This window comes from Clupea harengus, chromosome 3 (genome assembly GCF_900700415.2).
Source record: "Clupea harengus chromosome 3, Ch_v2.0.2, whole genome shotgun sequence".
In the NCBI taxonomy this organism is placed as follows: Eukaryota; Metazoa; Chordata; class Actinopteri; order Clupeiformes; family Clupeidae; genus Clupea; species Clupea harengus.
In genome coordinates, this window is record NC_045154.1 from 32,063 (window position 1) to 102,500 (window position 70,438).

At 40.6% G+C, this 70,438-nt stretch overlaps 3 protein-coding genes across 4 annotated transcripts; 1 reads left to right on the plus strand and 2 right to left on the minus strand.

The window, feature by feature from the left end:
* The first annotated feature begins 12,067 nt into the window (after nucleotides 1-12,067).
* Nucleotides 12,068-25,363, plus strand: LOC105888503 (carboxypeptidase A1). The gene is made up of 11 exons (XM_012814240.3): nucleotides 12,068-12,163; nucleotides 15,960-16,041; nucleotides 17,507-17,641; nucleotides 19,397-19,498; nucleotides 21,629-21,730; nucleotides 21,975-22,076; nucleotides 23,382-23,492; nucleotides 23,858-23,948; nucleotides 24,300-24,499; nucleotides 24,793-24,877; nucleotides 25,119-25,363. The coding sequence occupies exons 1-11, from the start codon at nucleotides 12,099-12,101 to the stop codon at nucleotides 25,304-25,306; spliced, it is 1,263 nt and encodes a 420-aa protein (XP_012669694.2). The 5' UTR covers nucleotides 12,068-12,098; the 3' UTR covers nucleotides 25,307-25,363.
* cep41 (centrosomal protein 41) lies at nucleotides 25,362-41,747 on the minus strand. 2 transcript variants are annotated; one of them, XM_042707454.1, is made up of 12 exons: nucleotides 41,632-41,747; nucleotides 39,261-39,315; nucleotides 39,101-39,164; nucleotides 34,947-34,994; nucleotides 34,098-34,159; nucleotides 33,862-33,922; nucleotides 32,281-32,422; nucleotides 31,677-31,771; nucleotides 30,790-30,857; nucleotides 27,495-27,609; nucleotides 27,180-27,377; nucleotides 25,362-26,342 (listed from the first exon to the last, which is right to left on the minus strand). In XM_042707454.1, the coding sequence occupies exons 2-12, from the start codon at nucleotides 39,291-39,293 to the stop codon at nucleotides 26,224-26,226; spliced, it is 1,005 nt and encodes a 334-aa protein (XP_042563388.1). In that variant the 5' UTR covers nucleotides 39,294-39,315; nucleotides 41,632-41,747; the 3' UTR covers nucleotides 25,362-26,223. The 2 variants fall into 2 exon arrangements, with proteins under 2 accessions (XP_042563388.1, XP_042563387.1); XM_042707453.1 differs by having other exon boundaries at nucleotides 31,677-31,846; nucleotides 41,632-41,746.
* Nucleotides 41,748-43,505: 1,758 nt separating this feature from the next.
* On the minus strand, nucleotides 43,506-60,558 carry tes (testis derived transcript (3 LIM domains)). Its single transcript, XM_012814243.2, has 7 exons — nucleotides 60,358-60,558; nucleotides 54,638-54,723; nucleotides 54,007-54,247; nucleotides 51,573-51,980; nucleotides 50,717-50,932; nucleotides 45,727-45,885; nucleotides 43,506-43,896 (listed from the first exon to the last, which is right to left on the minus strand). Exons 1-7 carry the CDS (start codon nucleotides 60,382-60,384, stop codon nucleotides 43,678-43,680), a joined length of 1,356 nt encoding a protein of 451 aa, XP_012669697.2. The 5' UTR covers nucleotides 60,385-60,558; the 3' UTR covers nucleotides 43,506-43,677.
* Between the last annotated feature and the right edge of the window lie 9,880 nt (nucleotides 60,559-70,438).

Sequence of the window (70,438 nt, forward strand, 5' to 3'; positions counted from 1 at the left end):
TTAAAGACAGAAGCACTATCAAGTTAGTGTACTTGATGTGAAAGACAGAAGCACTATCAAGTTAGTGTACTTGCCAAGTTGTCTGAATTCTTCAACTTCAGAGTCAGGAGGATCCTCAGTGGAAGGACCCATGTTCTCCTTGCATTGCACCCACCTCATTCTCTCCTGGAGGAGCATCAGACAACACTTTAATCCTACCAAGAACTGAATCCTTAATCTGAAGCATTAAGAGCACATCCATGGTCACGAGAATTTCCTATTCCTCGTTTACCGTATGATGTTGAAGTACAACTACAGCATGGAAATCTGGCCTTCTTTGAAACAGGCACGGTTTTAAAGGTGTCAGAGCAAAGATGTTGAAAACTTTCTCATACAGAAGAAAAATGATCATACAGGAAGATTCAGTGGTTCAGTGATTCAGTGGTTCAGATTCAGTGGTTGCTAAAACACTGAAAAACTTTTATAGATGCACCATTGAGAGCATCCTCTCAGGCTGCATCACTGCCTGGTATGGTAGCTGCTCCGCTGCCGATCGCAAGGCCCTGCAGAGGGTGGTGAAGACAGCGGAGCGTATCATCGGCGGCCATCTCCCTTCCGTGCAGGGCATCTACAACAGTAGATGCCTGAGAAAAGCACGGAACATTGTCAAGGACCACAGCCACCCAGGCTATGGTCTATTCACACTGCTGCCGTCTGGTAGACGCTACCGGAGCACCCGAGCACGGACTACCAGACTCACAAACTGTTTTTACCCCCAGGCTGTTAGGCTGCTGAATCAGCAACACTGAACAGTCGCCATCACCTTGTACTTCACACCCATACAAATACACTTGCTACATATATATATATAAACACATATTTTTTAATCTTATTTAATTTAATATTCCCCACCCTGGAAACTGCCCTTCTTGTATTTCAAACTGTTGTTACTTGTTATATGTTATATGTTATTTTGGTATATGTTATTTGTGTTACCTGTTGTATGCCGTCTACTGCGTAGATGTTGGCTGCCAAGTCGTAAGAATTTCGCTGCGCTGAAGAAATTTGGTGTATGCGATAATAAACACTTTGACTTTGACTTTCTGGAGACAACTGCTACGGCCTTAAACTCCGCGAGCAAGGTTTACAACCATATACATTTACATGCTGTTGTAGTTATGCCTGAGCTGTCTTATTTGCATATATGCTCTGATTGGCTGCCTTACAGGTTAGAGCACACACACACCCCTCCCCCCTCTATTTCCTTCGGCTGAAGTGAGGAGTTTCAATCAGTGTTAACGAATTTCGTAGACACAGCGCATCTGACTTTTTGATCGGAAAAGGTATGTTGAAATGATTTCAAAGTCAAAGTCAAAGTAGCTTTATTGTCAATTACTTTGCATGTTAAGACATACAAAGGAATCGAAAAACGTTTCCCACTCTCCCACGGTGAAACATATAAAGTGCACACGCACAACAACAGATAGGACAAGACATGTCCTACATATAGATATAGTTATAAACATACAGATACATGTACAGCAGCATAAGTTTACTTTAAAGTGAGGTTATGGTAGTGCAAAAAAAGACATCCTGTGAGATGTATTTGTTACAGTGGCAGTGCAAGTATAACAGTAAGTGGTTATGGTAAACATAAGTGATAAGTGCAAGAGACAGTTTTGTTGCAGAGTCCTGAGTGATTTTTTTTAGGGGGGGGGGGGGATTTCAGCCTCCTGTCAGCTTGGTGTATGAAGCTATTTCTGAGTCTGGTGGTGCGGCAACGGAGGCTCCTATACCTTCTTCCAGAGGGTAGGAGGCTGAACAGACTGTGTGCGGGGTGGCTGGTGTCACTCGCAATCGAGGTAGCTTTCCGGGTGAGGTGGGTGGTGTATATGTCTTGCAGGGAAGGGAGTGGGAGTGGGGCACCAATGATCTTACCAGCTGTGTTCACTATGCGTTGCAGTGCTTTCCTGCTGTGTTCAGTACAGCTACTGCCCCACACAGTGATGCAGCTGGACAGGATGCTTTCAATGGTGCCCCGGTAGAATGCGTTCAGGATGGGTATGGGAGCTTTCACTCGCTTGAGCTTGCGGAGGAAGTAGAGGCGCCGCTGGGCTTTCTTCGCCAGTGATGCAGAGTTGGTGGCCCAGGAGAGGTCCTCACTGATGTGCACCCCCAGGAATTTGGTGCTGCTCACTCACTCCACAGCAGCACCATCGATGGTCAGTGGTGGGTGTTCAGTGTGGCTTTTCCTGAAGTCAACCACAATCTCCTTTGTTTTGCTGACATTCAGCAGGAGGTTGTTGTCTCTGCACCACGTGGTCAAAAGGTTGACCTCCTTCCTGTAGTGGGTCTCGTCGTTCTTGGTGATGAGACCCACCAGAGTTGTGTCGTCCACAAACTTCACCATGTGATTGGTACTGTGGGTTGTTGTGCAGTCAGCAGGGGGAAGAGCAGGGGACTGAGCACACAGCCTTGAGGGGCCCCTGTGCTGAGTGTGATGCTGCTCGAGATGTTGTTGCCGACTCGTACTGCTTGGGGTCGCTCACTGAGAAAGTCCAACACCCAATTGCAAAGGGAGGTGTTGAGCCCCAGCTGGTCCAGTTTACAGATGAGTTGTTGTGGGATTATTGTATTAAAAGCTGAACTAAAGTCTATGAAAAGTGTGGAAAACTCCATTCTGGACTGTGAGCTCACGTCACTGTTAGGGCTGAGGTGTTGCGCACGCGCACGAACTTTCCATTTCATTTTTATACCAGCTGCTAATACGAGTGGACGTGCTTTCAATATATCATGCTAGCATAAAGTTAATGTTGTGGCCGTGTGCGTTACTGCCAATGTAAGTATATGGTTTCATGTTATTGCTAGCAGTACCCTCCTCATGTTGATGTTTACTAGCACTAGCTGTTATAACTAGTCATTTTTCGCATACGTTGCATCGATTTGTTCTAGCCTGTCTCCGACGCTGATCCGGAGATCCAATTGTTTTGATATCGCTGGTAGCTTAGAGTTCAGACTGCCAGGCCATTTGTGGTCTTAGAGTGCCATCTTGTGGTATAGTAGTGTAACAGCATTGCGATTACAGTGTTACTGATACACTGAGTGCAGGTATTAATATATTATTATTTCAGTTGGTTTGCATAGCAATTCTGTTTATTGCATAATAGTGAATAATATATTATAAATGATTCATAATTTATATGTAATTATGTATATTGTTCAGATATGTATATATTTATGTATATTGGTACATATTGCTAATTATGTATATTTATGTTACATTCTGTATTTTGTTTATTCTACAGAAACCACACAAACATGTACAAATACTTCTTTTAATGTATGATTATTCTCCTGCAAGCACCAAATGCACTCGGTTAACCCGCTGGAGGTTAAACACCAATAAACCTGTTTCTACTACACCTGAAGGTTGTGGCTACTCTCTTACCGGAGTACGTAGTCAGCTAGGGGCAAACCAGCGTGTAACGCATACGGACTTCACAAAAAGCATTCTCACATGTGAGTCTGCTTTTTCCAGGTGGGTGAGGGCTGGGTGGAGAGCAGAGCAGATTGCGTCCTCTGTGGAACGTTTGGCCCGGTATGCAAACTGAAAGGGGTCCAGGGTGGGGGGAGGATGGACTTGATGTGAGACATGACTAGCCGTTCAAAGCACTTCATTATGATGGGGGTCAGTGCCACAGGGCGATGGTCATTGAAGCAGGATGGAGCCGGCTTCTTTGGCACAGGTATGATGATGGAGGTCTTGAAATGTGATGGAACAGCAGCTTGACTCAGAGAAGTGTTGAAGATATCCGTGAAGATATCCTTAAGCTCCTCTGCGCAGTCCCTCAGTACACGGCCTTGTTCGTTACATTATGTAAACATTATGTGCTATTATGTGTAGGTCGCCATGTAGACTGCTATCATTCATGGAAGTTAGCAAACTCAGCTAAATCAAGTTTTAATTGAGTAAATTAGGTTTAATTCATAGTTTCGTATTGCAGTGCACCTTATGCCCGCCCGCAGTGAAAGTAGGCTACTGTCGTTATCCAAGGACTCCCCATCAAATTTAACGAAACATTTACAGATAAGTCCAACACTGCTAATGTCTCTAAGATATCTAGTTAGCTACGGTTAAAGTTGGTTAGCTAACCTGTTATGACTGTTGTCTTCATTTGCACATTTGGCAGTGAGGTAATCCAAAAGTAAGGGAAAGTTATCAAGTTTAAATATTAAAATTACTTTAATATTGTGATGCTTGGATTAGGTTACTGAATACAATGTTTGACAGGTAAATAGTAATTGTAACGGAATACATTTTTAAAGTAACCCTCCCAACCCTGGTTAACCAGCTCAGGTAAGTCAAGACTTAATTTAAACGTTCGATCGCGGTAAATTGCGTTCAGAATATAATCAAAGTGCTTATTTAGCTAGCCTGCTGTCATTCATGTAATTTGGCAACTCGGCTAAATCAAGTTTGAATTTTTAGATCGCGGTTAAATCACGTAAAAAATATGATAAAAATACTTGTGTATCTAGCCTGCTGCCATTAACAAACTCAGGTAAGTGTGTTTAATTTAAACTGTCGATCATGGGAAAGAAAAAACGTGGCTGCTGTCATTTTTGTAGACAACTAGGGTGACTTTTTATTCATTAACTTCGCAACAGCAAGACGTAGTTAGATGGCTGGGCACACTTCCATTCATTGCCATGACAAAAGACACGATCTGTGTGACATCTGTGTGTAAACTATCAGACTAATGTGTACTGCACTTGGCAATCATAACAACTCTACAGGGAATGCATACAGTTAATATGTATTATAGCGGTGTATTACCAGTGTCATCTCTAAGTTAAGTATTAACTCATCAGTTCCATCATTTTCACACATTTTTAAATGCATTCTGTATGGTATTTATATTCTATACTTTATAAAAATAAATTCTATACTTTTACTTGACTACTTTTTTTTTTTTTGAAAATAACTTCTGCACCTGTATTTAGGTTTGAGCCCTCTGAGCTCACCCTGCAGCCTTCAGTTGAGGCTTTCTTCCGCCAGCAGGGGCCATCGCCTGCGTGGAAGCTGAAGACGCCTGACAGGGTGCGCGAGGAGGCGAGGGCTCGGGTGAGCCAGATGAGAGGCGAACCCACAAATCCCCAGGAGGTGCTGGCCGAGAGCGAGCTCCAGTTCGGCCAGTACAGGGGTCTGACGTTCCGGTGGCTGCTGGGGAACGACGTGGGTTACGCATGTGGGGTCATCGCGTCCCACAAGAGAGAGAGTGGGGACACCACCCAGACGCCCCTCATGGAGCATAAGGGTCCCCTGTGAGGGTCATCGTGCGGCGTGGCTTCATGAGCTGTCTGTGCTTTCCTGCAGAACGTAGTCGGGCCAGACGGTCACGGCGGCTACCATCTCGTCGTGGCCCTGGCCCACGCCCTCGTGGACCTGCGTCACCGCGCCTTGTAACCCAACGGCAGGCCAGAGAAATTATCGCTCTCTGGCAGAAACTGTCGGACCGGGACAAGGCAGCGGTGATCTTCGCCCCCCGCTACCGTCTTAAGACGAGCCATCGGCCCACTCACATACACGGCACACATTTCAAAGCTTTGTTTGGTTCTTCTTCTGTAACCCGCCCTAATAGAGTAGTTTCTATCCAAATTTGTGTTTGAGTCCATGCTAATTTGTGACAGGTCATCAAGGCTTGGTACTGACCAGGATAGTGTGAGAAGAAGCTCTTTGACCCGACGCAAGAAGAAAACAGTATTTCCATAAGTGATTTAACATAGAAAAAGTCAAAAAGGTCCGCTAGCAACAGAGTACTAATTCAGAAGCCTCGTGTTGGACATTGCTGGTTCGGATGTGTCCAGAAAGGGAAGCTCTTGAGCTGGACACTCGTGATGTAGTCCCTAAAATGGCCACCCCTACTACGCTCATTTGTAGAAAGAGAACACAAGCCCTTGAGGGCCCTTCACGACGAGGATGGGATTCGAACCCACGCGTGCAGAGCACAATGGATTAGCAGTCCTTCGCCTAAACCACTCGGCCAAGAATGGGGGGAAAAGGGACTGCTAGAGGGGGGGGAAGAAAAGGAAAAAAGGGGGAAAGGGGGAAAAGAGAGAAGGAAAGGAGGAAAAAATGCAAATCCACTTACTACAACTTACAATGAAATCATTTTGAAATAAATACTGATTCGACCAACAAGTCACACACTCTTGCCAGGACTTGCACCTGGAATCTTCCACCCAACGGATGGATGGATGTGTTACTATTACACCACAAGAGTTGTGTTTTTTTTGTTGTTTTTTTTTTTTTTTTAAATGAGAACACAAACACACAAAATATAAAACACAATGTAGCTATATACAAAAGTCTCAGACTTTAACACCACACTGGTCACAACGCTCTTGGACATGGTAGCCTGACAAGTGCTGAGTGTAATCCTTACTGCTCACCTCCTTGCTACATAGAGAGCATGTCATTGATTCCAACTCACTGTCTACACAGAGTCGGTGCTTTCTGTGGTGTCCTGGTCTGTGTAGCTGGTGCTTTCTGTGGTGACCTGGTCTGTGTAGCTGATGCTTTGTGTGCCTCTGAATTGGTCTGTGCAGCTGATGCTGTAGCTGAACTGGCCTGTGCAGCTGATGCTGTAGCTGAACTGGCCTGTGCAGCTGATGCTGTAGCTGAACTGGCCTGTGCAGCTGATGCTGTAGCTGAACTGGCCTGTGCAGCTGATGCTGTAGCTGAACTGGCCTGTGCAGCTGATGCTGTAGCTGAACTGGCCTGTGCAGCTGATGCTGTAGCTGAACTGGCCTGTGCAGCTGATGCTGTAGCTGAACTGGCCTGTGCAGCTGATGCTGTAGCTGAACTGGCCTGTGCAGCTGATGCTGTAGCTGAACTGGTCTGTGCAGCTGATACTGTAGCTGAACTGGCCTGTGCAGCTGATGCTGTAGCTGAACTGGCCTGTGCAGCTGATGCTGTAGCTGAACTGGCCTGTGCAGCTGATGCTGTAGCTGAACTGGACTGGACTGTGCAGCTGATGCTGTAACTGAACTGGCCTGTGCAGCTGATGCTGTAGCTGAACTGGTCTGTGCAGCTGATGCTGTAGCTGAACTGGTCTGTGCAGCTGATGCTGGCAGCTGGCTTCTAGCACTGGAAGTGCTTGGCTGACTCTCATCTGATTCTGACCCTGCCTTCTCAGCTGACTGTGAAACACATTTTACATTAACATATTCCCTAAGCCTGACAATACATCCAATTAACTTTGTAATCCCCCTGTTAAACATTGAGGAACACTTCAAGTACAACTGATGATAAAACAACGCATTTTCCAGGATAGCGTATTCAAATTGGTCATTAGAAAGCTAAAGCAGATTGACTTTTAGTAACCACCACCTACACATGTTTAATCAAACTATTCAAATTCATCACTTACCTTGTGATATCCACATTTACATTCAATCCTTTTCCCGAAAAAGTAAAAATGTCGGACGGACTGATTGTACAGTAGCGTCAAAGGACAGGCGTCAATGCACTGTATGGCAGCCTTTCACCTTCTGGACTTCGGCCTCTTGCCTGTTGAGAACTTGAACTTCCCCTGGGCATACTTGTGCAGGACATCTGCCCAGTATGAGTCTGGTTGACCTGTCTTTGTCATTTCTGCAGATATCAGGGTTGAATGTCACATGACATATAAAACAAAACTTTGAAAGGAGAGCTTTATTATTAGGCGACAGATGGGATTACTTCATCAACGACTGCACTTCATTTTTAAAAGCCTACTTCAGTTTTGTATCTATCAAATGAACAGTATCCTGTCTAAGGACAAGCCACTGATAATAAACAGCCACGTAAAGCAGTGACCAGTGTGCTGATGTCACATTTGACTCAAGTATGTGCCTATGACCTAAAAATTCACCTCAGACAGATCAAAGCCAGAGCAACAACACCGTTTTTCACATCAGGTCACCGAAATAAAACCGTTTGAGTTGACCTAGAGATAAGTTATTTATCTTAGAGAAATCTCAGATGTCAGAAACGTTGTGATATTAACGTTGGAGCTTCTTTACCGGGCTGTAACGTTAACATTACCTCAGCAGTTCACGTAACTGTATCCCTAGCTCAAACTATACAATTTTAACAGCGTTTTCCCAGGCTAATGTAACAGACAAAAACAACATACTACATCTAAACATTCATCCATCGCTTACGATGACACATCGTTATCATTTTGAATAACTTTAGCCTGGGAAAATGGTAAAGTTTGACGAAAAAGTTACGTGAACGTTAATGTTAACTCGGCAGTTCCCGTAACTTTACCATTTTCCCAGGCTAATCTGAAAGACAAAAAACAACATACCAACTTTCTATGATACATCGTATTCTTTTAAAATAACTTGAATAACTTTGAATAGCTGTTACAGATATAATTACTATTAGTTACATGCTAACACAACCGATATGTTCGTCTGAACTAGCATTAGGATATGAACGGACTAAACATGAATTACGACCTAAACAAATAAGTTAACACTTGTTTAATGAATTCATTTGTTGATTGATTACTTACTTTAAATATATTGAACGACGGTAGCTGCAATCTGTGAAATTAGATGATCGATACCTCAGAATGATAAACCTCTAGGTGCGTCGTCTTGAAACTCTCGTGAACTATCCAGCTGCGAGATTGTCATAGCAACGGCCACTCACCAATAAGAAAACCTTGCGTCGGTCACCTGTGAAACTTCGTTTCTTAACATCTGATTGGCTCTTTTGCCCCCTTTTGCCCCATCGTTCGGATGTATGTTAGGACTTGTTCGGATGTATGTTAGGACTTGTTCGGATGTATGTTAGGACTTGTTCGGATTTGTTAGGATTTGGGTAGGATTTGTTAGGACTTGTTAGGACTTGGGTAGGATTTGTTAGGACTTGTTAGGATATTGTTAACAATAGTTCGGATCGCGTTAGGAACTGTTTTACCGTCCATTCGGCGCAAGGTACGGCCAAGAACCTCGTCACCTAGAGGATGCGCTATAGAGCCAGATGGTAATACAGACACTCATCCAGAAAGGGAAGCTCTTGAGCTGGACACAAAAAACCTAACAGCCGTAGGTAAGAGTAGTTTCTATCCAAATTTGTGTTTGAGTCCATGCTAATTTGTGACAGGCCATCAAGGCCAATAAAATAGGTCCTGGTTTGTAAATACCTAAAAAAAATCCAGTCTTTTTAAACCATACATCTCGGAAATTTTCTGAAAACTATCCAGTTCTCCCTTTGATGAAATTGAACAGTAAGAAGTGATGCCAATTCTATGCCAAAGTCCGGTGTAACAGGCCATAGTATACCCCCAGGCCGGACTATACCTAGGGTTAAAGGGGCCTAGGCTAGATTATACCCTGGGTATATTATGGCCTAGGCCTAGGCCTAGGCCAATTCATACCCCCTCAGGCCAGATTATACCCCCATGATATCAGTAGTGTTGAGTGATATACACAAGAATTACTTTTACATTTTATTGGAGGTTCAGCTTTGTCAGGTAAGTGAGAAAGCTAACTGACTTAAATCTTAAAACTCTAAAACATAGACTTTTATTACTTCAAGCAGAAAAACTGAAAAAATATTAGACTTCCTCAAAGATCAAAGATTACTACGTCCTGAAACTTCCACTTCTAAGACTAGCAAGCCCTCGCTACAATATAAATGTTCAAATTTAAACACTTATAACAACATCAAAACATCCACAAAGATCAAAGATTACTACAACACTTCACATAACGACATAACATAATCATTGACAGTTACTAGCTAATTTACCGTAGCATAAATTACAGGGTTGTGCGCTTTCAGGTGCCTCTTGAGGTTTGTTGTGTTCTTCCAACCTATTTTGAAGCCACACCGTTTCTCTGCCGTCATTGCAGTGCGTTGTGGGTTTTTTTCTGTCAAGTTATAATAAAAGAGTGTCCAGATATCTATTCTTTTTCTTCCAGTACCAGAGTCCAGAGTGCTTGAACTTCAGCCATCATCTAATGTTTGTTAGGACGTCTCTTGCATGTCTGGGCATCTCAGGGAGTGGAGGAGGGATACAGAACTGGGCAACATTCAACCAATGATATTAAGATATTATGTACTGCACTAGGTACATGCATGTTTCGAAAAAATAATGAATTACATTTTGTATTTTCCGTTCGACCAACACTCGACCCATACCCATTAATGCGCTAGCATGTTCTGACACCACCCCTACCTCTTTTGATTTTCGGAAAATGTTCCCCTTATGTTAAATATATTTTTTAATGTCAAAATATTGGTTGGAGAAATAGAAGGGGCGCAAAAAACTCTGCCCAGCAATATATATATATATATAAATATATATATAATAAATATATATAATTTTTTTTTTTTTTTTGAGTTTTTGGCGCCTCCCTCTAGGTGGCGCTCTAGGCAACTGCCTTAGTCGCCTATAGGAAGGACCGGCCCTGCCTGGAGGGGTATAGTCTGGCCTAGGCTATTTTACACCCCGGGTATAGTTTGGCCTAGGACAGTTTATCCCCTGGGGTATACTCTGGCCTGGAGGGGTATAGTAAAACATTTTTTTTGCAGTATTGGGAAAAATGGATTTTGTTTGTGACCTCGCAGGATAATCACTGATCTGTTACTGTGTGAATTGACATGTATTCCCATCAGTGTACCATCAGGATAAATGTATAGGTGACCAACAGTTGGTTCCATTATGCTTCATTGTATCTTTGTTTCTTTAAAAATAAAGTATGTAAAAAAAAAACACCCAATTTGTGTTTTCTTCCACCTTCACAAGTGATATGCATGAACTAGGCCAAAAAAAGCCATGACAAATGAGTTTGTATTTTCTGCCAGCAGTTACATTTTCCTCTGCAGGTCTGGGGATTTTTCCTGGACGTCTTAGTGCTTGCTCTAGGGGTTTCAGACTCTGGGTGTAAAGTGTGTATAGACAATTACAATTGTCATTGGCGCTATATAAATACAATTCAATTGAATTGAATAACTTAACCCTCTATTTCATTCATTTGTATCTAAACTGTATATCCTCTTTTCATTCTTTCACTCTCTATCTATCATTCTTCTTTTTATGTCCTTATCACCTTTCTAGTCTCACACTCTAGACTGTCTCTCTCTTTAGATAGATAGATAGATAGATGGATACTTTATTAATCCCGAAGGAAATTTAGGTCATCCAGTAGCTTATACACTTAACTTAACTCACAAACATACATACACAAATCACAGTAGAAAAACAATACACATAGGGAAACAACATGTTCACAGGGAGTGGGGTGTATACAGCTTTATCTCTCTCCTGTTCTCTCACTCTCCTATCTTTCAATCTATCAGTCTTTACACACCTCTCTCACCTTCCTTTTTGCCTTGTTCTATCTTCTAATCTTTTATTTTATATTTCTTTGGAATTGTTTTTTTTTTTGCTCTGCATGCACTTGTATTTTCTTCTTGTTATCCCTAATATTATTAAGTGCATTATGTATTATATTTGTTATTGTTAATGTTGCAAATTGCGTACAGCTATTCCACACTGAGCACACCCCATTTTTGTCCAATCTCGCAACCTAAGCAGCGTTGGGCATGTTTTTTAGTATTTGGATGGGCGAATGCCTGGGAATACCAGATGCTGTAAGTCACTTTGGATAAAAGCTGTATTTAATCTGTTAAATACTTAACCTTAACCCTTTTCATAAAGGGTTAAGGTTAAGTATTTAACAGATTAAATACAGCTTTTATCCAAAGTGAAAATAAGAAAATAAGAAATAACACTTACAGGCCTATACAATGGTTATTATAAAGCCACACTAACCTTTAGAATTAGGTTTTGCGCTTTTTGGCATTGCACTGAATGTGTTTCAGTAAACATTTGATGTTATCGGGAGGAATGGAAAAGGTTTCAGATGCAGATGGTGCATTCTCATCAGTTCCCTGACTCTAGAAATAGTACAAACATGTGGGAAGAGCAGCAGCAGGACCTATTTGTCAAACTGTACAAATGGAGCAAGGTCATTGGTCATGAGAGCACGTGACCATACCTTTTTAGCAATAAAAAGAAGGCTCTGACTCTGAACAAACCACTCTACTCAGAATGAGGGGACTTCTGATTTTTGCCGCATTGATTGTGGTTGCGCTCTGTCGAGAGAGTTTTGAGGGGTGAGTTTGTGTAACGAACATTTTAGGCTGTGACAATTAAGTGATATTTCTTATTTTCCAAAAATGATATGTAATAAGGTTAAGTATTTTGCAGACACTTCATCCAAAGTCTCCCATCCAAACACTTAACAGGCCCGACAGTACTTAGGTTGCGAGATCGGGCGTGCTGAGTGTGGAACGGCTGTAAGCAGATGCATCTAAAGTATATAATATAATGCAATTAATGCATAAAGCGTAGAATGATATCAATGTTTTAGAGTTTTAAATGACATCATTTGTCCAAAGAGACTTACAAAAGATTTGAACTACTGTAAAGTAGTATTTATTGTTACACCAGGTTTTTTATTGCTCTTAGCTTGACTGTTCTCTCCCTTGTATGTCGCTTTGGACAAAAGAGTCTGCTAAATGACTAAATGTAAATGTAAATGTTGAAAATAACATAATAATAGTACTAAAACTATAATTATCTTCAAAATTGTATGGCTGTAACAAATATATTAGCATGACAAATGCAGTTTAAAAAGGTGAGTTTTCAAACGCTTCTTGAATATGCAAAGGCTGTCACTGGAGCGGCCAGCCTAGTGCATAAGGTCATTCCACACTGAAGAACCATGAATAAAAAAAAACAGTCTTGACTGTGATCTTATGCCGCAGCGGCAAAGATTACACAGTGTTTGAGAGGGGGAATGAATTTGAATAATGAAATTGACATGGTAGGTGCTGATCCAGTGGCTCTCCAATAGCCAAGAGAGCTGAGAGGAATTGCATGTATCCATTTAGTCATTTAGCAGACGCTTTTTATCCAAAGCGACTTACATATGTGCAACTTACAATGTATACACATTTTACATTTACACTGATGGCACACTGCACATTAGGGATTCAGTGTCTTGCTCAAGGACACTTCGACAGGGAATCGAACTAGCAATCTCCTGATTACTAACCGCCTTCTCTACCTCCTGCGCCACTGCCGTATCCTTTTTGGCTGACCAAATGTGCCACTGTGTTCTGGATCATCTGCAATGGCCCCAACATGCAGGCGGGCTCACTAGAACAGCATTGCAATAGTCTAGTCTAGAAAAACACAGAGCTTGCAAAACAAGTTGTTAGCCCATTGTATGAGATAGGGTCTGATCTTCCAAATATTATATAGGTAAGACACAACCTGGAGACTGAAGCCACATGCTCAGAGTCATCAAGTTGGTCATCGATCACAATGTGCAAGTTTCAGAGCAGCTTTAGTTGGGGGTCAATGAGGATGAGTCCAGTAGGATGTTCAGATTTTGTGGTATAGCCGGATTGGCGGAAAATGCCAGGAACTTAGTTTTTGATTGAGCCGATCCAAACTGAGACATAATAATAATAATAATAATAATAATAATAATAATAATAATCATAATCATAATCATAATCATAATAATGAATTCATCAAACACATTAATCAGTAGAACCAAGTGGTCAAGAGGGGTTATAGATCTGAATGATGTAATGAGTTAAAACAGGTAGTGGCTTTTCTGTAGACTAACCACAATTGAAATATAATATTTATATTTACACATGCGGATGAGACTAAACTGTACCCTCGAATGATTCCACAATATCGGCTGGAATTTCTGCCTGCCTCAGTGATATTTCAGTTTGGATGATGGATCAACACCTTTAGCTCAATATTTCCAAAAACGGGGTCCTGGTATTCCCAGCCAATCCAGCTGTCCGACAAAATATTAACATTCAACTTCATTGACCCCAACTAAAACTGCACAAGACTTTGGTGTTGGATGGAGCTTGATCAGACCCTATCACACGATATGGAGCTTGATCAGACCCTATCACACAATATGGAGCTTGATCAGACCCTATCTCACACGATATGGAGCTTGATCAGACCCTATCACACGATATGAAGCTTGATCAGACCCTATCTCACACAATATGGAGCTTGATCAGACCCTATCACACAGTATGGAGCTTGATCAGACCCTGGTTATTTATAAACTAGACTATTGCAATTCAATTTTGAACGGGTCTACTTGCCGGTCGGTGTGGTGAGACTATTGCAGGTGATTCAGAAAGTGGAGATGCATTTGGTCACATGTCACTCCTCTGCAGGTCACGTCCTCTGTCACTCCTCTGCAGGTCACGTCCTCTGTAACTCCTCTGCAGGTCACGTCCTCTGTCACTCCTCTGCAGGTCCTCTGCAGGTCACATGTAACTCCTCTGCAGGTCACGCTTCACTGGCTCCCTGTAGCTGCTAGACTGAAATTGAAGTCCCTAACTGTCGCCTATAGGACAGCCACTGGATCGGCACCAGCGTATTTAAATGCCATAATTCATAGTTCACCCTCTCGACCACTTCACTCCTCTGATTTGTATTCTAAATTTATATTTCAGTTTGTAAGTCGCTTTGGACAAAAGTATCTGCTAAATACCTTAACCATAACAATGATAGTATAGTATATAGAAGACTCTATACTATATATAAATTTAATTTATTTTCTTCCCTATTGTGCGTTCTTTAGAACATGAATTTAGTTTTGATATTTGCACGCCTATCCAATGTGGGAGTGAACATTACCATTTTGTTTGCGGTGGATAAGCATTTTTGCATGTTCCAGTTTAAAAAAGAAAATCCCTATGAGAGAATGAATGGGGTTTTGGAAAACCGATAAAATAACGCCCTTGGCAGTTAAATAACCCCGCACTCGATTATGTTCATTAAAATGCACATGCATGTCATCTCTGTATAGACCGTGAACCCATTATATCTCTAAAATATGTTTGTTGGCATCCCCCTTCTACCTGTGAAAAATAAGAGACTACAAAGCAAGTGACTTTGCTTCATGCATAACCAGTTTCATAAGATGAGCAAAGGCGAACCCTAGCTAGCTTTATCGATCAGGGTTAGGCAAGTGTTCTCACAACAACTACGAAATCAGCTTCTGTAAACACATTGATTGCCTAAGGATTTGCTAGCCACAATCTGGTGACTAAAATAAATCAGAAGTTTAGGCACTAGAACATATATATAATATCATTTCATAAGAAACATGGGGTGTGGGTGAAGAGATGTCTGTAGTTTGTTTGTTGTGAAGTTCAAATAACTGTCACTTTGTGACAGAGCTTCAAATTAGTAGACTGACAGAAGTACAGAGAATAACAACATGCTACTTATGTCTGAAATAGAGTTTAGTACCATAGATTCAATGTGTGGTGGAAAGAAGTAATTCTACAAACAAGTCTGTTTTAAAATGGGAAAATTAGATCCACAAATGAACATAAAACAAGTATGGCAACTGTGGTATGAATGAGATAATGGACTTCACGGCATTCAGGTAGCAGAAAATGATATTTTTTTTTCTGCTACCCAAATATCGTGTCGTCCATATGAAATACTACACTGTACAGTATATTACTACTACTATGGTATAGTACAGCATACTACTACTGCTATGGTATAGTACAGCATACTACTACTGCTATGGTATAGTACAGCATACTACTACTACTATGATATAGTACAGCATACTACTACTACTATGGTATAGTACAGCATACTACTTTATATAACTTCGTACCAAAAGGGTGGTATTTAGATCTTGCATATCTTGGATACACAGATTTCCCTTACACTGCACTTTTCAGGATGGACATACAGTATTATACTATAGAATCCATTAGCGATGGTTTGATATTACTATTTCTTAGCATTACTATAGTAACACTATTGTGCGTGCTCTGTGTCCTGATAAGTCAAATGTTGCTTGCTACACTGACATACAAATTCATATCTTCCTAGGCACCAAGTCCTTCGCATCACTGCAAAAGATGAAACTCAAATAAGTCTTTTAAAGGAACTCTCTGAAGTCGAGGAGCTTCAGGTAAAACAGGAAGTGACATAAAGAGGCATTATTTGACCTGGATGTTATATAAAACTGACAGTTAATGACATTATTTACCAGGAGTTTGGTTAAATGCCAAAACAAAGTTATTTTGGCAACATCTGATTCACAATACACAACTTTTTAAAAAAGTGATTGTGATATATTTAATGAATTACACATTTTTTGAATTTGAGAAAAAGTGATTTTTGGCTTTTGGTGAACTCTAGGTAAATGATGGACACTGCCAATTTAAAGAAAATGTTAATTTAACCATAATTGAGCTGGACCTTCAACCTGTCTATCACGTTTTACTTATGGTCTAGAAATACACAACACAAATATTGTGAGACTCGCATAGGAGGTGTTGAACTATTTGGAAAATGCATGTTTTTGGAGATTAGGAGGGTAATGGAGCAGGTAGAGTTGGCACCCACATAGAGTGATGGGGACAGGTGAGGCAGGTGAGGCACCCACACAGGGTGATGGGGACAGGTGAGGCAGGTGAGGCACCCACACAGGGTGATGGGGACAGGTGAGGCAGGTGAGGCACCCACATAGGGTGATGGGGACAGGTGAGGCAGGTGAGACAGGTGAGGCACCAACACAGGGTGATGGGGACAGGTGAGGCACCCACACAGGGTGATGGGGACAGGTGAGGCAGGTGAGACAGGTGAGGCACCCACATAGGGTGATGGGGTGATGGGGACAGGTGAGGCACACACACAGGGTGATGGGGACAGGTGAGGCTTTTCCTGACATCCACAAGCATCTCCACTGTGTTTAGTGAGTGCTTAGTTCCAAGGGAACCAGGGGCTTCATGTACAAAGCCTTGCGTAGAATTCATACGGAACACAGAAAATGCACAACGCGGGGAAACTGCATACAAACAAAACTTTCACATGTAAACCGTGTACTTACGAGCTTCTTCACATCTCTCCTTTTACATACCAATCAATGAGAAATCGAGCACACATGCAAGAGCATCGCACTCCACCCTCTCTCCTCCCTCAGTAACATCCACCTTAATATACTAATGAATAGAAAGTAAATAGGACTAGACTACACTCTATTCAGATTAAAACGAAATGGCAAAAGCAGGCAGCAAACCCACCTGTGAAATGAAATGTCAGTGAAAATGAGGTATGGGCGTTGTTATCTGAGGTAGAGACAAGAACATACATTTGATTTGGCACATTGGCGTCTGGCATTCATACCAAAAGACCCATATTGGAGTGTCAGAGTGGTAGTGGCTATACATTAGAAAGAGAAGCTGTTGTAAGCCTACACATAATGCACCTTCAAACAAATAAAAACATAACATTTAACTAAATTAAATTGTGTGACTTCTCGGGTGTTTGTATTCTAAAAAATATTCAGTGAAAGGACAGTATATAATGTAAAATAAAGGATATATCAAGTATGTGAAGTAAACTATGGCGTGACTGTGTCTCTCTTCCCTCAGCTGGACTTCTGGACAGAGCCAGCTCATCCAACTCTTCCAGTGGATGTTCGTGTTCCTTCCCAGAGCCTTCAGATGGTCGAGAATTACCTGGATTCCAACAACATTCATTATTCAGTAATGATTAAGAATCTTCAGGTCGGTCAGCACAGATATTTGGTTATCACACTGAGCATTATTCTTGAAATTTGTCTAAAAAGTAAAAGAAATGTAGTATATCTGCCAAATGCACTCAGCACAGAAGAAACTGGTGTGGTTGCAGTTATGCAGAGTGTCCCTGAGAATGACCTAAGACTGACGTTTCAAAACATTTCAATTTATCCAGTGTTCTCATTATTCTTCTTCCAGGATTAATTCAGCTCCAAACGCTTAACACAAAAACTTTGTTGAAACTTTTGTAATTAGCTCTGTTATTTCCATTTTTGTGAACTTTTTCAAATTATGAGAGAAAAACTAGTAATTTACAGTGTCTTACATTGTAAGTAGACTTACACTGAGTCATTGTGACATAATGAATTACACCTGTGCTTGACTGTCACCTGTCAGTAATGAAGGCTCCCTTTCTCTCTGTCCCTCTTAATATAATGTTAGGAGTATTGATAAGTAAGAGGCACCTTCCATACTCTACTCGTTTTCCTTTCTTTTCACCGTGTTTACATGTGTATTCACTCTTTTGCACTCTTTCTTTTCACCGTGTGTATTCACTCTTTTGCACTCTACGTACTGCTGTCCATGTATGTGTTTATTTCCCATTTTCCTTTTGTATTACTTTGTCTAACAATTCCCTTTTTGCCACTCTTTCTCTATTCTGGTATTAGAGCCCATCTTGCTTCTTCTTTATCAGTCAATTATTGCCATGAATACATATTGCAATTATTGATGGACATACATATTTTGTCATATGGGAAGGATAAGGATCACCTGTCAAATGTTTTCAAATCAATTGGTACTATAATTTGTGTATGTCACATATGACATTGCTGCTAATAATTTAGTTTTACATTATTGAATAGTTTCTCATCATATTTATTTAGTTCATTTTGTGATGTTACCTGAAAGGACACATAGGTTACCTTACTAAAATGGTTAATTAACATGAACTAAAGTCTAATCAAGGTATAAATAACCCTCTGAGCATTGGAGCACAACTAGATATGTGGCGATGAGGGCAACTAATCCAATACATTGTTTTCCAGCAGAGCTGCACAGTACATAAGTTTAGTTTAGTTAGGGGCGACAGTGGTACAGTAGGTAGAGAAGTCGTTTAGTGATCAGAAGGTTGCTGTCGAAGTGTCCTTGAGCAAGACACTGAACCCCTAATTGCTCCTGATGTGCAGTGTGCCATCAGTGTAAATGTAAAATGTGTATACATTGTAAGTCGCACTGCTAAATGACTAAATTTAAACATAACATTTTGCTCTGAGTTAATGGGACAAAATTATTTACTTATTTACTAAAGCTTTTTTGACACTGCGAACACACACACACACACACACACACACACACTCTTCCTTTCACACACACACACACACACACACACACACTCTTCCTTTCACACACACACACACACACACACACACACACACACTGCACACACACACACACACTCTTCCTTTCACACACACACACACACACACACACACACACACACTGCACACACACACACACACACACACACACACACACACACACTCACACACACACACACACACACACACTGCACACACACACACACACACACACACACACACACACACACACACACACTGCACACACACACACACACACACACACACACACACACACACACACACACACACACACACACACACACACACACACACACACACACACACACACACACACACACACACACACACACTTTGTCTGTAGGCTTTCCTGGATGAGGAGCAGCAGGAGATGTTTCGTGCTCGTGCAGGCCAGCCCAAGAACACAGATGCCTATGATTACGCCAATTACCATACCTTGACTGAGGTGAGCCTGACCTGTGGTGACCCTAGATTCATTCTTACGTCTTGGTTGACTGTTTCGTAGTTGTACACCACTTCATGAATATGAAATGTATCCGTATATCATTTCAGACAGAGGTGTAAAAAGTACTGAAATGTTGTACTCAAGTAAAAGTACAATTACTTTGATGAAATTTTACTTAAGTACAAGTAAAATTACCCATCTAAAAATCTACTCAAGTAAAAGTAAAAAGTAGTTAATTTAAAATGTACTTTAAGTAAAAGTTACTTAGTTACTTTCAACAACTTGATGGGGGCCGCTCCTATATAGTGCAAAAAAGGACAAGGGGTCATAAATCCAATACAAAAACTAGTTATTTTTTATTAAAGGAGAATCTTTAGAAATATAAGTGCAATGACATTAAACATGTCAAACATTAAACATGTCAACACAACATTTAAGAACTTTTGGGAGGACATGTCAAAACATGACAGCTAAAATAAAAAGTTAAAATACCGCTGCCCCACTTAAACTTTGGTTACTTTACTTGTGTCCACCTTTAGAGCATTAGTCTACAAACTTCTTGTTGAGTTTGAGCAGCAGCTGATTTTCAAGATGAGTAGAGTTCATCCGGGCTAGCTTTGCATTGAACAGCAATCCAGCACAGCTGAAGAGTCGCTCGCACGCGGCCGAGGCAGGTAGGCCAGTATTGAGTTTCAGGGACAGTTTTTTGATATTCTGAAAGGCGTTCAGCAGATCCATATTGACTGAGACACAGGCTAGGTACCCTTCTAACTCCCCTGTACCTTCTGGACTTCATTGAGGAAAATAAATCATCTTCATCTGATGAATGTTGTCCAACTTGCTCCAGCCTCCAACATCCGGTCAAGGTGTTGTCTGACATAGACTAGACCTGTAGAATGACAAACAACATTTCTGACAATTAAGTATTGAGCTGCCATCAAGATTCAAGAGTGCATCATAACACAGAAATAGCTATAAATAGCTACTTGAGATGACAGACCTACAGTATACAGAATTATAGCATTATTTTCTATTTCTACATGCATCACAATTCATAATCCTCAATTCTTGCTAACCGGGACCCCTTAGCATGAACATGAAAGACGTGCACGTTGGAAAGCCACCACTTATCGTTATCAATATCTGACTAAACATCGTGATAAATTGCAGATAACGACATACACATTGACTTGTCCAACTGTCTGAAAACGATGGTGTGCGCATATACATTGTTCTGTTTCAAGGCATGGGAGGCAGCCAAATGATTAGCCTAATATCAGTTTATGTGGTGTATTTCATTGCTGATGACTGATCTGCAGTTTTTAACACAATATGAGAGACTGAACATAATAATTCTATGACCTGAAACGAATGGAAGACAGGAATGGTATTATTAGTCTATTGGATGACCGCTGTCGACGTTAGCATACTCAGGTCGGTTGCAAGTGCTAGCCAAAATTAGGCTACTACCTACTAGTGCCATGAAACGCATATTTTGCTTAATGGAGCAAAGCTAACTAAATGACAAAAACGCTGTCTGAACTACTAATGGAAAGGGACAAATACTGTACTTACCAACACATGCTTGCGCAGATTTGAAGATGAATTTGTATAAGCAGAAAGTTCTGACTGACGGATTAGGCACAGTTTACACAGCATATAGCTGTTGCCTCTTTTACGTTGGAAGGCAAACTGCTTGCTGAGATGTGGCCACGGGTTTTCTTCATCTTCTTTAATTTCAACTGGCGGAAAGTTCGGTGCTTCAGCTTGTTGGTGGTCCGCAGCTTGTTGGTAGTCCGCACTATCATCTTCCTCCATATCTATCTCTCGTGACTCGGCACCGTACTGGTGCCTTGCATCGACTCCATCATCCACTCTATGCAGCATCCACCACTGCAGTGAGCATTGTGGTGCGCGATTCCTGCCTTGAACTATGTTTTTTTTTTTTTACTCAGTAACGGATGTAATTTCCAATGTAGCGAAGTACAATACTTCAGTCAAAATCTACTTAAGTAAAAGTAAAATTACCGATTTAAAAAACTACTTAAAAATTACAAAGTACACAAAAAAACGACTCAATTACAGTAACGTGAGTAAAAGTAATTCGTTACTTTACACCTCTGATTTCAGATATACAGTTTCATGGACATGCTGGTGGCAGAGAACCCTAACCTTGTTAGCAAAATTGTTATTGGCAAGAGCTATGAGGGTCGTCCTCTGAATGTGCTGAAGGTAAATCTCTACCAACATCCAACATTTCATCAATGTCTCTAACTTCCACAGACTGTACTGTAAATCTCACTCTCAAACACCACATAGATGCGCTTACTCACTAAGCTAACTACCATGGCTGATACTCTTGTGATCAAAGTACCTTTCTCTCATATGTAATAAAGCTTGCAAACTGAGGCTAAAATAAGTGTTGTGACATCTGCTATCTTCATGCACTGATGTTTCCCGATGATCTCTCTGTTAGTTTAGCACAGGTGGATCAAATCGCCCAGGGATCTGGATTGATACTGGAATACACTCCCGCGAGTGGGTTACTCCGGCCAGTGGGACCTGGTTTGCAAAGAAGGTTAAATCTTTATATTCTACTTAAATTTTTCACACAACTACGTACACACGTTTTCTGGAACTAGGTCTCATTTTTCAAAAAACTCTACACGCAATTCACAAAACTGCACGGAGAAAATGTAAAATATCTTATATCTCCTGCAAAATGCAGCTCATTCAAAACACAATAATCCTTTTTCAAAAAAAACATTTTGTCTCACAAATATTCATATGGTTAGACTAGATATGGTTCAATCACTAAATGCACACTGTAAATGTAAGATAAATGTAAAACACTCTTTTACAGTGTTAAAGCATACTTCACAGGGCTTTCAGACAAAACCTATTACACTAGACTACAAGATATAAACACAAAAAACACTTTTTGTTTCGATTTCCCAACACTGTGGGCCAAATTGATGCACATAGACAGTGCCCCTTTTGCATCTCCAGTACATTGTACAATATACAAAATTGTTTGCTGAAAAACATCCTTGCAGACAGCTGAAATATATTTAGTCAACATATAAAAGCAAGGCCACTTTGGGTGCTGAAAGTCGTAACGCTTCACAACACCTTACCAACACAGTATGACACAGTGTTCTACAGAAGTTGACTTCTGAAGTTGATGTTCTAAATTTCCCTCGGGATAAATAAAGTATCCATCTATCCATCTAACTATACACATCACACACACTCACACACACACACACACACACACACACACACACACACACACACACACACCACTTTGCCAAATATAAAGATGCAAGCTGTAGATGGAAACTAAACTTCCCGTTTTACATACTTTGTGATTGTGATTTGTGACTTTGTGATTGTGATTTGTGACTTTGTGATTGTGATTTGTGACTTTGTGATTGTGATTTGTGACTTTGTGATTGTATCCAGCCTCCCATTTGGGTATCAGCAAATCAGCTGAGGGTTGTAACAGTATCAAAGCCATTTTACAGTATGTTACCAACGCCGTTGAGTAGAGCTCTCTACAGAAACACATCATACACAACACTTTGTAACATGTCAAATATAGAAATGACCCTTTTCACATGATATATAATAGAGGAGACCCCATGACCATCAGAACCAATATCCTCCTTTGGAACTGATACATATTTGCATAAACGTATAATTTGCGATGTTGAAAGAAACTATAAACTTTACAGGTCTGTCTTAATTAAAGTTCATCATCAGATTCGTTCTGCAGCAGATTGAATGGGTAATTTCTCAGCAAATGTATATCTGAGACAGTTTTCCTTGATTCATGTTTTGATGACCTGTAATATGTACATGGTTATGTTTCATTGATCAGATTGTGACAGGCTATGGAAGTGACCCCTCTATGACTGCCATCCTTGACAAAATGGACATCTTCCTAGAGATCGTCACCAACCCGGATGGTTACCACTACACTCACACATCTGTAAGTTTACTACACTCACACATCTGTAAGTTTATGTTTCATTGTGATTACAAACACTCAAGAATGTGATGTGGCCATCAGAAGTGAAGTTTAAAATGTGTAGTTGAATTACTGCAAGAATGAATGCGTGCAACAACATAAGAATCAGAATCAGAATCAGAATCAGAATGGGGTTTATTGCCAAGTAGGTTTACACCTACTTGGAATTTTTTCTGGTGTGAAGGTGCATACAGTAAACATAAAACATAAAAACATAGAAACACAATAAGTACTACACATAACATAAAATCACAAATAAGTACTACACATAAGTACTACACACATAAGACAACTCAAACCAACTCCAAGCACTCTTGTGTTCAAAGAATCGTATGTGGCGCAAGACCAGAAAACCCAACCCTGGCTCTTCCTGTGTGGGAGTGGACCCCAACAGGAACTGGGACGCAGGTTTTGGAGGTGTGTTATACCTGTTGCTGTTGTCCTGTTTCTCGAGAGACTTTGCCCACTGTATTTGCAGTGTCAGTTTTTCTGGAATGCAGCTTTCTTCACACATAAAGTACTTAACTTGCACTTACAGCAGTTACATTCCTGCACTATTTCTTATGTAAAGTAGTATTTATTGTTACGCTAGGTCTCTATTGCTCATAGATTGACTGTTCTCTCCCTTGTCTTTGGACAAAAAACATCTGCTAAATGACTAAATGTAAATGTAAATAAAGGCTAGGATACACTAGTAATGTTTGTAAGATTGTCATGATAATTTCCTATTTTGACATGCTTTGATGAGAATGTACTCTTCTTGGATAGGTCCTGGTGCGAGTGGGAGTCCGTGCTCTGAGACGTACCGTGGACCAAGGGCTCATTCGGAGTCGGAGGTGAAATCGATTGTGGACTTTGTTACGTCTCACGGAAACCTCAAGGCCTTTGTTTCCATCCACAGCTATTCCCAAATGCTTTTGTACCCTTACGGGTACACCAGAACACCTGTGAAAGACCAACAAGAACTGGTAGGTCTGGAGGGTAGGATACAGTATGTATATATAGCACTGTCATATTCCAAAATGTGTTCATATTTGAGCAGTTTTCCCTTTTTCTTTTGTGGATGACAACAATGCCTTAGATATACAAACATGTTTAAAAGAATACTTGAGACTGAGAAGAGAGAAATTATGAGAAATTATGTTTTTCACCTGGCCTTTAAGATTTTAAGCCTGGAAGCATTATTTCTAAGCGAGCAAAAAAAATACATGCTACATCCGCATATAATACCTAATTCAATGAATCCATTTAACATTTGCAGCATGACCTGGCAAAGAAGGCCATCACTGAGCTGGCCTCTCTCTATGGCACACGCTACAGATATGGCAGCATTATCAACACCATCTGTAAGTATCCATTACAGCTGGCTGGTAACGTTCACCTTCACGCGAGTCATGCTAAAAACAGCTTTGTAGATCAGTGAAGAACTATCAAAGGTGTGTTTAGTGTGAGACATCCTTTCTCTGAATGATCCTTTTCTACAAAATGTCTTTAGAGTCATACTCCATTTGTGACTGCAAGTGAAGAGCCAAAGATGAGATAAATATCGTCTGATTATTCCTTTCCACCAAATCCTTTATCCAACAGACCAGGCCAGCGGCGGCACCATTGACTGGACGTATAACCAGGGCATCAAGTACTCATATACATTTGAGCTGAGGGATACCGGTCGCTATGGTTTCATTTTGCCAGCCAGTCAGATCATTCCAACCGCCCAGGAGACATGGCTCGCTCTAATGGCCATCATGGAGCATACAAACGCTAACACCCTTTAAAGAAATACACTGACAAAGGGAACTTGTTTCATCAACATTAAATGCAACTGCAAAGTATTCTTTGTTTCTTTATTTTGTGTTTTGTGTAACATCTGATTATAATGTCAACTTCGGGCCTAACTCTTAAATGAAAATAAATAACAGTGACAAATAATAGTGGTCTTAAACCAAAAAGCAATGCTCTTTTGATTGAACAAGAAATCAACAAAATGGAATTTGTCTGAAAAGGAAATCCTCCAAATTTTAATGTCTGAAAAAATGGCATTTGACAAATCACCATGGAAATGGACACATACACCCATCAGTCTGACTGATAGCAAACTTAACATTTCTACGGAACAGCCTACCATTAAAAAAAGCCAGAGTATGCCAAATGGGCATCGAAATATGCGAAGAACAACAATTCCCATGTCCCATTTCATGAACATGATATTGCATTTGTCCTATAAGGCACACTTTAGTCAGTAGCACTTCACTGGTTGACAAAGGATGTACATGTAACCGGATAAGCATAACTAAAACAAACTGCGGAGACTTCTGAAAAAGTAATGAAAATTACATATGCACATATAATATCTATGAAATATTTAAAAAGCTTTCTCATTGACCAGTGACATATCATTTGGGATCTTACCATTTTATATGTGGCATTTGGGGAAAATACATTTTGAACAGAGATTTGTCCCACTGACTAACAATGGTTATAGCCCTGCTGCATCAAATCTAAGTGTTACATAGAACCCTGAATTGACCACCTGTAGCCTACTATTGCTTCACATATGCAATTTCATATTAAAGTAAGATTTATTAGTGGAAGTAGAAAAACAAACAACCCTTTTCGAATGATCGAATGTGTACACATTATAGTCGAGTGGAAATATGTTTCCATCACATGTGGGAAGACGTGATGGTTCTGGTTACTTCCAGGGTCTGGCACTTTGAACTTTGACCCTGTCAGTCACCGAGAGGGACTGCTGACTTTCCACACGAGATGATTTGGACTGTGCGCTGCCCGAAGACATTCTGCTGAGACGGCCTACAAAAAAATCAGAAAAGGTATTTGAGCCTTCCATAGCTAAATTGTAAAGGTCATTTGGACTCCAGCAGGGTTTGACGTGATGTGATCACACTTGAAAATCACCACTTCCCCAAGACCATCATTACCCATTTTTTTCCACTGACCGTTACAGTATGGTGTTGATGGTGATGAGGAGAAGCTTCACTTCCTTTTACCCTAACCCAGGTTTGTACTCCCAAAGGGATCAACCCCCCCCCCCAGAGAGGTATCTAGCATAGCTAGCTAGCTAGGATGATGACAATCTACAGTACAGTAACGTAGCAGTGTGGAGCAAGATGGCTTCTAGTAACGTATTGTTCAAGGAATGTGTGTGCATGTTGCTGAAAGTATTTCACAGTCACTGTAACTTGCTTGTAAAATGATGATCCTAATGCTATGGCTTTGTATCAGATCGCCGGGTTAATGCTCTCAGGTTGTGCCTTATGCATACCTTGGGATACTCAGGTCAGGAGTAGGTTGCCCATTCACAAAATGCTACAAAGATTTAAAATAAAATAAGATCATAATGGACTTTGGGGACGTTTTGTTCAACATTGATACAGTTGTTAAGCTCCTGGCAATTTTACAGACGGTAACATTAACATTTTGACGGTAACATTAACATTTTATATGTGTACATATGTTCATACTCTTTCAAGTACACTGTATGGTCATAAATTCTTTTTTTTACAACTTACAGTTAATTTATGTATAACTACAAAATGCTGTGCCAAGTCTGCATTTAATGTCACTAACTTGCTTCCGCAGTCACAAGGTGAAACCAAATTCATGCCAAGAATGAACTCTTATACTCACTGTTGGGGTTACCAGGCATAAAACACTCCGTAAAATTATTTTGGATCTTGTCCAGGTCTTCAGCAGTGAATCTCCATTTCTTCCCAGTTTCAGGTGAGCCTTGATAGAGAGATAGGGCGGAGCGTCTCTGTCCTATGTCCTGAGGACTTGAGCCTGTCGTCATTCCATTAGGAAATTTCTGTGTTACAACTTTCAAGCCTAGAAAAAAAGAGATTCAATGAGTATTTACTGCATGTAGTATGTAGTATCATGTAGTAAAGGTAGAAATTATATTAGCATGAATGAAAGAAGTCATTTTGAAGAATGAAGCTTTACCTCCAGAGAGCATGAAGAGGTTCTCAAAACCCCGTTCACACATTGTGGTAGCTGCCTGACTCGCCACCCGCTCATCTTCATCATAGACGATGATGATCTTTCCAATCGCATTTTTCTATAGGGTTTCATTGTTAAAGATCCATTACATTTTTTTAATGTTATTCCAAAGTCAACCCACACTCAGAGGAAAAAAGGTGTATGTGGACCAAAGCAGCAGCCTGGAAGCCAATAGCAATACATAAATAAATGGTTTTCACTGTGAATGGGAATGAGGTATTTGTGTGTGTGTGTGCGTGCAGGGAGGGAGTGTAGTATTTTTGCTTGAATTGCCCATTCCTACTTCATACAACTTTGAAATGGATAGTTGCGCTCGTGCTAGAACTGCATAGCATTACGTTTTATGTGACATTATGAGGCAACATTGAATAAACTGCGGTTAATACACTGATGCTGTCAATACACAGGATTGATTTATAACACTACATTAAATACTGTAATGCGGTTTATTTACAGTGCGGTTAATAGTCGAGAAAATACGGTAAAACCCATGGGTGCTAGCTTCTCTGCACAAATCAACAAAACTGTAAAATGAAAGCGGGCAAGGTTACCGCTACAACTGGTAAGTACTACTCTGTTTTGCGCAATAACGTGAACGATGTTGATTAACCAAAAATGCCAAAAATATGATGCATGCATGCTCAAGGTGTTTTTCCTTACCCCAGTCGCCTTAGAGGTTGCTCTAGGGGGTTCAGGCCCTGGGCTCTGTAAAGCGTGTGTGTGTGTGTGTGTGTGTGTGTGTGTGTGTGTGTGTGTGTGTGTTTGCTCTAGAGTGCCCAACCAGTCGATCGCGTGAAGCAGTGTGTAGATTTGTAGCCTACAATAGTATCTCACGCTTCTTTCTATCTGCGCATGCAGGGTATGGTTGCTAGGTTGTAACTAAGGACTCGAAAGGGCGCGAGAAGCTAGACTAGAGCAAGTGGATAGGCTACTAGCAGAAGCTAAAAAATCTAAAACTTATCATTTTCATTCAGAGTTGGAGGAGGATTATTTGTTTGTGTATTCGAATGCAAAGTCCATCTGTCTTATCTGCAATGCAAACGTGGCTTTACCAAAGAAAGGGAATTTGGAGCAGCATTTCAAGACGGTCCACAAGAGCTACGATACAAACGTCCCAGCCAAAATCACCTCTGCGTGCCCGAAAAGTCCAGGAATTGAAAAGTCAGCTAGCAGCACAAGAGTCCGTTTTTACCAGGCCCAACACCAAAAGTAAGGCTGCAACCATAGCATCCTATCGTGTCAGTCGTGTTCTTGCAAAAGGAAAGAAATCTTTCAAGGATGGTGAGATTGTGAAAGAAGCATTCATGGAAGCCGCCGATGTGCTCTTTGCAGATATTAAAAATCGAAAGGAGATTGTGTCTGCTATTCAGGACTTGCAGTTATCAAGGAATTCTGTTACACGCAGATGCGAGGGAATGGCGGAGGATGTTGAACAGCAATTGAAGAATGATATTGACACATGTGGGTGTTTTTCTCTCCAATTCGATGAATCCACTGATGCTGTGGATGTGGCTCAAGTATGTGTTTTCGTTAGAATGGTTTTAGACGACATGAGTGTAAAAGAAGAGCTGCTGACCATTTTGCCTTTGAAAAGGCACACGAGAGGCACAGATATGTTTCAAGTTTTTATGGAATTCGTTAATAAGAGCCAGTTGCCCCTCTTCAAACTCGTCTCCATCACAACCGATGGAGCTCCAGCGATGGTTGGACGCACTGCTGGGTTCATTGGATTGTGCAAACAGTGTGAATCTTTCCCGGATTTCCTGAATTACCATCGTATAAATCACCAGCAAGGGTTGTGCGGGAAGATTTTAAATATGAAAGACGTGATGGATGTGGCTAACAAGATTGCGTGTTCTGTTCGGGCCAGGAGTCTGCAGAGGCGATTATTCCGTGCGCAGCTGGAGGAGCTGGAGGAACCCACTGATCTGCTGCTGCACACAGACGTTAGGTGGCTCAGCAGAGGTACATTTCTGAAACGGTTTTCTGAATTGCTGCCCGAAATTACCGATCTGACTGACAAGCTCAATAACTTGAATCTAGAGCTGCAGGGTAAGGAGAAACACATCATGAACATGATCAGCTCCGTGAACACGTTTAAAAGCAAGTTACACCTGCTATCAAGCCGGTTGCAACAGTGTGATCTGCGGAACTTTCCACACATGGACACAGAACTTAAGCGTCAGGGCAAAGACTGTGCGGAGCTTGAGAGTGCACGTTATGATGATCAAGTGCAGAGCATCTTGTCAGAATTTGACAGGCGCTTTACTGACTTTGCATCCATTGAGCCTGTTGTCAGTTATCTCTGTTTTCCATTTGGGGAAAATATAGATGTGGATTGTATAACGTCCAAAGTGGCATCACTCTTCAACCTGGATAGCTGTGCTATTGAGAATGAGATCCTCACACTGAAAAATGACATTGAGCTCAAATTCAGAGCAACACCTGACATGAATGTCCAACTCTGGACTCCAACGCAGAAAGAGAAGTACCCCAACCTCAGACAAACTGCAGAGAATTTGACTGCACTTTTTGGATCAACATATTTGTGTGAGTCTGCCTTTTCACATATGAAAATCATCAAGTCAAAATACAGATCCACCATGACTGATGACCACCTTGCGGTCTGCTTACGGCTGGCACTCAGCTCCTACTGTCCGGACTATGAGAGACTAGCTTCCTCCTCTCAGTGCCAGAAATCCCACTAAGGTAGAGAAATACCACTTTTCCAACTTGAATTAGGCATTGTATTATTTAGGTTGTTTGTCTGTTGTGTTGTTACGGGCCAGTCCTAGGCCTACATGTGCTTATTCTTTGCACCACGCACATTCACATTTACTTCAATAAATGTATTACTATTGTTAAAACTTTATCTATGTGTCAGAAAACAGTGTCCTATATAGGTGCACAATATTCGATATGGCTTGGTAGATCTCGATACACTTTCAACTTTAAAAGTAGATCTTGGTTCAAAAAAGGTTGGGCACTCTCTGCTCTAGCGGGTTCAGGCTCTGGGCTCTGTAAAGCGCTTTGAGGCGATATCAATTGTTATCGGCACGATATATAAATAAAATTGAATTGACTTACAAAGGATTCCTCAACCCTAACTGAAGCAGCTGGGGTTGAAAAATTAACAAAGGTTAAAACTTTAAGATTCAGTAAGAACTTATTGTACATGTCTACATCAACAACAGAAAATATGTTTGACAGAAACAAGAAACATTTTGTGCAAGGATACATAATTCAGCACTTCCTTGGTGAAAGGGTTCATTGTCCGTGAAAGGGTTGCAATGGGAAAACTAAATGCTGTATAAGATTGAAGACAATAATTAATTAATCAAAATGACATCAATATAGACAAATAAAGTACTTCCAAATACAGTTCACACAAGCTGAAAATACCTGATAACAATGGACCTCATTCTCGAACATTTTCTTTAAGTGTCTTCTTAAATATCTTCTTACGAACTTAGTAAGACCAACCCTAAGAAAGATCCCCGCCGGATTCATGAACGCCAAAGTGTCTTTAGCTGTGCACTGATACTTAAATTGAACTTGCGTTCTCGTCACTTGAATTTGCATACATAAACGCCCCGCCAGCTCCTTATAAGGGCATGCAACTAAAGAGACGTGTGCAGAATCCAGACTTCACAGGCAACTTGAGACTGATCAAAATCATGTCAAAGCGGAAAACGAGCACTGGTCCAGTAAACGCAGACCTAACTTCACCGGTGCAGAGGTGGAGGTACTGTTGCTGAATGTAGATGTGTCCATTCTATTCCACTATGGCTATATCCACACTACTAGAGTTTAGTATTTATTGATTCACTGCCATTTGCAGTGTTCGTGTAGTGCTTTTATTTATTTATTATCACAATGCCTCGTAGAATCATGACTAGTATCTCCCAGATAAGAAAACTCCCAGATAAGAAAACTCTCATGATTGCCAGAATTGTCCCGGGAACTTCGTAAGTGGAGTTAAGAAGACATTTCTTCTTACATTTTTCTTAACTGCGTTCGAGAATGAGGTCCAATGAGTGTATTCAGGGAAAACCAAAAACATAAATATTATGCTATGCTATCTAAATGCTATCTAAGATTCAAATGCGTGTAAAAGTCTCTTACCACTGGTGATATGACACTGGTCATATAGGTCTCGTTCACGTACATCTAGCAGTAAGTATGGACAATCAGGGTAAGGCTTCTCTTGAACATTTGGACTGGACACAGGCATCAGATCAACAGGGTTGGGTTCAGTTTTATCAAGGTCCAGTTCTCCAACACCACTGATCACACTAAGAAAGAGGAAAGTCATTCTAATGTTCTCTTTTATCAGTCCCCACTAATACACTCTTTGCTCCTGGCTCCAGAAGAGTGTCTAGAGTAACAATCTTTAGCCTCTATCACACCAAACTGATCCTGGAGGTCATGAGAAAGAGTATATCTAATGCAGGGCCATTGTGTCTGGACAATGTAGCTATTGTTAGTTGGAAGTTCAAAGGAATTTGTATAAAGCTTCTAAAGAAAACGAATTCTGACTAGCCATCAATACTCACACTAAAGTAATGCATACATTTAACAGTATGGCTATAAGCATTCCTAACTTCAGACATCAGTCTTATTTTCAACAGAATTTAGGATAACAGGCTACTTCTCCTAACCAATTAGCAGTTTCCAACAAATTATTACAAATTGCAGTGTAAAAACCTATGAGGACTACTTGCTTTACCTCTGAAGCGTGGATCTAGGAGTAAATACAGAGTCTCCAGATTCGTCATTATTACTGAGCTGCGTTGGTGAGGGCTGCAGTATCCTACTTGATGTCTCTGCTAAATGGATGGCATCTGTTTCTGGCTGTCCACAGGTATCATCTGTTTGTCAAAAGTTCTTATTCAATATTCAAATCAATTTCACAGTTTTACATTTACATTTAGTCATTTAGCAGACGCTTTTATCCAAAGTGACTTACAAGGATGTATTCATATTTTACATCTACACTGATGGCACAATGCACATCAGGAGCAATTAGGGGTTCAGTGTCTTGCTCAAGGACGATTCGACAGGGAATCGAACTAGCAACCTTCTGATTACTAAACGACTTCTCTACCTCATGTACCACTGTCGCCCCAATGATTTCCAATGATTCACTGGATTCATTCCACTGTGGATTGTGATTTGCTTGCTCCATAGTGTCCACCCACCACAACCTCTAAAACAAGTAATGACATTCAATTCCATTTCCATACACAAGGTGTGCATCTCAGTGAAACTGAGCAGGTAGTGCTAATGGGAGCCAAAGTGCACACAAAGAATGTACAACAGAAATTTGCATTATTAATTTAATTTATTAAACAATCAATTCAGCATGTGGTGCATGTTGTGGCTGTCGACAGCCAGTTGTGCACTGGTGTTGCATCCTGCCACCCTTGCTATCCTTATAGAACTCAAATCCCCATGCACCCATGTCAGCCAACATACATAACTAATCAAAATCAAAACTAAACATAAACAAAATTCCCATACACCATGCCGGTCAGTCTCTCCCTCTTCTTCTTATCATATTATTAATATATTATTCATACTGATAAAGTGGCCATATTACCTACTCTTAATTGTTTACCTAAATGTATCTTGATCTGTTTATCAAATTGATGTTGCTGCTGATTGCTGTCTCTAATGAAAACAAATGTCCTCTTCTCTCTCCCTTTGGCAGGAGCATTGTATGGCCGTGCCTAATAGTGCCTAATAGTTCTCCACCATCATAACTTACGTTTACATATACGTATAAAAAAACATCTAGTACACTACCTAGTTACATTCTCTCATTTCAGAGTGCATTCATTTGGCATGCACTGTAAACAAAAAAGTAATTTGCCAAATAGACATTTTAAAGTTGATAAATCTTTTGGACTGAACTAAAGTTTAACCTTAATCATACAAACAAAATGTCCCTAATGAACGGGAAAATAAAAATGATTACATTGATTTTTATCAAATTCAACTGATCCCACATAGAACAGTCATCATCATAGACAAATATGAGTCTTTTGTGATATAAAATATATAATGAGTCTTGCCTGACAAAAAACCTGGCCAAACCGCTACGGATTCTATTCATTTCACAGACTTTGAGAATTATAATTATTCCTTGCCCTAATAGCATGATTTCCAGTTCACCCACTAGGACAATTTTGCATTACCGGGGCAAAGGAATCTTATGATTGGCTTGTTTCCTAAAAGCTAAAATAACTGATTCTGAATGATCCTAATTTTTCCCTTTTTTGTATTACTGCATTGATCAACACAGTACCTTGTGTTTCTGTTCCAAAGACAGTCTCATTCAGATCTGTGATTGAAGCAACTTGAAGCACCTGGCAAAGGATATCATTTTTCTTTATACATTGTAGTTATTGTATTACCATATTATTTTTATTTTATTCTTTATCACCTCTGAAAGGACAACAAAGGACAAGACATGGTAAAATGACAAGTTATGGCACAGCAATTATGAACAGATATTTTAATGCATAAATACGTTTCACTTACCAGCTGAGCAAAAGTTGTCACTTTAAGCCTCTTGAAAAGTTCATCCTTTCTGTATCTGTAGTCTAAGCAAAAGGGTACATTTGTTCACTACAATATGACAAAGCTGATCAAAACGACACGTTTTTAATTCGCCAAATAATCTCACCTGGATCATGTGCATCGCCTGCTAAATTCTCATCTTGTTCCATCAAATGACTGAAATTAATCTGTCCTGTATCCATTGTCTTACTGCACAACATGATGATGTAATTTTTTCCCGAAATGCTACTGAATTCAAACTTCAATCACCTGAAGTGACTTAAAATCTAAACCCTACTTCCAACAAAGTTACTGGCTTGTTACAGTGAAGTTGCTGATCAAGTCTTGAGACCTTCTTGCAAAAGGTGCACTAGCACTAGCGCCTAACCACAGAGGTCCTTATCCATGAGAAATCAAGGTGAATATGGAAACGAGTGACCTGGACAGAGCAGGCATTCATCCTAGGACAGTGCTACCGTTGTTCTTTTTAATGAAAAGGGCTAGATCAGCTAATGACTGGATGGTACTAAGCGTAACTGAGCGTAAATTGGCGATGCTGATGCAACTACCTTAAGCTCTTCCCCTGTAACTAATTCTAAAGGAGCATTTCAGTCTATTAACACAGTTGTAGTTTTGACATGTCTAATGTCTAATGCCTGTCTAGACTTGAATGAGCGTCACGTCTATGAACCGGACACTTAGGCTAATCATACTGTAATGCAACATAAAACTGCCGTCCCGTTTGTCTGAGCAGAACAATGTGAAAAACACAAAAATACAGACTTTGTTTGAAAAAAAAAAAACAGAAATTAAGAATTCAGCAATACATACTTTTCTTTATTTCTTCAAGTCTCTCCATTTGCTTAGTCAGGCTGCAGCCTATTCAGGATCAAAATCAAATATACAAACAAAATATGAATTGAAACCAGCACTCATTTGTTATGAAAGAACACTACAACTAAGTAAATACAAATCACTTTATGTTAAGTAAATTAAAACTTAATTCTGTTAACCTAAATTACAGGGTACTTTCATACATTTTTATTATTCTGAAATTGTGGTGTTTGCCATTTTTTTTTTTGCCAAGAACAAGGTGGCCTTTGACTGTGCATGAAGTTGCTATTTCAGAGGTAGAGACATTTTGAGAGAGTCATGAAAAAGGCAGTTATGAAATGGCTTGGGTGCCATGTTGTTTAAGTACTGTAGCTTTGTATGCAAAAGGAATTTTGGTGTTCCCAAAGACCAGCTTGGTGGAGGAGTTCAAGTGTGCTAAGATCAGCTTCGAGATGACTTTGTAAAAGTCTAAAAAGATACAGCAGTCAAGAACTCTGCTCTAACGGTAAAAAGCATAGGGTAAGGCTATATTGCCGGAGAGGAGGCAGACAGTAACTTGCTTTGATTCGTGAGCAAGAAGAGGAAAGTAGACAAGCATCAGCAGCAGCTTCTCAAGCAAAGCAAGGGCAATGGATGAACTGGCATAACATTGAGAAGAGGAAGAATTGCGAATTGAGAATTGTGGACTATTGATGCTAACCGCATTAAATTCATCATTGGAGCCTCTTACTATGTCCTCCCTAATTTGCAGAACCTCAATCAGTGGGTGGGTGAAGACGGAAGAGGCAAGTTGTGTTTGGGTTGGCTCATTAGAACATACTCTGACTGGGTGTAAAACTAGCCTGACCCCGGGTCGTTACACGTGGAGGCATAATCGGGTTTTTAAATCATTTGCGTGTTTGTTTGAGAATAAACGAGTTGAGGTTACCTCTGCCGGTGTAGCCGGGCTGACATTGCGGTGGTGAAAATAGGCTTGGAGGCAGTGTCTCAAAGATTTAGAAAAATATGAACAAGAAAAAACAAAAACTAACTTTCAACAATCAAAAGTGAGCTAACTAAATCTGGCATTCTGGCTACATAATCTAGAGGTGTAGACCCATCTGACTCAAACATGTTCTGCTCTGGTATTTTACATACCCAGCCTAAACCATTACACCTATCCTAAATCAATTATCCATAAAAAAAATACCTATTTCGGCTAGGGTTGGGTGATAAGACGGTATATACGGTGCACCGGTAGAAATGTGTCTACCGTTAGAGATTTGGCAATACTGTTTCAACTGTGGTATACTCTTATTTTGAAATCCAATCGTTATTTTTAGATAATGACCTCCAAACTATACATCATCCCGCTTATTATACGGTTACTCGCCAAAACGATAGAAGGCATTCCTCCAAAATACCTCTTTAACGATTTTGTTGCTGTTTTGTGATTCCGCTTAGAAAAAATTGTTCTTCAGGCAAATAGAACTCTAAAGTTTCAGGTGTTGCGTAGCAACCCATTACTTGCTGACTTCAAGTTACAATGACTTTCCCTTACCTTAAAACACCGGACTACTTGCGGAATGATATGAAAGATGTGAATTAGAAGCACAAAACCTGTTGCCAATGACAGCGGTCATTACTATTTCGCAGCAGTGAATATAAAGAAATGACAGACCTGCGAACGTTGGGGTGGCCCATTCAAATCAATGGAACTTTTTTAAACAATCTGAAGAGTAATACAATACGATACCCAGTACAATTTTTAAGCACATGACCTACAAGGACTTTCATGCTTACTTGTTGAGTAATCCTCGACTGTTGGGAAAGATTCAATCTACTGAAAAATACGGACTGAAAAGTGTGTAGTGTAGCCATTTATTTGCAGATTCTGTTCCATTTTTCTCAATAATGGTCAAATATTAGTAGTTAAAGATGCACTATTTCGATAGTTTAGATTTATTTTCAGTGAATGAGCTGTGGGAGCGTCTAGCAGCGATTATTATAGACATATACATGTATTGTGATGGCCCAGCCGGTGAGCAGTGCCCCACATGGCTGAGTACAGCCAAACGAAGGCAATTAAGAGGCATGGTGTTGGATGGGCGGTACTACCCCAGAGGATTCTCATAGGGAACTCCTCCCCACCCAGGTGTCTCTGGTTGTCCCTCCCAGGTGCACTCAATCAATCAGGCAATCAGGAGCCTTTTTAAACTCAACCAGAGGATACGGAAGCCAGACTGTCTTGAGCTACTGAGGAGTGAGAACCAGACGCCTTCCAAGACAGTCTCAGGGTAAGAGGCCCGCGGCCTGCCTTTTATATTACTGAAGACGAGTAATCGCTCTCTATCTCTCTCTTGCCTCAGGAAGAGCCCGACGGAGCCCCTGACGCCAACGGCCAGACCGGTGAAGCTTTCTGAGTTACCTTTGTGCGCCCCCTCCCTTTTCCCCCTTCAGTTTGTACAATAAACCTAAGTTCTGTTCACCGCAACTCCTGTGTCTGACTTCTCTTTTCCAGTTTGTGTACCCACTGTTTGCCCTTGCAAGGCCAGGCTCCCACAGTATGTCTATGGTGATTATAGCCTAACTATCGAGATTCTAAGTAACATGGAGAAAAACTTTTTTTGGTACTCCACGTAGTCATGAACCCTTGAATATAAAAACGACTCAGTGAAATCGGTTGAGAAATGTAAACGCTATAGTGTTTTTTATCCCGAAAAACCACAGCTCCATCGTTTACTTGCATTTGTTTACAGGCCAGTTTTCACCTCACCAATATGGCGGTGACGTTGGCACGTCACAGCAACGGGCTGAAGCAGTCAAAGGGGCGTCTATGTATATATGTCTACGTGTAATGGCCAACTTCTTAATTTTCTTTTTTAAATATGTAATAATAATAATAATAATAAAAAACTTTATATAGCACCTTTCATGCAAAAGAATGCAGCTCAAAGTGCTTTACAGCAAATACTTAAAAATCGACATCAAATAAACATAAAAACTAGGATATAGTGCAAAACAAATAAATAAAAACATTATAATAATGATAATAATAATTATTAAAATTAGCATAAAAACAGTGATAGAGTGCATAAAGATGAGAAAAAAAATGTAATACATAAAATGCATAGCATAAGATAGATGAAATATATCTCTGCAGTTTTATTTTCTAACCCCTTAATAGCACGATGAAGATCAAAGTAAGACACAAAAAAATTATATAATTAAATTAAATTAAATTAAATTAAATTAAATTAAATGTATTTGTGTAAATATATAGTGTGAAGTTGAGCTAGTTAAAGGCTAATGTGAAGAGGTACGTTTTTAGTTTTCTTTTAAAAATGTTAAGCGAGCTGGCTTCCCTGATGTCTATAGGCAGTATGTTCCATAGCTTTGGGGCGTAATTGACAAAGGCTGCGTCCCCAATTTTCTTACGGCTGTTGCTGGGAACCTCCAATAAACCAGCATTCGATGATCGCAGTGTTCTTGAAGGCAAGTATTTGACTAGGAAGTTTGCAATGTAACTTGGCCAATAAATAGGCCTAATTATTTTCAAATTAACGGTAGGCCCTATTAGGTTACATTTTGAACAGTTGAACATTTAACGCAAACTAAAATATATATATATATATATTTTTTAAACCAGGGGGGGGGGATACTGAATTACAAGCACCGTTGTTGAAATGATGTATTATTCATGATGAAAGATAAAGCCACATGAAAACAATAGCACCCCATTTCTAGGCAACCGTAACAGTTGAAATAATAGGTATTCCTACCTACAAACTTTAATTGTTTTGTTTCCGTCACCAAATCTTGTCTGGTCGAGGCTTAAAGCTTTGGAAAAGGTCTTTCTTATGGAAACACAAGATGGCTATTTTGGAGGGGTGTGGGAGGGTCCTTGAGAGGCATGTATTCATGAATGAAATTGTCATTTTTGTTTTAAATACTCATTAGAAATTTGGAAAACCATCAGCCTTCAGGGAAGCTGTTGTAAAGGAATAATGAGATGTTTACAGTGTTTAGCCTGACTGTATTAGTGCCCAATAGGCTAAGGTCTGCATTGCGTTAGGCTATTAACATGTAGCCTAACTAAGTGTTCAAAGAGGTGCTTGCCCTATACAACAGGCTCATTTCTTCATTTCAGGAGCACTTTAACACCTGCCTACCAGTATCCAGTCTTGACTTCACATGCTGGTATCGTGGATTTTGTGGAATCCTTTTCTTCAAATACTGCAAAGAAACATCTTTTAGCATTTGCACTAAAACATCAGAAAATAGAAATATCCAGGGACTTTCATGATCAAATTTGTAATATCATCAGGTTACCTCTTTGTTGCCAATATTTTGTGTTGCAGACATCCTCAAATGACTGGGTTGTGAGCTAAAACAACAACAAAAGTTGACCACACACACACACAAAAAAACGTATAGCCTAGGCTACAATAGATTATACTAGGTTCATTTGATTGGAGATCTCATTCTGATACCTAAGCTATATACAGTGTTAGATCTATTCATATAAACTACAAGATTGCTGATTAATACGGGCATCACTTCAAACTATTCACTATTGTTCAATATCTATCCGGTTTAAATCTGTTTCCAGATATTTTACTTACATATTACCATAATTTATTGGGGAAATCAATCAATGAAATAAAAGAATAATTTGTCGTTCAATTAAAAACAAATCTATAATGGGTAATTATTAAGGTAATGGAAAACATGATCTCAAATGTATGCCACAGGTAGAAATTAAATGGTTAATGGACAGTGGTTCAGGAGGTAGAGCAGTCATTTAGTAATCGGAAGGTTGCTAGTTCAATCCCGACTCCTCCTCACCAAGTGTCAAAGTGCGATGCGCAGGTTGGCAACTCAGACAGTAGTCTCTGCCATTGGTGTATGAATGGGTAGATGTCTGAGGCATTAATGTCTACAGCGCTTTGAGTTCTCTCTGAGTAGAAAAGCGCTATATAAATGCAGTCCATTTACCATTTAATCTGATGTTGCAGAGAAACCCATGTCAAGATTTAGAGATGTGTTTTTTTAACAAACAAATCTTAAATGAACGACACCCTTCCTGTTTCACTACGTTTCCAGTATCACTACGATGCTTTACAATTCAACAGCTTAAACCTAACCTCTGAGCAGCTGACCTACCATCCTACCAACCAAGTCTGAAGAAGAACGGTAACATTCCCTGTGCAGGCCTCGTAATTCCAAGAATATCAAAAACCACAATAGGAGGCAGAGCCTTCAGCTACCGAGCCCCCCTCCTCTGGAATAATCTCCCTGCCTCCATCCGAGATGCAGACACCCTTTCCATATTCAAATCGAGACTAAAGACATTCCTCTGTAATGCATCCTATAGCCACAAGTAATTGCGTCAAAAACCCCATCACCTGTCGGGCCAGCCAGCCAGCCAGCATAACTAAACACATACCAAAAACCCCAAATCTATAAAAACTGGGCTACAGACAGCATATGTTGTATCGTGAAGGAGGGCCTTTACGGATCCCGGGTAAAGCATATGTTGCGGCTGTTACCAGCCATTTGGGCACTGTTGTGTACCCTGCCACCCTTATTACTAAACATATCTCCTTATCTGTTTCTCAAAAAAATGTTTTCTCTCCCTTATAGCATGATCCAATTGCTGATGGATGTGGAAACATTGCTCCTCATATGGACAGCCAAACTCTACCCACTCACTCTGTCTTTCTTCCTCTCCTGGTCTAGACTATCTTCGCTATGGGACGCTGCTGTAGTCTCTCCACCCGATCTACCTGTAAAAACCCTCGGCCCACATGCACCCATCGCCACCGTGCTGCCGTACCCCATGCTAGCATTTATATGCACCCCTGTAACAGTAACCCTATGAGCACACTGTCCACTAAGCTTTGTTTGTATGTATATCATATGATGTTTGTATACATACTATGTACATCTACCAAATGCATGATGTGTATCTCTACCACTTGTTTCCCTTCCTCACACTTCAAGGTTTTAACCTGTTTTGACAAATGTAGCTTTGCCTACACTGGGTGTACTGGTAGATTTGTGGAAATTTGCACAAATCTTGGTTTATTAGAGATGGGTTTCAGGTCTTTGAGAAGTCCATTAGACGTCCACGTTAGAAGCATAAGAAAATAAACGGACTGTATTAGGCTACCAACAAGTTCTTCCAATTTTCTGAATGAAAAAGTCAGCACTATGAAAACGACATTGTTAATGTTTTATGTCCGTGTAAGTTTAAATTGCCTGTATAGCTTGCGGCATTCCGAATCATCATCATCATCATTGTTTATTCAGGGAGAATTGACTGAGCACAGGGCTCTTTTGCAGCAATGCCCTGATTGAGGCTACATATAATATATAGAATAATTCAGCTAACTGCAAACAATCACTGACGTTATTCGCCATGACATCTGTACATCTGTGTTAAACCTTACACATCAAACAATGGGCTCTTAGAAAAGTTACAATCCTAAAAGCCCAAAGTTGCATTGCGTTAACGTTTGTTTGCTGTTACGTAGGCTAACAGTTAACGTTATCCGACCCAACTTGTCGAACTTTAACTGCAACGACATAACTCCTACATGGAATGCATCTGAATATGTTTGTTAGCTGATCATGATCCCATGAGACGGACAAAGAGGGAGGGAAGTCATTGAAGAAATACATCGTTAACGTTACTTACTTAATACCGACCGGGGTGCTGTAGCTGATGTGGGTGGCTAATCAACAATATAGCAAGTCTCTTGCGCATGCGCACTAAATGTATTTGCCGCCTGGAAGGCAAGCGTTACCGAGCAACTGAGTACGCTAACGGTGGGTATGTTTTACGTTTACAAACAGACCTCCCCAGATAGCAAGCATAAAGGTCCACCGGTGGGTTTTGGTTGGCACCCCACTCGTGGTGTACACGAATCTGGTCCGCTGTTGGACCATCACCATATTTTGTTTAACTAGGCGTGAATATTACGAAAACAACATAAAATGTTTGCAATTCCTGGAATAAAATATCTAAACTAAAAAGTTCATTGTAGCATTTTAAAAGGCTCTCAAGGTGAAACATGACGTGGTCAGTTAAAAACTGAATAAATAATCGATATCAGCCTACTAGTCTACTCGAGATTTACTGATGAACATGACTGGCTATTGATGTGACACAAACAAAACAAAAATACCAATATTTAGTTAACTTCCTTCAGAGCTTACATGTGAGTCGACAACCATGGAATGAAACGTTTCTGTTAGTTTATTATGGTTTACCACTTGGACCAGAGTTAGCCTAGAAGCCTATCATTTCCATCAGTTTTCCCCTAACCAGATTAAATGAGACAACACTAGTTGAGCTAGAGTTGTCCTTGTTTGATTTGTTTCCAATAATTATTTTCTCTGGCATGGCTTTCATTGGTTGTAGTGTGTGTAGACAAGGGCATTTGTTGATAAAACCAGAACTCAGCCATACCAAGCAGTTGGTGTGGAGGGTTACTCCCTGGATGAGCCAGAACTGAGGCAGTCTGAGCTGGCCAGCCGGGCTATGCATTATGAGCTGCTACAGCAAACAAAGTCCTCTCAACAGTCATTTGAGAGAATTATGTGAAGCTTCCTTGAGAAGCTGTAATAAAGCTTAATGGGTGTCAGGGCATATGCATTGTTAGGTGAAAATGATCTCCATCATGCATTCTTCATCAATCATCCTATATGACAATTTCTAAGAACATTTAAGACTTTATTTTAATTTTTGAGGCTCGCTGTGAAATGTGGGTAAACATGCTTTTATCCAAGCTAGAACTGGCATTTAATTAGTTTTTTTGTATGTTATTATAACAGTTACTGCGAATATCAATGTATGACTTTTGGACCAGGTGAAGCTAAATGCAAGTTTCAATTTTTGTGTGTTATACTGGTTGAATATACTTAAATCAATTTTTGCAAGCTAGCTTATTGTTGCAAAAAAAACTAGCTGACGAGCTCAAGTTCAAGTTAAACTGTTAAGCAGGATAGCTCCTATATCCTAATCCTATATTACAGTCCCTTACTGTAAGATTCCCTTACAGTATCTAGAATGACTTATGAGTCGTCGTCCCCACCCCCAAGACACACACATAGCAAATCCCAACCCCTGCACGTGATATACGTTGACTTCATGTATGCTTAATATATACATGAATTATCTGCTTGCCTCTTGATTGTATGTATAAGGTACCTACATTATGATTTTGTCGCTCATTCCAAATTAAATTGAGATGTAAAATCAAAAATATAGAGATATAGTTCCCGTCACAGAGAACAAACTGGCTCTAACCAGGACATGAAAAGAAATTAAACTATCTGAGTTAGTGGTGTACCTTAACCATATATCCTTTTACCATGTTGGGAAATATTGTGCTTAATACAATTTTTTAGATAGATTTTAATAAAATATGAAATTCAGGTTTCCCAGCCTAAACAAGTCATAAGGCCTCCCTAACCTCTAGGCACAACTTAACATAAAACACTTCTGCTCTGCTGCTCCATATCTATGGTTCATCACATCACTTTTTTGAGCACCCAAAAGACACTAAACACTGTCAATTCTTTTATTGCATTACTGTGTGATAGATATGCCATCAGGTACCGCACTAGTAAAAACAGCTACTGGTCAAATACAGGTACAGTATTCTAATTAAGCATTCAGTAGGACAAGCACTAAGGCCACACATCTCCTCGTCAAATAAACAGTATCCATGCCCTCATTTCAGATGACAACATTTGTGGGAGGGTTGGTCTTCTGAAGGATTTTCTTGCACTCCACAGAGCAAATAAGCATGTTTTTCATAGCCATGAAACGTTGACCAATAAGACACTTGGAACAACCGGAGCATTGGAAACACTTTGGCTCTGCATGCCAGTGGCTCTCTCCGTAGGACACACGCTGAGCCTCAGGTTCAATGGGAGTCTGACAAGCCACGCAGATCTGAGGACACACAGAACATACAAGATAAGGTATGTTTAACATGTAGGTATAGAATACAACAGAACACAATCATTCAACAGTGTGTAATCGCTTTTAAACCCCTGAAGGTTGGAGAGTAATGACATCAGTTTGGTCTGGAATCTGGAATCCAATCTTCGCACCACACTAAAAGGCAATAATAGCATTCTCATGAACCTCCTTCTCCCTCTTATAGCATGACCTTTGCTCGCAAATGCTGGAAAGCAGTGGAAACCTTGTTCCTCATCACCATATCCATTAAGCACGTATTAGCAGCCAAACTCTACCCACTCACTTTGTCTCTTTCTTCCACTCCTAGTCTAGACTATCTTCACTGGGGGATGCTGCTGTAGTCTCTCCACCTGATCTACCAGCAGAAACCCTCAGCCTACACCTACCCACCCCCACCACACTGTCATGTACTAATTCTACCACAAACTCGATGCTAGCATTTACCTGCAATGTAAATAATTGCCACCATCGACATAGAATGCATAGAATTTGTGCACATGTGTAAATCTGCTAAGAGCAGGCCGTCCTCACAAACTGAGTGACCGTGCAAGAAGGAGACTAGTGAGAGAGGCCACCAAGACACCTATGACTACCCTGGAGGAGTTACAAGCTTCAGCATCTGAGATTTATGGAAGAGAGCCACTGTTGAAGAAAACTCATATTAAATACCGACTAGAGTTCGCCAAAAGGCATGTGGGAGTCTCCATGGTCAAGTGGAAGAAAGTTCTGTGGTCTGATGAGACCAAAGTGGAGCTTTTTGGCCATCAGACAAGACGCTATGTTTGGCGGACACCAAACACTGCACATCACCACATACACACCATCCCCACTGTGAAGCATGGTGGTGGCACCATTATGCTGTGGGGATGCTTCTCGGCAGCCGGCCCTGGAAGGCTTGTAAAGATATAGGGTAAAATGAATGCAGCAAAATATAGGGAAATCCTGGAGGACAACCTAATTCTGTCTGCAAGAGAACTACGGCTTGGGAGAAGTTTTTTTTCCCAGCAAGACAATGACCCGAAGCATACAGTGAAAGGTACACAGAAATGGTTTAAAGACAACAAGGTGAATGTTCTGGAGTGGCCGAGTCAAAGTTCAGACCTAAATCCAATGGAGAATTTGTGGCTGGACTTGAAAAGGGCTGTTCATGCCCGATCTCCGCGCAACCTGACAGAGCTTGAGCAGTTTTGCAAAGAAACATGGAGTAAAATTGCAGTGTCCAGATGTGCAAGCCTGATTGAGACTTATCCACACAGACTCAGTGCTGTGACTGCAGCCAAATGTGCATCTACTAAATACTGACTTGAAGGGGGTGAATACTTATGCAATCACTGATTTTTCATTACATATTTTTATTTAATTGACATTATTGTGTAGACATCTGTTTTCACTTTGACATTAAAGAGGGCTTTTTTGTAAAAAGAAAAATTCAAAAAAGCCAACTTATATTGACCATGATTGATTTATGAAAGCAAAAAAGGGTAAAACATCCAAGGGGGTGAATACTTATGCAAGGCACTGCAAGTAAAGTGAAGCATAAGAACTTGAATCAGGTAAGTGTTTTTGTGCAACTGCCCCTTTTTGTGAGACATGTAGACAATGCATCAAAGCAGTCTCCCTTCATCCATCAATTTGAAATGAGCACTTTACTCTGTGGATGTTGACATACTGTGAAATAATTGATGTAAATAACTATCTGTAATCTGTATCCACGGACCTCTAGATAGGCATGCAACCAGCTTTTTCCACACAAAACAATAAAGGCTCAAAAAAAGCCAATGCTTTGTAAGAGGTGCTCACCATTGCATAGTTCTTCATGTAGCAGGTCGTGCAGACAGGTTTATCCTTCTCCATCACATAGGTTTCCCCAGCCAGGACACAGTCACAATCATAGCAACAGAAGTGCTTCAAGTGCCAGTTCTGGCTCTCAGCTTGGGTGTACTCATTACTGAAGATCAGCTGAAAAACAAATGTGTCACAGTTGAACACACTTTTTCCATAGTTTACCACTGAGACCAAAACTTAATGGGGAAAAAGTCATTCTGAACCAATTAAACACAATACAATAACTAACAAATAACAACAAGTGCAGTGGTGTGGAGTACAAGCACCCCCCTGGTGGCCAAATAAATAATAGATACACATGAATAAGGTGCATAGGTGCCTGGGATGGAAGAAGTGACTAAGTAGAATAAAGTGACTGAAGTGTTAATATTACACATTGAATTCCCATCTGAGTTTAATGTTCTGATAGCTGTCGGGAACTCTCTCTCTCTCTCTCTCTCTCTCTCTGAGCGCATGCGTGAGTGAGTGAGTGAGCGGCTGAACGCGTGTGTGAGTCTAATTCTAACTTTTCTAACTTTGTGTGTTGTTTATATGTACTTGTTGTTTATGTGTGCATGCACTTAGTTTTACAATTACTGGGTTTTGGTTTAGTTTGGTGTTGTAAATATCACGGATTGTTTGCCCGTGGAGTCTGCAACCGGCTTTTGCTGGGAGCATGGCCGCCGCGGGAAGCATGGAATTTGAAAAACTAACTCGGCGGCACGGAGTGAAGGTGGAGTGCAGCGCGAGTGTAGAAGATTGTAGTTTAGCGGTTGGTGAAATTATTGGTCACGAAAACGTGAAGTCGGCTTCACGAATGAACAATGCGGTTGTGCTGTTTCTCAGCACAATTGATAAGGCTAATCAGGTAATTGTTCAGGGTATAGTACTCAATGATTCCCTCACTCCAGTCCTCCCACTCAGTACCCCCGCCAAGAAAGTAATCATTTCAAATGTACCCCCGTTCATCAAAGATGAGCTTATTGCTAAAGAATTGCAACAGCATGGCCAGCTGGTTTCACATTTTCGAAAAATCCCTCTGGGATGTAAATCGCCCCTTCTTCGACATCTAGTGTCGTTTAGAAGACAAGTGTACATGGTCCTTAATAGTGGCATGGAGGAGATTGAGCTAACACTGAAGCTAAGGGTGGAAGGGTTCGATTATGTGGTGTATGCAACGTCAGACACTGCGTTGAAATGTTTCAGTTGCGGTGGAGCAGGACACATTGGTCGCTATTGTCCTGGCAAAAATGCCAACACTGAAAAGGAGAAAACTCCAGCTAAAACTAATGAGTCCTCCACAGTCGTTCCCCCAGTCACTGAGGTAGAACCCTCGGTGGATGGGACCGAGGGAAGCGGACTTGAGGGGGATTGTCTGATTGTGCTTGGCCCCGAAGCCGTGGCGGGTGAGTCGGTGGTGATGGAGCCTGCTGTCGCTATCTTTGTCGCAGAAGAGCTAGCTGCGGCTGGATCATGTGAACCTGGAAATAAAAAGGGGCCTTCAATACAGACACTGACAGTCCCTCAAACGTCAGTGGATGTGGTGGAGGCTATCGACATAGACCCAGTTTTCAAAGCCCCGGTGAAGAGAAAAATGGGCCCGGAGATTAACGTGACTAAAATAAAGAAAGATGAACACACAAATGATAGCGATTGCGAATCCATGGATTCAAACTGGTCCGATTGTTCACAGGGAGATGTAAAGCTCTCCAGCGAAGATAGGACATATACTGCAGATAGCATTAATACTTTCCTACATGTCACGAAGGGGATGCGGAACGTGGAGGTTGAACTGCATTTTCCAGACTGCTCGCAGTTTATTAGCGACGCTGCCTGGTGGATAAGGGAGGGTGTGTTTGAGGATACGGCGGTGTTTCGTCTCCGGAAAATAATGAGCAAGTTGAGAAAAAAGTTGCGTGGAAAAATAAAGTCTACTTAGTTTTTTCAGTATGTGTAACACCATCAAGTGTGGCTCTCTACATTTAAATGGTGTTAGCGATTTATTTTGTACGACTTTTTTAAAACTGAATAAATTAAATGTTGCCCTGTGCTAAATGATGAATTATTGTTTGCCCGTGTGTTGGGAGAATTTGAGCCTTGTTTCATTTTTGTCATGTGGTACCTGTTTTAAGGAATCTGCTGATGTCGAGAGTCTCACTCGGTTTTTGTTTCTACAAAGCAATGAATGACTTGGATACTTTTGTTGCACAGTGGTGCTGTGAAAAAGCTGTGTGCTCAGTTGATGATGATGATGATGATTTTGTTTTTGATGTTTTGTTTCCTTTTGAATAATGTGTAAAACACTGTTTGCAATGCTGTTTACCTAATAAAAAGTTTTTTTTATAAAATTCAAAATTCTCTCTCTCTCTCTCTCTCTCTCTCTCTCCCATCCCTGTCTGTCCTTTAGATGCTTGGTCCTTGCCCTAGAGGGCCATATTACCTACTGTTAATGGATTCCTTAAATCTATCTCTTTACCTGTTTATCAAATTGATGTTTTCTAACCAAATTTTCTCATTCTTATAGCATGACCTTTGCTCGCAAATGCTGATGGCTGAATTCCTCATCACCATATCCATATCCAATTACACATACACGTATTGGAAGCCAAACTCTACTCTACCCACTCACTTTTGTCTCTTTCTTCCCCTCCTAGTCTAGACAATCTTCGCTGCTGTAGTCTCTCCAGTCTCTCCACCTGACACACTTGTAGAAGCCCTCGGCCTACCCCTACTCACCCCCACACCACAGTCATACATTTATTCTACCCCATACTCTGTGCTAGCATTTTCCTGCAATGTAAATCATTTCCACCATCAACATAGTTTTCTGTTCCATTATTTTACTTCCCCCTGTAATAGAAACCTTATGAGCACACTGTATACCCACTAAGCTGTTCTACAATACTTGAAAGCTCTCTCCCCACCTTCTCCTCCATCAATTTGTATGTAGCATGTATATATACCATCTTATGTTTGTATGTATTTTGTGCATTTACCACATGCATGCTGTGTACATCTACCAAATGTATGCTAGCGTGCTCATCCTGATAAGTGTATGATTTATTCATGTTCCCCCTACCCGTCATGCACATGAGCGATGACTGCTTTTTTATTGGCTAAGAGACTGACGATCTAAATTTGAATTGTTGAGACAATCAATGTGCATTAAGACCATTTAAATTCTTTCTGGCACTATATAAATACAACTGCATTGAATTGTTTGGTTTGCTTTTCGTGAGTTTGCAAATAAATACATTTTAAACAATATTTTTCAACTCATTGTTTTTGCAACCTAACCCAGTAAAATGGCTGAAATGGGCTAGAGTGAAAAACAGGAGACAGCGAGCATCTCATCACATATAAACAATTGTTTTGGATTTAGTTACCTTCCTACATTACGAGTAGGCTATTTTCCAGTAATAACACTGCTTACGAAAAGGACTTAATCTGAGAATCATAGCAACACAGCAATAAGCATAAGGCATCCCATCTCTCCATCTGAGGAAAAAAGATTGTTGGTGCCAGCAATTCAACAAACAAATAAATAAATAAACACAATTGTTTGCTTTTGGGGGTGATAACAAAACATCTGCTTTCTGTGATAAGGCGGTGTCACTACTGGTGTCAGTAGCATCTATCCTCACAGTGAACGAAAGACCGTATTTTTATTTTAAGTTTGCTTTTTTAAAAGAACACCATTTACACCCACCACAAAAGCGGATGCAATGTAGTGAATTTTTGGTGGTTGTTCGCTTGTTTCATTGGGCAATGACAACACGTAGCATTAACCTTTTGTAGTGCTTTGTAACTGTAATGTTCCTGCTTACATAATTTAATGACCGTGTTCAAATGCTAGTCTGTACATGTATTTTAGGTAAAGTGGGAAAATGATGTGGAGATATTGCCAACACCTGATCTCATGTGATAACAATATGTGATAAATGTCATGTAGCCTAATCATATTCAAATATCAATAGAAATATAACCACCGCTTTCTTAACTAGAATACATCGTTCAGTCATAAGTAACTTCTGCTTCCAATATTTTGGCAATCTTTTTTTTTATCCGCTGCAACAAAAAATGTGTCTATATGTAATTCAGTTGTGTAATGCGGGCTTAGGTTGTGATGTATTTTGGTTGTGAGTATTTGTGGGAAGATTATTTGGAAGATTATTACAAATACTGACAGGAATATCACATAGGAGGGTGTTCATTCAAAGAAGGTTGAGAGCCTCTGGTCTAAAGCATTACTGGCATCATCAGGCATCGGTGTTAGTTTCTAAACACAAATGAATGAAGGCCTCTCTGTCTTTTTTTTTTTCATTGGTTTGGATGAATTTCCTACTGCGTTGTGATGGAAGTCCAGACAGTAGCAACATGTTCCCTTTGTCTGAAATAGCTTTTAGTACTGTTACACTACATTTGGGCCAAGCTAAGGCTCAACAGAATGTTGGGATATGCTAGCTTGGCAACAAGAGGTATGAAACTAATGACTGGACTTTGGCCATAGGAACCATCCCTTTAGAACTAATAACAGCAGTTTGTAAGTTGAGAAAGGCTATATGTGTGGTAAGAAGTAGTTTTACAAACAATATTGGTTTTAGTGTTTCAAAATGTGGAAATTATGAAAATCTGCAAATTAACATAATGCAAGACTTCACACCATTTGGGTAGCAGAAAATAATGCAATGAGGTGTAACATATTAGTACATCGAACGCGTGTTACTTTTTGCTACCCGAACACCGTGTCATACATTATCTATTACCATTAAACAGTGGGCCATACACTAAAAAAAAATTGTAAATATTGTTTAAAAAATGCATACAAAATCAGAAAAATAGTTTTCAGAATTGCTGATGAAGTACAATTCCAAAGTCTTTCTAAAGTGAATTATTCTTTCTAAAAGACTATGTAATGATAAATGTCTCATTCTTTACTTAATTCCTTGTATAAAGTGGCTCTGACCTCGTCACAGCCTCCACATCGGGGTTTTTCGCTCTCTCCATAATGGCGACCACAGTAGAGCTTGTCTTTCTTCCAGAAGTAGATCATGTCCACCAACAGCTCAGTGCAGACGCAGCACACGAAGCACGCTGGATGCCAGAGCTTATCATAGCCGGCACGGTCTGCGTACACCGCTGGGGTCCCTTCTCTCATCTCCTGGTGGCAGTGGAAGCACAACTGCAGGATGGAGAAACAAGAAACATAAATCAAAAACAGGTCAAAATATTTACACCAGCCAAAACTGATTATACATATCCGCTTGGAAGCACAAAAGTGATGTAACAATTTCAATTCAATTCTATTTATAGTGCCAATAACAATTTCAATTCAATTCTATTTATAGCGCCAATAACAAATTTCAATTCAATTCTATTTATAGCGCCAATAACAATTGAAGTTGTCTCTAGGCACCTGAACCCCCTAGCGAAAGCACTTCTGCATGGAAGAGTTCCCCTTTAAGAGGAAGAGACCTTCAGCAGAACCCAGCTCATACAGGGGGGACCCATCTGCCTGAGGCTGGAAATGTTTAATTTAATTTAGAATGTGCGTGCATATTAACAAGGGGGGGGGCAATGTATAGAAAATATCGGAAGCAAACACAAATCTGTAATGAGGATGAGCCCACCCTTTGCCTTTAAAACATTTCCAAACCCTCTAGGAATGAGGTTATTCAGTTTCCAAACCATGTGCAGTGGGATAGTGGCCCACTCATCAAGAAGGAGGAGTTCACACTCTGCACTCCAAAAGCATACAAGTAGATCTGGCAAGATTGACTACCCTGAACTCACTTCAACCTGCAGATGCACATTTGACTTACGTAGTCTTTGCCTGAATTTCCTTGGGCACCAGCTGATCCAGTTGTAGAGATGGTTGCTTTATAAGCTTGTGGTTCTGGTTCAGGCAAAGACCTGGTTCCATCTTTCAAATCAGTTTCAGGACAACTTTTGCCCCCTTGGGCAGCGTGTCCCTCCGCTCCTGACGGTGTTACCCCACCGACCAACTCCTCCAGCAGTTTGAGGTCTCCCACACCGAGAGCCTCATCCTTGCACTTTCGTACATATTGCTGCATGATCTTGACCTCTCCTGGGGAGAGCTCATGGCAGTGCGAGGGGTCCTGGTCATGCTCGGGAAGCTGTTTGGCCATCTGCCGCTTGCGATACTCAGCACCTTGAGTACCAGAAACGGGTCGCTTCTCAGGAGGTAACAGCTCCATGTATCTTTCTACCTGTAATGATGAAAGAGTATCCATGGTTAGACATTTGAAAAAAAAAATGTATTAGATAGAAGATAGAAACATGGATGAAAGTAAATGTTCCAGTAATTGTGATGCTTTATTTGGTACAACCGAAAGGTAAGGTGAGCGTTTTCAGGACTTCCCCTTTCAATTGATGGTAGTCTACAATACAATGTCTAAAATACTTTGGAGTTTTGAGAAGTGTGAAAGAGAGGTGTGAAATTCATGCACAGTGCAACTATATTTTTCATTCCGTATAAGTGAAAATGCCATGCCTTGGAGCTTCCCTACAATGAGTGTGTTGAAAGCATCCAACCATAACCACACTAATGTACCACGACCATTCTCATTCCAGTTCTACATGTATGCTCAGAATAGACAAGAGCACGGTCACTATCTGTATAATGATGTCTTCTTGGAGACTGAACAGACATTTTGATATCATTTTCGGCAGTTATGGCTGCATCTGTCACTGCGAAGTTAATAGTGCAGCCTTTAGCTTCTGATTTTTAAAGAATTATAGTGAGTTTTTGTCAAAATATTTTGCACGGTTACCAACTTGTAGCACAAATCTACACAGTAGAGATGAAATGGAATGAAATTTTAATAATCACAATTATAGTGACCAAAATTATCACGTTTATCAGTATTATCACAGTATTGTTAAAATGTGCTGAAAATCTACAAAGAGTACTGATACACACACTGAAATTGACGGAGATCATTTTGAAACACTGTTAATGACTTCAGAATATATTAATTAAGTGCTTTGTATTAATATGTACCTTGTATGAATCGTGTGCTTATGTAAGCAGGAATATGGCTTTTCTCTGTTTCTGTGTGTGTGTGTAACTTAGATTATTAGGTGCCACTTAGTCATATGTGCAAGAGCATGTTTGGGAGAACTCAGTGGTGACAGGGTCGAAATGTGCTTTCTCGACCCTGGTAAGAACAGACATCTTTGGAAGACAAGAAGCTCAGTCGAGGACTTTTAGTATTTTGACTGAGATGTTAAACATTTATGGTGTCAGCATAAGATTAACTTCTATCTATATAAACCTTGTGCGATGTGTTTAATAGTGCTTCTCTCTCGTCTGCTGCAGTCTGGGATTAAGTCCGGGCTCCCTCTATAATAATACTATAATACATGAAGGCAAAATATGAGATCTAGCATTATTCTACCTACCTTTTTACAACAATCCTGCCAACTGTAGCCTAAGTAGAACTAATCTTGATGCAGTGTAACATGTTATTTTCTTTAGCTGTAGCGTAATAAAGAACAAACGAAATGAGAGATGGCTGTAAACACTGAACATGTCCCCACACTTGATTTATTTTTTTGTTCTTTTTTTTTAAGGGATTACTTTACTTCAAATACTTACTATTTCAGCTGATAAGAAGGTAATGCCTAAGTTGGTGATGCTATCAATCATGAGCAGAGAGTGCTACAGCCTTAGGAGTGCCTACTCTGCACAGCCGAAGGCAAAGCTCCAGTATGCCTTCCCATTACTCCCAGCGCCCATCCTGTGTTACTGGAAACACAACGCTGCAGTAGCAGATCGGTTTTTAACGACAATTCAAACTTTAGATATACTGATAGCTTTAATCAAGTGAAGCACATTTATTTGGGGGGGGGGCTACATTTAGGGGGGTTCAATTCCAAACCAAATAGGCCGAGTGACACCCCTGATGATGGGACTTGTATCCCATGAAATGACGCTAGATATCGAGATATTTGCATGAACATCTCTACTAGTGTGACCTGCACATGTGCAAGCACACTCCAGGGCAGAAGGCAACTTGTACTTTCTACAATCTCTATACGGTGAAGTGTAAAGAATATATTCACTTCAGTCGGACTCACTTTGGTCTTGGACATGCAGTACTTTCTGAATGCCTCACTATTGTTTTGAAATGAAGTTCATGTAACAAACCCTGAGCATATTTTCTTCACTCTGTTTTTCTTCACATAGAAAAAGAAAGCTATTCAAATCAGAAAAGGGGACAAAGATCTTACCAGGTGCTGATTGGCCACTCGGGGTGCCCACTCGAAGGTGACCACTTTCCCAATGCCTTTGGCTGGTTCTGGAAAGGTGACCTTATTGCCTCTGTACGCAGGAATGCCATCAGTCTTCAGTTTGGCTATGAGCCCAGTATACTTGGTGTCCTCGAACAGTTTGCCCACCTTCTTGCTCTCAGCTGAAGCCATCTGCACATCATGGTCCTCAAGGCTACATTTGCAATTGCGACAAATCTTCCTACAAAAAAAAGTAAACTGTTATGCCTGATTCCTTAAAAGGGTTTAATCTGCATGCATCAGTGGATCGTGTTATTTCATATAAAAAAAAAATGACATATCAGAAGCTATTACAGGAATGTTTAACTTAAAGACAACTACATTTCAAATGGAGAAATTGTCCTGGAATCTTTTCCCTGGCTATAAGGGAATGTATCTCCAAAGTTTAAAATATGTAAGAAGAAACAAAAATGTTAAGCAAATTTAGAAAAGAACCATATTAACACAAGCAGTTGCGGCTAAAGGGCACATAATGAGTGTCTACTGACTAAAAGGACAGGACTTTACCTCCAGAAGTGCAGCTCAAAGCCCTCATAATGAGTGTCTACTGACTAAAAGGGCAGGACTTTACCTCCAGAAGTGCAGCTCAAAGCCCTCACACTTGTCCTTGCATTTCAAACACATGGCACCGGCTCCAATCTCATGGCCAAGGGTCATCTGTGGAGACATCAGAGCATACTGAGCCAGGTATTACCTTTTTCCCTATTATCATTATCTACAAGCACAAAGCACAAGCAAACCATTCTACATTTCTGAATGTACTAGCGGACTCTACTCTGGAGCTATCTTCAGGCACTTTAAAGAACTCTAAACAAACTTTAAACAGGGCTTCCAATGTCAAATTTAATTTGTTGTATTAAATGTGCACCAGGCAAGCGGTCTACTAGTGACCTATATGATTTCATACTCCTCACTCAAAACAAATGTTTGAAGGAGTGCAAATCAGAATTCTTGTCGTATGATTCTTACACTCACAGTCCTTCGTTTTCTGATATTCAGAATTAAAGTTAAGTAGAAGAATGCCTGAATGTTTGTGTGTTCTCATGTGTTAATTTATGTTCTTATGATATCCGTATCACTGAGTATATCCTGTCCTTGTGTTCTTAGAGATAAGAATAAAATGTTATTGGGACAGTGTGTGTGTGTGTGTGTGTGTGTGTGTGTGTGTGTGTGTGTGTGTGTGTGTGTGTGTGTGTGTGTGTGTGTGTGTGTGCGTGTGTGTGTGTGTGTGTGTGTGAGAGAGAGAGAGTTCAGTGTCACTGCTGTGCTAGATATCTACTCTTAATTGGCAGAATAACATGATGATAGTAGCCTGGTGATTCTCCTGACTCAGTGGGGCCTATGTCAGTTGGGCCCTGTGATAAATGCCCTCTCCAGACCTAGCATACTTAAACTCAGACTTTCTCGGTTCCAATCAGAGAAGCTGGTGAATCTTTATGTGAAGCCATGCTCTCTCTCCATGATCGAGGCTTTGAGCTCGAGGTTTCAGGCTTGCCTAAGTTCTATGGTGTGGGCCTATTTTTTAGGCTCTATTTTCGGGTTTAAGTTCTATTGGAAACCGAATCTCTCTCCTTTCACAGCTCTATTGTTGGGCTCTACTCTATTCCGTAATCTGAGAGAGAATAAACATCTAGAAGTGTGTGCACACACACTTCAAAATACCAAACAGAAACAGAGCTCTGCTGGTCAAGGGTGTATGGCAAAGGACCATTCATTTACAAATGTCATCAAGTTAACTTTCTGGAGACCAGTCATTCACCAGGAAAAGCCAATCAGGACCATGAGTCACCTTTGAGATGTTTCTCAAAGTGCTGTGTGTATTGTCTGTCTAATACAGTCAAGCCTTTCACCTTCTCCATGTTTTATTACGATACGGACATATTCTACAACAGATTTAGTTCATTCTTTGTCTCATATTCTACACAAAATAGCCCATAATGACAATTTCTCTGTGTATACACGTACATTAACCCATCAATGATGATTGTATCGTTTCTCTCTAGCAGCTGTACTTCTGCTTCGATTAGGTGGATTTCAGTTGTCCCTTTTCGCTATTGAGAAGCATCGCAGTGAACCCAATGCTTGGTCCATATAATGAATCAAATAATCAATACACCATTGTGTTCTAACTATGTTGAGATATTAATGACAGAAATGATGTGGTGACCTCCTTATACAGCACATTTTGTCAGCTGGGGCATGATAAAAGAACATGATGAAGTCGGCTGATGTTTGGGTAGTGTGTTTTATGCAATAGCTTCATTTGTGCTTCATGTGAATGCCAAAGCACAACCTGTACTCAAACAATGTAACGCACTCTAATCCCCATCATTTTCATTCAGATAATCATTTAAGGGGGGGGGGGGCATCTGCTTCGAGCCGGCAGGGTAGAGAGGTAGCGATAGAAAAAGTGGAGGGGGAGGGGGGGTGGGGTGGGGTGGCAAGAATGGAGGCGAGAAGAGAAGGAGGGGGGAGAAGCAGAAACATGGCAGATGAATGTATACACGTATCAGGATAAGCATGCTAGCATACATGTGGCAAATGTCCACGATACATACAAACATAAAGATGGTGTATACATGATACATACATACTTAATAGTGGATAAGTGGGGAGAGAGCATTGAAGTATCTTAGAACAGCTTAGTGGGTATACAGTGTGTGTGTGTGTGTGTGTGTGTGTGTGTGTGTGTGTGTGTGTGTGTGTGTGTGTGTGTGTGTGTGTGTGTGTGCGTGTGCGTGTGCGTGTGTGTGTAGAACAGCTTAGTGGGTATACAGTGTGTTGCTCTTACAAGGGTAAGGAGAGCAATGAAACAGAAAACTATGTTGATTATGGCAATTATTTACATTACGGGGTAAATAGGCTAGCACAGAGTATATAGATGTATCATGAGTGGGGTAGAATTAATGTAGGCAGTGTGGTGGGGAGATGGGTAGGTGTAGGCAGAGGGTTTCTGCAAGTAGATCAGGTGGAGAGACTACAGCAGCATCCTACAGCGGAGACAGTCTAAACCAGGAGGGGAGGAGAAGAAAAGGTGAGGGCAGGCCTTGATTGCCTAGTCTGCGCATATATACAGGACTTAATGGTGGTGGTGATGAGGAAAACAATGTTTTCACAGCCGTCACTATTTGCGGGAAAAGGCCAAGCTATAAGAGGGAGTAATATTTGGTCGGTAAACATCAATTTGATAAACAGATAAAGACACACATTTTGATAAAAAATTATTACAGTTGTATTCTCCTCACAAAGCTCTAAATATATATTTAGTTTCTAGCTAGGCGAAATGTCTGTATTATTTGATTTAGTGACCCATGAGTGTTAACTTGGGTTCAAAGAACATAGACTTAGGCTACAGGAGTCTTGTTTGTTTGGTTTATGTTTTGAGGCCACTTCAATCAATCTTGTGCGCAATTTAGCTATATTCTCCTACCAACGTATCCGACGATGGCTCCCAAACTAACGCTGAAGCTTGAGTACGGAGGGGACGATACTCCTGCAAGATAACCTTCAAGTCAGAACCAAAACAAACAGCTGGTAGCCCTGCTAAATGCATTTTTAAAAGAAAAGAACTGAACTGAACAGCATAGTATGGTGAATGGACAGGATAGAATCGGACAACAGAGAACTGAGAGAGGCAAAAGAGGGGACTGCTCCAAAGCTGATTAAACAGGTGGAAAATAACTATTGTGGTACGTTTGTTTCTGTAGCCTGTTTTTTTTTTTTTTTTTTGCATGACTGACGCACATTCCAATGTGTTTGCATTTCTTGATCTACTCCTACATCTTAATGTGCTTGGATTTAACCCTTGCAGGCCAACAAAATGTGCTTTTTAAGCCTTATGGAGACATCCATGCATAATGCTAAAAACAACACAAAAAATACGATCCACTGACAAGGTATGCTAGAACATTTTGTTAGCATATCATCATGATTGTGTCATAACATTAATGTAAAAGTCTAAATCTAAAATAATTTATAATCAATCTTCTGCTTTCTGCCTAGACCTCTTCCTGACTAGACGCTTTCTGCCTAGACCTCTTCCTGACTAGACGCTTTCTGCCTGCTCTATGCCTGTCTCGAGTTATTTTCTCTCTCCCTTATTCTCAAGTCTCGAGTTTATTTAACTACCGTATTTTCCAGACTATTAACTGCACCATATATAAACCACATTACAGTATTTCATGTAAGTAAAAAAAAATAATAAACAATAGAACAAACCCCTATTAACCGTAGTTTATTGAACGTTAAGTCATGGCATGTAGTTGTGATGCGGGCACTACTAGACATTTAAAAGTTGTATAAAGTAGGGATGGGCATTTCAAGCAAAAAAATACTACACCTGACCTACACCCTCTCTCCATACATTCATGCGGAATCTCTTCCTCAGCTGTGATGACATGCTCCAGCCCCCAGTTTCAATCATTTCTATCACCAAATGAAGACTATTCACTATGGAATACGACATTTCTTAAATAAAGGAATTTGAACATGAGACTCAGTTGTCTGCTTCTTGTTTAAAAAAAAAAAAAAACGTCTTTTTGTATGACATTTTCGGGAAGTCATTTCAATAATATGATTTTGTATAATTTGCATTGCGCATAATGTTACGGCCAGTAAGTGCAAGCACTTCCATCACATTGAGCGGCAGACGTTCAAGGTAAGTGACGTGTTGTCAAAAATAAACCCCATGTGAAATAAACAGCAAAGCCAAGATGGCAATAGTTTGACTAACGACCTAACCTAATGCTTAATCTATTTACGTTAGCTATAAACATCTTATTTGACACGGTGTAAAAGTTCGATTAACAAGTCAGTTTTGTATTTAGCCGTATAACTTCGTAAAAGTTCAGTTAACAAGTCAGTTATGTATTTACCCGTATAACTTCACACATAATACAAAATTAAAAAAAACGATTGTTTAAAAGTCAGGCAAACCGACAACAGAAAAGTAAAGGTCCGTTCCGGTCAGGTGACTGGTCTTGACCAATCATTACTTAGAATTACTGGCTGTTCCTCAACATCTGTTTCCTCCTCCTCGTCTCAAATATACACAGTTAGCTGCATACACATAGATAGATGTCTATGGTTATGTGCCTAAACACTCCATGGGTCAACTCCCACAGCAGTTTATTTCAACATGTTCCTTTCTGTATGAGCCATTGCGATGCCTCACTGTAACTGACCAATCAGAGCAGAGCTCATCATCATTATTAATGAGCTCACTAAAAAGGGAAAACAGCTTGTTTCCTTCTAGGGACATATCATAGCTTTAGGGCTGTAAGTAGGCGTGTAAAACCGCATCTGGACAGTTTTCGCCTTGACCAGGCGAAGTCAAATGCCTTCTATGTAGAGGACACTTTCAAATACTGAACAAGTATACTACTAAATAAAATACTAAGTGTATTTTTATGGCATCTAACTATAAAAAGTGGGGTCCTCTCAACAGTTATTTAACTACGCCCATCGCTGGTGTTCATTTTCCAAAACCCCATTCATTCTCTCACATTTAGCCTAGGTGGACATTCCAGTATTTTCTAAGAGCATGATTGTAGCATAATGCTTGACACCTGAATCGGTCTATATCTGTCTATTTGTTCCCCCAAAATTCACCAGAAATCACCATTTAAGGGCTTATTTTTGAAAAAATGTCTACTCCTCTAGCGTTCACAATTTCAACCACCAACCGCTAGAGCTGTCTTATGCTCGCTTAGTGACTACTGGGTCCCATCTACTTGAACTTATACAGTCTTCTTTCCTCCAGATTTTTCACATTTGTGGTTCATCGATGGTAGTACAAGCTATCAGAGTAGGGGCGTCCTCTCTACTTTTAATAATCTCTTGAGGACTCAACTCATCCGAGATCACCTTCCTAACACCTCACCTCTACCTCCTTCGCATACTACTCTCTGGCATACTGTGCACCTCTAACTTGCTCTATTTTACTGTCAGATTGACCAGAATTAGTAGGCCTACTTAGCGTTTAGGCTAGGCTACTTCAAGGTCTCCTAACTTCCTGAACCTTGATTTTTGCACTCAATTGTAAATCGCTTTGAATAAAAGCGTCTGCCGATGTAAATGTGAAGACACAGGCAGACTCGAACTTGCCCAACACGGGAGATTTGCTTGTCAGGTGTCATATTTTTAAAGTTCACCAAAGGTTTTCGAGTCAGTCAAATAGCAACGCTGTAGGCTATGTAAAGGATAGATTATTTAACTCAACCTTTGCAGACTTTGCCTGAAATGTTAAATAAGAGTAAGCTAACGTTATAGGATCACTCAATGCAACGTTACCTTTTTCATTTCCTTTTGTATTTCCATCTTGCTGACCACAGTCTTGTTTGCTCTGAAATATGCTTTAAAATCTCTACCAAATGGCTAATGAAAAAAAAACAACAAACAAAAGTAATGTCTTGCCTATACCGTGACCACGAACGACTCCATTGTGTTCACTTCCGCTAGTAAGAAGTGGGTGTTTCTGGTAACTGCACTCCACAAAAAAAATTCTTCCGCTGGAAATGAATAGCCAATAGTGCGCAATTGTAGGCATTTGGTGAGCATACTTGTATTAAATATGAAAAACAATACAACACAATCACAAAAAAATTGCTATGGCTGGTCAGACAGTGAGAAGTTCGTCAGATGAAGAGCTTGCACCTATGCTGAACCCAGAACTGGTTGAAGATCTTTGCCTTTTCGCCATATGGAGGAGTCTTCCATAAATACAAATTAAGAATTCTAAGAATGATAAGAAGAAGAAAATAAATCCTGAACGTTTTAATACAAGAAAGAAGTAACTGATTAATACATATTCATGACTAAAACATATATAACACACAAATGGATATTTTAAATAATATCACATCTGTAGCCCAGGCTCATTTTTCCTGTGTATTCAGTTCCCCATTTTCAGTAATTGCATTGCTTAGTAGGGTTGAACAGTAGGGTATTTGCCCTTATTTCAAATTAAAACTGACAGTTCAGATTTACAAATACAGGTCCCACAGTAGGAACCCAGAATGCAAGCAGTGCACCTTTCATTTTTACATTTAGCAGACGCTTTTATCCAAAGCGACTTACAAGGATGTATACACATTTTTACATTTACACTGATGGCACACTGCACATCAGGAGCAATTAGGGGTTCAGTGTCTTGCTCAAGGACGCTTCGACAGGGAATTGAACTAGCAACCTTCTGATTACTAAACGACTTCTCTACCTCCTGTACCACTGTACAATACCTCTCATGTCCACCTTTATTTTTGATGACAGACTCAACCCTCCTTGGCATGGACCATACCAGTGTTTCTCCAATTGTCTGGAGAGGTGTTCAGCTGCTCTTTGGTGGAGGGGTTGTGTTTCTCTGACACAGTCCACGGAACGTTTCGACTGATTTTTAGTTGATCACTTATCTCCCCGTATCCTTTTCTCACAATCAGATTTTTGTATTCCTCTGGCAAGTCTTTTCCGTGTGCAGCCATGGTAGGTCCGAGACTGATAGAGTTCTGGTGTTCACAGCCGAGACGGAAAAAAAGTATATTACTGTAAACACAACTATGCAATTTCATCGTTATTTTAAAACAGCATAGTAATATTACCAAGGCAAAATAAATGTTTTTGTTCTAACTGAACGATAATGCATTGTTAAGTAAAATATCATGTTCCCTTCACACTCCCATGACGTTATGCCTACACATTTTGTATCAGCAAGGAAGGAGGAGCTGAGATGGGCTACATTGATTTCAACAAAAAGATCATTCGTTTACGGAATCTAAGTGAGGAAAACACCATCTTCTTTTACCGCCTCAAAATCACATAGCCTACCCTGATTAACAATAGTTAATAGTTAATAAACCGATCAAAAGGATCAAACAAGTCTTACAGTAGCCTAAAAATGTCGTTGTTTTAAACAACAGAAGAAGCACTACAGTTTATTCCTTGTAAAACGCTCCTGGTGATATTACCCAGAACCCACGGTGATATTGCCATCTTCCTACATTACCCAGAACCCACGGTGATATTGCCATCTTCCTACATTACCCAGAACCCACGGTGATATTGCCATCTTCCTACATTACCCAGAACCCACGGTGATATTGCCATCTTCCTCCATTACCCAGAACCCACGGTGATATTGCCATCTTCCTCCATTACCCAGAACCCACAGTGATATTGCCATCTTCCTACATTACCCAGAACCCACAGTGATATTGCCATCTTCCTACATCACCCAGAACCCACGGTGATATTGCCATCTTCCTACATTACCCAGAACCCACGGTGATATTGCCATCTTCCTACATTACCCAGAACCCACGGTGATATTGCCATCTTCCTACATTACCCAGAACCCACGGTGATATTGCCATCTTCCTACATTGTAATCTCATCTGACACATTCAGTTTAAAGGGCTTGTTCCCCAATGCTATTGGTCGGCTTTAACCAAACCTTTCCCTAATAAACTTCTGCACGTTTCTGCATCAAAATGCCCAAGAAATGGAGCGCACATTAATTCTGTCTGTGAGAAAGGCTGTGGGGGTGCAGAAAAAGCCTTAGAAACTTAAAGATATGGTGGGAGCGAAGGCAGAAAACACACTCAACCTTAAAGACTTAAACACTAAAAATGATCAAATCTACACAATGGACTCCCAGACTCCCAAAGTCTGACCAGAGGGCCAATGGTATCTTATCAAAGGCCCTCTCTCTGATCTTTTCACACCAAAAGAGTTCCATTGTTTGTATTCACAGCATCCCCCATGCATTGAGCGCCATCAGAGTGCCTGGCCACAGTCTAACTACTATATAACCACCATATCCTGCATTCCTTTAACACCTGGTTGCTTGCTACAACCTCCCCCAGGGAGAGAACATAAAGATATTTGTGATTTCCAAGTTGTGTGCCGATGTATATGAATGTAGTATATTCATGTTTTGGTCTTTAATTGATCCTTGTGATGTGGCCTGTATGGTCATGGGTTCATTGCAATCTAAAGTCTCTGCCAAAGGTGTATTATTTGAATAGAGTATTTACTCTAGTTCTGCATATGAATCAGCCTCCAGGACGCCTCTGCGCTATTCAGCTGCAAACAGCCAAACTGAAGGGTAACTTGAGCCAAAGGGCATGGTCTTAAGATACAGGACAATACCATTGGATTGGTTTGTGGAAATGGAGATTATGTTATTAAACCAGCCATTTTAATACATTTGAGCTCCTACTCTTATCTATTAATTATCTGTCTGTCTCTCTCTCCCTCTCTCTCTCTCTCTCTTTCCCCATTTCCCCTCTATCTCTCCCCACCTCATCTCTTTATCTAATTGTTTAATTTCTTTATACTTGATGCATTCATGGTTTAGCAGGTTCATTTGACATGCAACCTGTTTATTCAATTGTTATTATTCATTAACCATTCATTTAACTCCTTGTGTGGCATGCCATTACTGTACCACTAGTATAAATATTATATTTACATTTACATTTACATTTAGTCATTTAGCAGAGGCTTTTGTCCAAAGCGACGTACAAGGGAGAGAACAGTCAAGCTAAGAGCAATAAAAAAGCATGGTGTAACAATAAATACTACTTTACATGAGAATTAGAAAAACAACAACCTAGAAAAGAGGAAAAAAGAAGTGCAGGAATGTAACTGCTGAAGTGCAAGTTAAGCGCTAGTCAAGGTGCCAGTTAGGAAGGGAGGTGCTCTCTGAAGAGTTGGGTCTTCAAAAGCTTCTTGAAGGTAGAGAGGGACGCCCCTGCTCTGGTGGTACTAGGCAGTTCGTTCCACCAACGTGGAACTACAAATGAAAATAGTCTGGATTGCCGTGCTTGCACGGACGGCAGTGCCAAATGACGCTCACTAGACGAGCGCAGCGTCCTGGGTGTAACATTTGCCCTTACAAGAGCATTTAGGTAGGTGGGAGCAGAACCAGTAAGCACTCTGTAGGCAAGCATAAGTGACTTGAACTTAATGCGAGCAGCTACTGGCAGCCAGTGGAGCTCGATGAGTAGCGGGGTGACGTGTGCCCTTTTCGGTTGGTTGAACACCAGACGCGCCGCCGCGTTCTGGATCATCTGTAGTGGTTTCACCACGCAAGCCGGCAGGCCCGTTAGGAGGGCGTTGCAGTAGTCAAGGAGGGAGCTCACCAAGGTTTGCACCAGCAGCTGGGTGGCATACTGGGTTAGGTACGGCCTGATTTTGCGGATGTTGTATAGCGCAAAGCGGCACGACCTGGAGACAGAGGCGATGTGGGCCGTGAAGGTCAGTTGGTCATCAATAATGACCCCGAGGTTTCTTGCTGTTTTGGATGGAGCAAGAGATAAAGAGTCAGTATTGATCTTGATGTTGTGGTGGATGACCTGTTTGGCTGGGAAGACCATCAGTTCCGTTTTGGCCAGGTTCAGCTGAAGGTGGTGATTTTTCATCCATGTGGATATATCAGCGAGACAGTCCGAAATCCGCGCCGAGACCGTGGTGTCCTCAGGAGGGAAAGACAGAAACAGTTGAGTATCATCGGCATAACAGTGGTAGGAAAAACCATGCGAGCGGATGATAGGGCCCAACGAGGTGGTGTAAATGGCAAAGAGAAGTGGTCCCATCACCGAGCCTTGGGGCACCCCAGTGGTGAGGCGGTGAGGTACAGACAGCTGACCTTGCCATGACACGTTGAACGAGCGCCCAGTGAGGTAGGATTCAAACCAGGAGTGCGCATTGCCAGAAATGCCCATACTTGACAGTATGGACAGAAGGATGCGGTGGTTGACTGTATCAAACGCAGCTGATAAGTCAAGCAGGACGAGAGCCGAGGATTGAGCTGCTGCTCTAGCTGTTTTTAAGGCCTCCATTACAGACAACAGGGCTGTTTCGGTGGAGTGACCGCTTTTGAATCCAGACTGGTTCGGATCGAGGAGATTGTTCTTTGACAGGAACTCGGTGACCTGTTTGGAAGCTGCCCTCTCAATGGTTTTAGATAGGAGCGTGAGAAGTGAGACCGGTCGATAGTTTTCCACCTGAGTGGGATCGAGAGACGGCTTCTTGAGCAGCGGCGTTACCCGAGCCAGCTGGACAAGCTGGTCAGACAGGCGGGCTCAGTGGTGGGGCAGAATCTGGACTCACTGGGGACTGTGGTGGAGAGACGGATGCGGGGCAAGCTCTTGGCCATCACGGGCAATGTTAACCACCCCCTCCACCATGTCCTGGCAGGACAGTCCAGCAGCCTCCGTAGCGGGCGGCTCAACACGCTACGTTCACGGACTGAGCGACACGGGAGGTCCTTTGTCCCAGCTGCCATAAAACTATAACAATATGACTACACTGTTTTGCACTATACATTCTACATCCAACACTGTACATAACTGTATTGTATTGTTTGTTTGTATCGTAATGTCTGTACACATTGTTTGTAATTATTGTAAATATGAGAGAGCTGCAAGACACCAGAATTTCCCCACGGGATTAATAAAGTATTTATCTATCTATCTATCTATCTATCTATATATATTTATATTATATGCATTTTTCTGTCCCAAAAAGTTCAGACAGCTTCAGCCTTCCAGCCTGGGGTGTTCTGTCCGTTTTTGGCTGTCCTGCGTTATGTGTGTCAGAGGGATGTTGGCTAACATATGCCATAGTTAGTGATAAGATAGATGAGTGCTAATACAAATGGTCAAAACAATATATATATATATTTAATTAAAGCATAGGATGAGTAAACAATACCATATTTCCAGACTGTTAACTATGGACCACACCCCTATTACCCGTAGTTTTATTCAACGTTGTCCGTTATTCGTGTCATGTAAAACTATATGTCATGTAGTTTTGGTGCGAGCGCTACTAGCCATTCAAACGTTGTATGAGGTAGCAGGCGTGTTCAGAAGGTTGCCATTCCCAGCGGTGTCCAGCGGTGTCCACCCTTGTTGTGCAAGCAGGCACGATGCTTAGGGACACAGAGAGGTCAACCAATCCTGTCTTCCCTGTGATCCACGAGCTGCGCATGGGATTCACGTGCACAGTAGGTGAGAAGACTGTTTTCAGTTCCCCCCAGGACAGTTTCATGGCTCCCCCAGATCACACTGAAGATCGATAGCCTATCAGAATACCCCCTTGGCCTGTCAATCACACCGTCCCGTTCGCACTACATAAGCCAGACCCACCTCTGATCAGTGTTGCTCAGAAGAAGTTGGAGCAGCAGGATCAAAAGTATTAGTAGTTTGGTGGACAACTGGCAGACCGGATCAATTGCACGTTCTTTCTTGGCGTTCCGTCACCATTTTGTGTGAATTAGCAAGTATGTTTAGTATCAATATTACATAGTATCTTCGTACTACGTGTAGTGCCGCAGTTATCCAAATATGTCTGCTGCTACGTAACTGTCATTTAGTATTCCATGCATCCACTGTAGTATCACTGTTCGCTCTGTTACTCCTTCCGTTCCCTGAAGAGAGTGGAGGTCAGTAATCTCTGGGGAGATGAATGATGGAGGCAACAACGGTAACGGAATGTTCAGGACACCAGTTAAACCGCAGCAGAGTAACTCATCCAGTCTTAAAGGAACAGAGCCACATTCCTGGCAATCTACTTATGTGGAATATTCATAATGAATGCAGGTTATTCATATTTGTTCTCATTGTTATCAATCATTCAATCCTGTATGGTGTTTATTATCATGGTGTTTATTATCATTATTATTATTATTATTATTGATTGAGGTTGTTGCTAGAGTAATCATGGTGGTTGCTAAGCCAATTGAAGTAGTTGCTATGGTGGTTGCTAGGGTGTTACTAGGGTGTACATTTACCCCGTGTATGCTGTGTACATTTACCACTTGTTGTTTCCCATCCCTTTCGGCCACAGCCCCCCCCGCTCCTATCTCTACTACGGCTGAAATCAAGCAGATCGGCACCCCCTTATGTGTGCCACGGTTCAGCTTAAGGTTTCTGCCTGGTTAACAGGGAGTTTTTTATTGCCCCTGTCACCATTGTGCTTGCTCTAATGTGGGGTTCAGGCAATGGGCTCTGTAAAGCGCCTTGAGACAATTTTACTGTTTTGGCGCTATATAAATTGTATTTAATTGAACACTTTATTCAATGCTGTGACAATCGATTCATGTGGTCAAATTTTGCCAGCATTAGATAGGTGTTTCTCAAAGTCAAGGAGGCTTCCTTGGTAGAATGGGTCCTGCAGAGTCCTTCCAACTCAGGTCCTTTAGAGTCTAGGTAAGACTCAGGTCCTTTAGAGGCGACTCAGGTCCTTTAGAGGCGACTCAGGTCCTTTAGAGGCTAGGTAAGACTCAGGTCCTTTAGAGGCTAGGTAAGACTCAGGTCCTTTAGAGGCTAGGTAAGACCCCTTCCTAGTGTTTGGAGAACAAGCAATGAAACAGTCTAGTGAGTGCAGCGCCACGCTTATGGAACAGCCTCCCTGACCACCTAAGGGCAACGCAGACGCTGGACTCCTTTAAAGCTGGACTAAAAACATTTTTACTCAGGAAGGCATTTCTGGCCTTGTGTTAAATCGTATGTTAAAATGTTAAAAAGTTTTCTATTATGCTTATGTTAATTCATTTTTATTTTATTGTATTATTATAGTTAGTTTTTAATATGTTGGCACTCTGAGATTCTTTTGAATGAAGAGTGCATTACAAATCAAATAAATGATTATTATTATTATTAGGTGTGCGTCACTTTTAAAATGGTGCAGGTCCCACTTTAAACTTCCACGCTAAAGGCTCTGGTATGTGCGCTGAGCTGCTGGGTTTCTTCCTGTTAAAAGGGAGTTTTTCCTTTGCTGCCACTTCCTTGGGTCAGTGCTGGCTGTAGGGAGTTCAGGCTTTGGCCTCTATAAAGATAGTTATTGCCACTGTATATTTATTGATGTTTACTGATGTTTTTCACGCTGTTGTATTCTATTTTTTTTGTATTCTATTTTTGCTTTGGACGACAAAAGCATCCACCAAATACCTTAAACTTAACTTATATGCAGAAGACAAAAAGTCTATTCACTTATGAGTAGTAAGAGGTGTAATAAGTGGGTTTATACTAATTAGTATAAACTATTTAAATTCAATGTAAGGCAATTTGACAATTTCATATTGTCCACCCTTGTCTCCCACAACTCAAACTCTCCTGTCTCCTTTGGCAAAATATTTCTTGTCATTACATGTAGCACAGGTTGGAATGTTCTCCTGATGATTGGCTAAGATGATGATTTCACACACACACACCCTTGGAAAGGGTCATTTTTGTCCCTTACAGATAGATTATCTATTTGATCGCTTGTAATTTTAATCTAAAATCCCTTTTTTTTTTAACTTTAATGCATGTTTACAGTTTCATGGCCAATGTGTATGCGTTGTGCGTGCAATAAAAAACTGACTGCAGTCAGCCTTGTTTGTTTGTTTGTTTGTTTGTTTTTGTTTGTTGTATTCCTGCAGAGGGCAGACTTCCTCTCTTTTTCAGTGACCTACCCTCATACCTAAAAGTCATTGTGCTAGTAGTCATTATGGGAGGAACACTTCAATACACACGGATGAGGGGTAGGAGAGTGGGGAAATGTATTGTCAGATCTAAAATAAATATAAGGCATTTGCAGTATTCAATAAGACCTTTGTTCTGGAGGACAGACATACATACGAGGGACTAACTGCTGGATAATTCATTTGAGTTTTCTGTGCACTTTTTGACTTTTTGACTGTACTTTGTTTAGTCTTATGAATAGCCCACGTGAGACAGTAGTAGATACACTGTATTTGAGATCGTTGAGCATCTCATATTGAAACACTACCTGATTTATATACAGTATGTATACTTGGTGTTTTGTTCTCTTCGTCGTTACACAGAAGATAGACACTAGAGGGCGCCAGAGGGGGCTCTGTCATCAGGATTCCCATGCTCATGAGGTTAGAGGGAGGAGAAGAGCACGGTGCCTTTTCTAATTTAAGTGAGAAATGTTAAGATCTCACTTTGTAAATCTGCCTCTTTTCTTTCTTTCTTTCTTTCTTCTTTCTGACTATAATAGTCACTCTTGCTCTGTTTCTCCAAATTCTTATTAGATTAGGCCTTTTGATTGTTATACTCTCACAATGCGGTCCTTGACACAGAGATACTCTCACAATGCGGTCCTTGACACAGAGATACTCTCACAATGCGGTCCTTGACACAGAGCCACACCTATAATGTGGAAATGCATGACTCATTACATAGCTATGACCTCATGTTCAAGAATGTTCAGGCACCGAAAAGAAGTTGGTGTCCTCCGTAGTGATTAGGCATGGACTGTTACTGACAGGACATCTTTTCAACACCAAAGAAACTCTAATGATTTTTCTAAAAAGAAAAACTGTAATTTAAATACAAGTTTTTTTTTTGGCAAATCACCAGTCTGTGTTATGATGGAAACATTTTTTTTCTTTCCTGTCTCTATTTTAGGACTAAAGAGTTGCTCAAGCAGAAGAGGCCAGACAATCCTGAACATCTGCCATAATGTTGCAACCTTCACACATTGCATATTTCTGTGAAGGGGAAGAGTGATATTACTAACACACACTCAAATTGTTGGGGTGGATTTGATAAACATGAAGCTGTTACACTTTAATTTCAAACAGCATTTGGGGTAGTATTCTTCATACATTTAACTGAGAACTTGAGAATGGGTAATCAGTTCCTTGTTAATTCTTTCTTTAATACTAGGCATGATTCTTTAAGCGTGATTTCTGTGGAGAGAGCAGAGTCCCTCTACACTTTTGAACTCAGTGTTATGCTTTAAAACTCCTATGCAGTGAGGAATGCCTACATTGTTTCCATTTCCTGACATTGTGCACTCTCCTCGGTCAAGCACTGGAAAAAGTCTGTCACCTAAATTCCATAAAACACGTTGAAGAACGGATTCTTACCAAGCATTCAGGTCCAATTCTCTTATTAAATCATTTCACAGAAAGATTATAAAAAAAATACCAATACAACACACGAGTGATCGGTTTAAAAAAAAGCAATTCAATAAAATCCCTTACAGTTCAATCATTGTATCCTTGTGAAAGACCATGTTCTAAAATCTGTGGTTGGCTTTTGCCATAGAGAAGGGCTTGAGGGCTTGCCAAGTAGCCTCAGACTTGTTAGGGCTAATACATCTTTAAGCCTTGCCATTTATGGGAAACATTTGATGCTGGTTCTCTTCGTTTGCTCTCTGTTTAAAGGTGTAGTACAGTGGCTTGCAAAAGTATTCAACCCTGTTAAAGTCATCACCATTTTCTGCTTTATTAAAGAGACTTACACATATTTTTTCACAATCAGTATTTTCATTGTGAACAGTAATGCTTTAATATTTTTTATAAAAATAAATCTATTAGAAACTAATATTCTCCCTGCGTAAGTATTCAACCCTA

What these genes read in the sequence shown, in the direction of transcription:
- LOC105888503 (XM_012814240.3), top strand. Translation starts at nt 12,099, where the DNA reads ATGAGGGGACTTCTGATTTTTGCCGCATTGATTGTGGTTGCGCTCTGT. An exon ending in TGTCGAGAGAGTTTTGAGGG is followed by an intron (nt 12,164 to 15,959) that starts GTGAGTTTGTGT and finishes ATATCTTCCTAG; the next exon opens with GCACCAAGTCCTTCGCATCA. An exon ending in CTGAAGTCGAGGAGCTTCAG is followed by an intron (nt 16,042 to 17,506) that starts GTAAAACAGGAA and finishes CTCTTCCCTCAG; the next exon opens with CTGGACTTCTGGACAGAGCC.
- cep41 (XM_042707453.1), bottom strand. Translation starts at nt 39,293, where the DNA reads ATGTCTGCAACACAAAATATTGGCAACAAAGAG. An exon ending in CTTTGGAACAGAAACACAAG is followed by an intron (nt 32,423 to 33,861) that starts GTACTGTGTTGA and finishes TTTGACAAACAG; the next exon opens with ATGATACCTGTGGACAGCCA. An exon ending in TATGCCTGGTAACCCCAACA is followed by an intron (nt 26,343 to 27,179) that starts GTGAGTATAAGA and finishes ATTTTTTTGTAG; the next exon opens with GCCGTCTCAGCAGAATGTCT.
- tes (XM_012814243.2), bottom strand. Translation starts at nt 60,384, where the DNA reads ATGGAAATACAAAAGGAAATGAAAAAG. An exon ending in TACAAAAGGAAATGAAAAAG is followed by an intron (nt 54,724 to 60,357) that starts GTAACGTTGCAT and finishes ATGTCTCCACAG; the next exon opens with ATGACCCTTGGCCATGAGAT. An exon ending in ACATGAAGAACTATGCAATG is followed by an intron (nt 43,897 to 45,726) that starts GTGAGCACCTCT and finishes GTGTGTCCTCAG; the next exon opens with ATCTGCGTGGCTTGTCAGAC.